Source organism: Meriones unguiculatus, chromosome 18 (genome assembly GCF_030254825.1).
Source record: "Meriones unguiculatus strain TT.TT164.6M chromosome 18, Bangor_MerUng_6.1, whole genome shotgun sequence".
Classification (NCBI taxonomy): domain Eukaryota; kingdom Metazoa; phylum Chordata; class Mammalia; order Rodentia; family Muridae; genus Meriones; species Meriones unguiculatus.
This window is the reverse complement of record NC_083365.1, coordinates 8,837,617-8,898,564: the sequence shown is the minus strand read 5'-3', so window position 1 is coordinate 8,898,564 and position 60,948 is coordinate 8,837,617. Positions and strand designations below refer to the sequence as shown.

General features: G+C 41.7%; 1 long non-coding RNA gene across 2 annotated transcripts; it reads right to left on the bottom strand.

Moving 5' to 3' along the window:
• Window positions 1–21,386: 21,386 nt before the first annotated feature.
• On the bottom strand, window positions 21,387–36,864 carry LOC132648982 (uncharacterized). 2 transcript variants are annotated; one of them, XR_009587372.1, is made up of 3 exons: window positions 36,704–36,864; window positions 26,733–26,815; window positions 21,387–21,482 (listed from the first exon to the last, which is right to left on the bottom strand). It is a non-coding gene; the product is annotated as an uncharacterized LOC132648982 (long non-coding RNA). The 2 variants fall into 2 exon arrangements; XR_009587371.1 differs by lacking the exon at window positions 36,704–36,864 and adding an exon at window positions 35,048–35,136.
• Window positions 36,865–60,948: the final 24,084 nt, after the last annotated feature.

Below are 60,948 nucleotides of genomic sequence, written 5' to 3'. Positions count from 1 at the left end.
AATTTTTATTTATTTCCCAGTGAGAAGAAACACTGAACCTGGGAAGATTCTATTGCCCTATGTACTACATACTTACACAATAACAATATCATCTGATTTTATAATTAACATTAAACTTCTGGAGCAGAAAGCACCCTGTTAGAGGAGCTGCTGACATTTCGATGCATCGAAAGCTCTCTTCATAGGAAGCTACATGCTTCTTCATTGTTATCCTAAGTGGGTTCTGTTGCAAAGCACTATGGGACCTGGAACTGAAAGACACACACAAAGCTGGTGTGCTCAGCACCCCTGGCAGAATTAAAGGAGCAATGGGAACATTAAAGCGTAGATTTTCTGGTTCTGGTGGGTTTCACTTCCCACCCCAGCATTCCAGTGATCACCCTTTCTCACACTCACTTTTTATTATTATTATTACTTAACATACTCATCACCTCTCCAACCTAGGTAACAACTGCTTAAACGGCCATTCTCAGTATTCAATCACAATGAGATTTGTTCTGAGTTTAAATGCATCAGTGGCAGCCCAATGGGGTGTAAGCATTGTGTAAATGTTGTAAACCCTACAGAGAGAAATCATTAGTTTCAGGTAATCTGGGGCCCTCTTCTGGCTTCCCTGGGTACCAGGCACTCACAGGATACATACATGTATATATATATATATATATATATATATATATATATATGCATATATGTTTACAGACAGAACACTTACACATATAAATAAATACCTTTTCATTTAAATAAAAAAGCACTTGTGAACTGAACAAGTTTTCTAAAGACATAACTGGTTTATGATAGGCTTATACCTGCTCAAATTTTTTGCAAAAAAAAGTCACAGAAACCCTCTTCCATAACTGCTAAAGACTGGCCTCTGTATGAATAACATACAGTCTTATGAAGGATAAAACTAAAGAACAGCTAAGCCATATTAAAAAATGAAATCAAGGGAGACTCTATGCAGACAACTGGGCAGCTGGGCTATCTGGGCCTAGGACCAGCAGAGGAAGGGATGAAGGGGAAGTCTGGTGTGTTTCTTCTTGTCTCCTGGGGGCTTACTTATTTCGGCCTTAATATCACGCGTCATTAATATTAACTTATGTTAATTGATCACATGCTGGAGGGGATTAAGAGAAATAGAAACCTCTCATCAGTCAGAAGGCAGATTTATAGCCAGTGCCTGAGTTGAAGTCTGCACAACTCTGCCTGGACTGACCTGGTTTTCGCTCCTCTGACCCACAGAACCAGGGCATTCTGACTATGTGGTCACCTGAGTTCAGGAGATGCAAAGAAACAAGTGTTTCTCAAGTTTCAGATGATCCCAGGTCACAGTGTTCCTGGTCTTCAGACTAGACACCGGGTGGCCAGAGTCTAGCAGGGCAACTGTTGGGACCTGAAAAGAGAAATCATCCTAGTCATTATACATACCTTTTTTTTTTTCCTACTGGGGAAAGGTTTTCATTCTCATTTCTTTACCCCCAAACCAAAGGAAGTAGGGTAGTCATCATTTTCTTCAAATAAAAGATGTTTAATCCTGTTGGTTTGGATATGCAAAACAGCATTAACATGAAAACATTTCTCTTGCATGGCTTGGTGTGGGTGGGTAGATTTTCAAGTGGAAGGAAAAACAGTGTAGCAGCTGTTCCTGCTACTATGGAGAATGAGATTGGAGGGCAGGTAGTGGGGCGTGTTCTCTCCCTGTTGGCTGTTATCTCTGACTGATGATGCCTTCTTGCTTACTTTAGAAGACAGCCACCCCCCCAGCAGAAATGTTTTAACTCTATTTAGTAAAGTACTCAATTTTAGTTTTCTAAGTTAAGTAAATTCTTTGCATCTAAGTTAAACGAAGCAATGGAAAAGATCCCGCCTCTGGACAAGAATTCAGCTCACTGAGAAAATATTCTAACTAATAAAATAACCACAGAAGGGTGTGAATTATTTAGTAAGTTGTGTGGTTTCTCTTAAGCACATCAAGCCATTTGGAGTAGCAGATGGAGTTTCTAAACAATGAAAGTTCTCTGTCAAAATATTATGACCTGTAATGTCCAGCGCTGCTGTTTGTTTTCCTGCAGAATGGGAACTGGGTAGTTCATTTGACTGCATCTGGGGCGTCCTTAGCCACCATTTCATAGAAACAGATGACTAATATGTTTTCAATAACATCCTCCTACTAGACCTCATAAAAACACATCTCTAGCTCTTGATAAAGACCATTATTTCTAAAATATTTGCCTTCTTTTTTTAAAATTCTCGATGAAAGTTTCCGTCCTTGAAGACGGAAAATGACAGTGAAAATTTCAAATGCATTTAAATGAACTGGCACAAACCCACTTGCCCGTGCTGTTGCCCTAGAAGCAGCTGTGTTAGGATTTCTGGCTGCCAGCTTCTCTTACCCAAAGTGAGGCTGGGTTGAGAGTCAAGTGCAGGGGAGGGTAAGGCACAGGGCAAGGCTGCTGACCAGGGTCCTGAGGGGGAACCTTGTAAAGGTGCCACTGTCTGGCTCCTCCAAGAAAGGAGAGATTTGGTCTCACTCTGCACAAAGCCTGATGGTATTCCCTAGGGCTGAGTCCAGTGGGTGACATAACCGGGGCAGCGGTATTTGTACGTGAAAGAGCATTAGGAGAGCTGCATTATGACACCTCACACGACTTCTCAGTAGAAAGTACTTACTATACATATTTGGAAACGCCTTACTTTTATTTTATATATGGCTGTTTATGCCTACATGGATGCCTGTTTGTGGACCACATGCGTGCCTTTGCCATGGAGGCCAGAAGAGAGCATCATCAGGTTCCCTAGAAAAGAAGTGGCAGACAGCTGCTAGCCACCATGTGGGTGCTGGGAACAGAACCCAGATCCTCTGCATGAGTAACACATACTCTTAACAGCCGAGCCATCTCTCCGGGCTTTATTAGTATTTTATACTTGCCCAATTTGATTTAAATTTGCCAGTGTCTTTAGTGCAAGCAGACGGAAGTTCAGAGAATTTTTTTCTTTGGTTCAGTTTTTTGGCTGCATACAAGTGAGTCTCACTATAACTTAGAACAGGTTCAGGCTGAGCCATTTGGGGCTTTTAAAACTAGAGTCTTAAGACACAGTAACAGATTTTTTTTCTTAATGTTTTTTTGAGGTTTGGAAGAATATAGTACAAGAATGTGATAAAAGATCACTAGCAATATCAAGGCTTGATCTTGTTTGATCTTTCTACTTTAACATAATTAGCACATATATTTCTCAAGGCTACCTCAGAATTGAAGAAATGGCTGCACCAGCCACAGCAATAGGCACTACTAGGTAGACAAAATGAGGAAGGGGACCTTCCATTTTATCAGGCTCCCACTGGAGGCTACAAGCTCCACTTGCTAGTTTCTGTTCTTATGACCCACCCTGATATTCCAGGAAAACTGAGAAACGTCATTTATACTTTCCCAACAATGTATGAATGTGGTTGGTAAGACAAAATGTGTTAGAAATATTGCATAGGAAACTGGTAGACCCTTACGAAAATGTTGAAAATTTTAGTGACACATGTCAAGATGTAGTGTTTACTATTAGAAAAGAGTATTCAATATGCTGCTGGCTATGGATTGGATAAATTGTCCTTCAGGGAAGCAGAGTCCCTGGACACATTCCTTGTAGGGATGTGTAATGTGAGAGAAGGAGAGAAAACAAAAAAAAAAAAACATACCTACTCTTATAATATAGAGCAGAGAGTGAATCCGTCCATGTGGTGGTTACATTCTAGAAACTGGAGTTGTTTGTCCTGTTAGTGCTCCCTTGTCGCTAGAAACAACAGACAGCCCAGCACTTCAAACAATGGCTGTGTGGTATATAGTCAGGGGCAGCCACAGCTCAGCCATCACGGGGAAATAGCGGAAAGGAATCCAGATTGACAAGCGGGGCCTTCAAGATAACAGGACAAAAATAAAAGTGCTAGACATGTCTTTACCCTTATAAGTGAAAAAAAAAAAGAATATGTTTACTTACATTTAAATACTTTGTTTGTATTTTTTTTCTTAAATTTATACATGGGCCAGGTATGGTGATGCACGCCTGTAATCTCAGCACTCAGGAGGCACGTGAATCTCTGTGAGTTTGAGGCCAGCCTGGTCTACAGAGTGAGTCCAGAATAGCCAGGGCTCTGTTATGTAGAGAAAACCTGTCTTGAAACACCAAAAGAGAGAAAGAGAGAGTTATACATGAAATTACTATTATTGTAGTAGTAGTATTTTTTCATTTCTTGATTTCTCTCTAAACTAACAAAGTACTTCTTCGTGTAAGCTAATTTAAGCTAGATGCCAAAGAGTTTTTTTTTTAATTTTATCTTGTTTTGATTTTCTCTAGATGTTCACAAAAGATCCAGTAGCTCTGTCACCTAGAAGTTGATAACCACAGGCCCAGAAATCTTCGCAGAGGGAGGGCTGTGAGACACACTGCTGTCGACTGCTGACCTGGCTTCTCCTGAGATCCTCAGTAGTTTCACAGAAGTGTCATTTTAACATGGTGTCACTACTGATGAACACATTCAATTTTCTCTATCAGGAGAGTATAGAAACGTTATTTCCCAGCGTCCCAGGCCAGAGTGGAAGCAGCAACCCCGGCTCATGCAGAGCTCCAGTGAAGTCCACACTATCGCCACTGCTCACAGACTCAGATCATGACCCTCTGCAAGATGGCATGCTGCTCCATGGAGGGTTTGGAGGGAGCTCAGGGTAACCTGCTGTCACTGCTCTTTCCTGTGCCTCTGTCCTCCTCTGTGGTGTGAAGACTACTTACTCCACAGCCTTCTAGAGAAAAATGGGCCATCCCTGACTGTCATCGCTGACATTGCCTGCAGCAAGAAGCATGTTTCTTCCACTAGAAATAAATTCTTGTCCATCTAAGCAACACCCTAACACACCAGTGAAGAAGAGAACAAGAACTATTTTCAGCAAAGAATCCTGCAGATTGCAGAAACCTCCCTGAGCTCAAGTTAATAAACTTGAGTAGGAGGATGCCCAATGTGTACTCAAATCAAAAGCATGAAGCTCATAAAATCTGCCCTTCTGAAGCTTTAAAAATGGGTGCAAGGGATTTATAAATACACAAGATCAGAACGACCAATGTTCCCGGGAAGATGCACTTTTATAATGAGAAAAGTGAGAGGGATAGATAGAGTTGAGCGAGGGAGGTAAATGGCCCAGGCTATATTATTAAAGGAAAAAAAAAATAAAAGAAAAGAAAGAGAAGAAGCACCATGTCCATAAAACGCAGGCTTCTACCTACCCAGAAATTCTGACTTAGGGTAAGAGCTTTGAAACTTCTTGATGGTTTGACAAACTGGAAAGATGGCTCCGCAGGAAAGAGCACCTGCTACAATCAGCGGCCCCAAGTTCGGTTCCCAGAACCCACATCCAGCAGTTCACAAGTGTCTGTGATTCCAGACAGTGGCTGCATTGTCCCTTTCTGGCCTCCCTGGGTACCTCAAAAGCATGGCACACACAAGTGTCCATACATGCACACAATAAAAATAAAAATAACTAGTTTGGTGGTTTTCAGCCTTCCTCGCACTGCGACATTTAGTGCACTTTTTCGTGTTGTGGTAACCCCCGACAATAAAATCATTGTGTATTACTCCGTGACTGCAATTTTGCTACTTTTATGAGCTGTAATATAGATATCTAGTACACAGGATATCTTACATGCAACCCGAAGGGGTCAAGACCCACAGAGTGAGAACCATTGCAGTGAAAATCAACCTACACAGGCAATGATGTTACTTGCTCTTTATCAATACAATCCGATGAAAAGTGGAAAAACCCAGTGAAGCTGGGCCTAAGGTTGAGTCTAACCTGACATTTTCCTCTCAGTTGAATTCTAGCAGAATCTCTTGACATTTTTGTCTGTTCGGTCACTTTTCCACAGACTGTTTTCTCACCTTATTCATGCCCGATGAATCTAGTCTTGCCAGAAAGGTGAAGAATTAGTGAGTGGGGAAAAAGGACACTTAATGCCACTTCTGCTCAGTGATAAGTTCGTTGCTCTAAGTTTGACCTGATGATTGAAGTGGCATGACCCGCAAGCTGGTTTAAGCAGCTAGATATTTACATTATGATTCACAACAGTAGCAACATTACAGTTATAAAATAGCAACAAATAATCTTATGATTGTGGGTCATCACAACATGAAGAACAATATTAAAGGCTTGAAGCATCAGGCAGGTTGAGAACCACTGGTCTAAAGAATTCGCCATATGACTTACCTGCTGACTTTGGGAAAAGTAGAAAACTTCCAGGAAACAACTATGTTGTATAAATGCTTGATTTATCTATCCATCCATCCATCCATGAACATATTATCTATCTATCTATCTATCTGTCTGTCTGTCTGTCTGTCTGTCTGTCTGTCTATCTATCTATCTATCTATCATCTATCTATAAAACATATCTATCATTTATCTATCATGAATCCATCTATTTGGTGTTTTATGTCAACAACCACTGGACTCAACCTGCTTTGCTTTTTGGTCAAATAATAAACATTTACTCCACAAATTACCAGTAAGCTAATCTTCTACATTGGCAGGGGCACAGTTAACATTTCCAGTATTCAAACTCAGCTACTCTCTTCTATATATTTTTATTTCTTTTTTTAAAATTTATTTTTCTGTATATGAGTAGTCTGTTTTTATACACATCTAAAAGAGAGAATCAGATCCCATTACAGATGGTTGTGAGCCACCATGTGGTTCCTGAACATTGAACTCAAGACCTCTCGAAGAAGAGCCAATACTCAACTGCTGAGCCGTCTCTCCAGCCCCTCCAAACTCAGCTATTCTTAACTGCACAGCTTTGTGCACATGGATCTCAAACTGCCTTGGTAGCAGGATGGAAGCAACAAGAAAATTCACTAGGAAAATGCCCCTGTTTCTCAGAACCCGGAGTATTGTTGGAGACCCTCTGTTGAGCTCTTCAGGGTAGTTTCCCTACCTGACTGCAACAGTATCTGAGATTTTGACTTTTAGAGTTATTCTACCTGTCCCCCATCATGTATGAAGTTTTGTTCATGTCTATATTTCTGGAAGAAGTCTTCATCTACTCGATCTGGTTAACACAACTCTTTTTTCAAAAGGCAGGTCCGGTGAATACTAAGAATCTTGAAGGTTTTACAAATTTTTCTTACTTGGCAAAACTATTCTGTATCATCCCTAGAGAAGCAAGGGAGTGGGTGCAGTGGCCATAGTTTAAAGACCAGGATTTGCCTCAGCCAATCCACCAGCTCTGCAGTGCAGTGTCCTTCCTTGGCACTGAGCTTCTATGCTTGAAAATTCTGCCTGACGCCCACGTTGCCAGGCTCACAAGTGCTTCTGGCGTGGTGCAGATGCCCTAAGCATTGGCATCAACATCTGCATCGCAAGAGGCCAATTTCAGGGTTCTTTCTGGAAGGAAGGAGAAAAAGAGGCAAGGAAGAAAGCTGACTTAGACTAAGGGTGGGATGCTGGAGTTGCTATACCATCAGGATATCTTCCAGAGATAGGAGTGCAGCCTTTCACCTAAAAAGAAATATTTGCTTAAAAGGTAACTGAGTCATGGGCAAACATTTGGGGGGAGGGTTGGATGGGTAGATTTTAAAATGACTTGATGTTTAATTTAATGAAACTTTAAAGCAAAGAACCCAGCTTAGCTACAATTACAAGCAGTGGCAGTAGCATCTTTATTTATGTCACATTGTTATTATTTCTAAACAGAGCTCTTGGCATTCTATTTTCCTCTAATAATAACTATTTTCATAAGTATAAGCAATTTCATCAACATTGTTCTTGAAATGTATTTTTGGTCTTGATAGGTAGACCTTAAAATATTTTGGCCTTAAACTATTTTTTGACCTTTAAGATAGATTCGTAAAGCAGACATTACATACAGTTTTTTTTCTTTAACAATAAATCTTTTTATTATATTCCTATCCACATATAAATAACCAGAGAATCTAGGTTAGTAAAGGTTCCTTCCTAAAGCTACATCTCTCGTCTCGGACTCTTCAAACTCCAACATGGCCCTTTTCAATAGAACTGGAGGGGACTGTTGTAGAATGCAGTTGATGGATTTCATTTTTTAAGCCTGGTTTTTCAGGTAAGAATTATAGTGCCTAGAACAGTCTCATTATTTTGTTTTCATCTACCTAATAGTGACAATTTTCTATAATTGAATCTTTTAATCGAGAGCTACCAAGGAACTTTATAAGCATTAATTAATGCGCCCAGCTTCTCCACGCGGTAGGTAAGTTAGTCTGGTTTTATGAATGAAGAACTCAAACAACAGACTTAACTGACTTGCCCATGGCCACCCAGTGAGCTAGGTGAGCCAGGCATGGAAGACCAAGGAGAAACTCCATATTCTTGGCTCTGGGCCCATGCTCACCCCCTTGATTTTGGAGGTGGAGGAAGCACTGTTCTGATTCAGACACACTAAGAGAAGCCCTTACATTTATTTTTCCTCCTTTGCTTTTTAGGTGAGGAAACTGAGCTACAGAACAGTGATGTAATTCCATTACTCATCCAACCAACAATATTCACTGAGCAGCTGGCCTGTTGGAATTCTGGAAACACCTCGAGCTGAACAAAGTTCTGCAGTTGAGGCTTTAGAAAACAGCAGGAGGAAGCTAGCCAACCAGTGAAAACGGTACTGATCGTTTCATGGTGATTTACTTTTAAGTCAAAACCAAAGGAAGTGGAAGAGTGAGTCTCTGGGAAGGAGAGTGGTTTCTGCCTCAGGACCAATGGGCATGGCATGAATGAAGGTTGGTTTGAAGTGAGGGGAAGGATGTGGGAAGCTGGAGAACAGCAGTCTAGGCAGAGGTCCCAGCCTCTTCAAAGGTCCTGGGGTAGGAGAGAAGTTTGCCCAAGGAAAGTCAGCAAAAGAAAGAGTGTCGGTTGTCAATCATAGATTAGAGTGCAGAAGGAGGCAGGTGTCTGAGGGCCTCGCCAGCCATTGTGAAGTGGAATCCCCCAAGGGGTACTGAGGGCTTATGACTTACCTGCTGACTGTGAAACTGACATGAAACCTTGAGAGATTTGACAGCGGAGTGACAGAAACTATCTTTTGGTTTGGAAGAATCATTTGGCTCTTTGATTTTATCAAGCCAGGACTCACGGGGCATGCAAGTAAACAGGGAAACTAGTTCACGGAGAAGGAACAACCCTGGAACTGAATATGGACCAAGGTCAGTGAAGAGAATGGAGGGCTGCTGAGAGCTGAGTAGCTGCAGTGTTAAGCAGAGGCCCTCTGTCTCATTCCAGACAGTGGGGTTTAGATTTAGAGATATTTCTCTGAGGTGAATGATGGCAACTGAAGTTGGCTTTTAGCCCTGTGTTGTTGTTTGTATATTTTGTTCTGTTGATCTCCTCGTCATAACATGGCTGCTGAAGCAGCCCTAGTCATCACGTGGAGTTACACTCAGAAAGGCAGTGATAGCAAGAAAACTCTCCTCAGTGGGTTTGCTCTGGCCCTTTTTAAAAGTGCAGCCCCCATCAGACAACTGTCTTACCCCCAACTAGTCAGCACAGTATCACAAAACATTTTAGTTCTATTAAAAATTATTATTGTGGCTGGAAAGACAGTTCAGTGGTCAAGAGCACTGATTGCTCTTGCAGAGGACTATGGTTTGGTTCCCAGTACTCACATGCGGTGACTCACAACTGCCTGCAATTCTAACTCCAGGGGATCCAGCGTCCTTTTCTGGTGTGATCAGGCACCTGCGTGCTTGTGGCCCACGTAAACTCATGTGGACACACACATCAATAGAAATAAGTAAATAGCTCTTTGAAAGAAATTGGTTTAAGACATGTATGGTATGTACTCACTTTTAGTATGAGTGGATATTAGCCATAAACTACAGAATAACCATGCTGCAATCCACAGACCCAGTGAAGCCAAGGAGGGCTCAAGGGAGGATGCACAACTCACTCAGAACAGGAAATACAATGGACACCTGAATTAGATGGAGGGAAGGAACTGGGTGGGAGCGGGAGTGGGTAGGGTAATGTGGATGGGTTTCAGGCGTGGAAATGTCTGGGTAGAGGTGGGGGAGTCTCTGCACAGAGAAGGCTCCAGGGAGTCTGTGGGGGTGACCCTAGCTGAGGCTCCTAGCAGCAGGGGTTAAGGAGCCTGAAGTTTCCACCTCCTGTGGTCAGGTGGGACTTCCAGTGGAGGGAGGAGGACACCAACCCACCATAAGACCTTCAACTCAAAATTGGTCCTGCCTACAAGAAGTGTAGGATTAAGATGGAGCAGAGATTGAGGGAATGGCAAATTATTGACTGGCTCAACCTGAGACCCCCCCCCCCCCCCAAAGAGAGCACCAAACCCTGACTCTATTGATACTCTGCTGTGCTTGCAGACAGGAGCCTAGCATAACTGTCTTCTGAAAGGCTTCATCCAGAAACTGATGGAAACAGATGAAAAGACCCAGAAACCAAACAATAGACTCAGCTCAGGGAATCTTGTGGAAGAGTGGGAGGTAGAATTGGAGGAACCAGAAATGTCAAGGACACCACAAGAAGACCTACAGACTAATAAACTAAGCCGGGCCAATGAAAAGCTACAGACACCAAACCACCAATTAAAGAACCTACAAGGATGCAAGAGCTGTAGCAGGTGTGCAGCTCGGTCATCATGAGGGTCCCCTAACAGTGGGAGCAGGGCTATCTCTAACTATGTTGCCTGCCTTTGGATCTCTTTCTCCTCGCTAGGGTGTCTTGTCTAGCCTCGCTGGGGGAGGGTGAGCTTATTCCACCTTGAGGTGTGAGGGTGGGTTGGTACCCCTTGGGGGCTTCCACTTCTCTGAAAAGAAGGAGAGGGAAGAATGGGGGGAGGGGATGAAAAGGTGGGACTGGAAAGAGAAAAGAAAAGCGGCTGGGGTCAGGCTGTAAAGTAATTAAATAAATGAAAAAACTTATCTCTCATAATTTCATATATAAACACACACACACGAAAACACACACACACAGTACTTTGGTCATATTCTCCCTCTTTATCCTCCTTTATGGCTCTTCCATCCCGCTGAACCACTTTTTCCCACCAATTCCCCTTCTACTTTTATGTGTTTATTTGTGTGTGTGTGTGACCCAGTATATTTAATTAGGTTGTCTGCCTAAGTGTGGGTGGGAGGTTATTTATTCCACCAAAGGAACCTTCCAATGTCTTTACCATAAGGAATGAGTCACCCTCCTCCAGCAACTATTAACTATCTATATTTCCTCAATGGGGGGTGGGGCTTCACGAGTCCCTCCCTTATCTATGATGGATTAGTGAAAGGCTCAGTATTATGTAGGTACCAAAGCTGTATCTTGCCTGGCAAGATAGCTGGTGTTTGTTCTTAAGTGCAACAGCAATGCCGTATGCAAAAGACAATGTTTCACAGCTTTGCTTCTCATTCTCTGGCTCTTATATTCTCTCTGATGCTTTTTCTATGATGTTCCATGAGCTTAGAAAAAAAATGGTATAACAAGGGTCTTTCCAGAGTCTCATACTCCAACCAAGTACCATGCATGGAGATAACCTAGAACCCCTGCACAGATGTAGCCCATGGCAGCTCAGTGTCCACGTGGCTTCCATAGTAATGGGAAGAGGGACTGCCTCTGACATGAACTGATTGGCCTGCTCCTTGATCACCTCCCCCTGAGCGGGGAGCAGCCCTACCAGGCCACAGAAGATGACAATGCAACCACTCCTGATGTGATCTGATAGACTAAGATCAGAAGGAAGGAGAGGAGGACCTCTCCTATCAGTGGACTTGGGGAGGGGCATGTGTGAAGAAATGGGAGGGAGGGTGGGATCGGGAGGGGAGGTGGGAGGGGTTTATGGGGGATACAAAGTGAATAAAATGTAATTAATAAAAGTTAAAAAAATAAAAAATATATAGAAAAAGAAAGGAATGGTATAAATATTCTGTTAAAGATACACTGTCTAATTCAGTTTTCTTAGCACTTTGGCCTCTTATGAATTCTGCATTCGCCTTTACTCACTACAAAATAAGAGCTTTTCTGAGCAAGGCTGAGTAGCACTAATCTTTGGATATAAATATAAATAGAATCTAATTTGATGCCACATCCAAAATGTGTGTAGTAGATCCCCTGTAGAGCTAAGGCTTCTGCAGCTGTGTACTTTTCACCTGATCTCCGGTGCTGAGTATGGTTTCTCTTAAGTGGATAGAGCCTTAGATCTAGTCAGAAAAGTTGGTTGCCCCAACACCAGTCATGCCATTTGGCACCAGTGGACACATCTTGCCCGTCCGGTTAGCATTGTGCCGAGCAGGAACCGCGGCTGGGTAAGCCCATTGCTTCTCCTTCAGCAGCCAGCCTTGAAGGCTTGGTTGTGACTTCTCCAAGCAGCATTTTCCATTCAGGCAAGGTACAACCATTAAGAATGATTTTTGGGTTTTCTTGAGGCTGGATTTCTCTCTGTAACCTGGCTGTCCTTGATCTCACTGTACAGACCAGGATCGCCTCCATATCATAGAGATTCACCTGCTTCTGCCTCCTAAATTCTGGGATTAAAGGCATGCACCACCGGCTTGGCCAGTAAAACTTTTTCTCAAGTTTTTTACTTAACATAGAAATTAATAGTTTTTCCCCTTTTCATAATGCTTGGTTTTAGTTTACCGTCTGCATTGTTACCATTTATACTGCTATGGTAAAACACGAACACCAAAACAACTTGGAGAAGAAAGTTTGTCACCTTAGACTCTCACTGATGGAAGTCAGGACAGGAACCTGAAGCCAGGAACTCAAGCAGAGGCCATGGAGAAATTTGCTGGCTTGCTGCCTCAGGACTTGCTCACCTTGCGTTCTTATACAATTAAGGGCCACCTGCCCAGAGGAGGCACCACCGCCTGTGGGACAGGCCGATCCTGTCAATCGTTAGTCAGGAACAAGACTTGCTTACAGGTCAGTCTTATGGAGGCATTTTCTCAGCTAATGGTCCCTCCTCCCAGAAATGTCTTGCTTTGTGTTAAGTTGACAAACCACAATTATCACCGCCTCCTACCGTCTTGTCTACCATTCCCCTTGACCTCATCTCTATTTAAATATCTTTACCCTCGGTAGTCCCGCTCTCAATTTTCTTATCACATGTGTTCAACTATCCCCCCTACTTATAAAACTCCTCCACCTCTGGCCCATTTCTAGGTTACTTGCCTTTGTAGAAATTCACACCAACTTAAACCTACAGATCTCCAAACCTGAAGCTAGGATCTGCATATGAGGGGGAATAATGTGGTCTTGTCCTTTTGAGCTCAAGTTAGCACACTCAGCATGTTTTCCGGTTTCATTCGTCTTCCTGATTCATTTTCTTTAGAGCTAGATAAAATTGTGTGTGACTACCACAATTTCATTTCTATTCATTATTTGATGGGCCTCTCAGCTAGTTTCATTCCGTGCCTATTATAGAGGAGCACTGAGCATGCATAGGTACTCATCTCTACAAAACACTGTTAGCCACTCGCTTTACTGTTGACTGACAAAGGATCATCCTGCCTGACAAAGAGCAATCATGATTCATCTCCTATGGGTGGGAGGAGACAGCATTCACTAAGATCAAGGTGTCTGCCTACTCTTGAACCCAACCCAGGATTCTCTTAGCAATAAAATGACAAATGCATGGGCACAGAGAGCAGAGTTAACAGTTGAGTGGGGAGTGTCTCATAATTCTTTAGATGTGGTATTCTGGATGGCTTTTTTGGACTTTATATTTAAGCTATGATTGGACTTTCCCAAAGTTAAGGAAACTCAACCTGTTCTGTTGGGGGAATGTGAGTGTTAATGGCAGCTGTGAGTGAATGTAGCAGAGGCTGGCAAGAGTGGAATGAAGATTCATTGTTTTGTTTAAATAGAACAGGAAGCCACAAGAGGACTTGAATACGAGAATAATGAGATCTGACTTGTGTTTTCAGAAATAGACTTTAGGCTGCTGTGGGGCACCGCAGAGGCAGAGAGATGGGTTGGGAAGCTGTTGCTGGCCTGTGGGTAGTAGGGAATGGAAGCTTGATGAGTATGGGCTGGCAGCCAGGCCCACAGCTACCTCCGAGCTATTGCTCCCAGTGAAAGTACAAGATTAGTAGTCTATGACTCTTGAGGTGAGGCTCTCAAAAGCTTCCATCCCACCCTCTAAATCAGCTGCCACCCTTGCTCTGGGGAAGCAAGCCATCATATTCTCAGATAACCCTTGGCCCCCTGCCCCAGGGAAGACTCATATATAGGCAAGGGAGTGAGTGAGACCTCTAGATATCAACTCGTGTCCAACCCGGAGGCCTACTCACATGGCAGGGTAGACCTCAAAAGGAGAGCCTTTCCCAGATGACAGGACTGTGTCAAAAACTTCTCTCTACTCAGAACCTTGCATTAAGGTCCCTCACAGAATTCATGTGCCTCAACAGTGAGAGACAAGAAACACTGCTTTGGAATTCCTTGTTCTTTTCTAAAATGAAAAGAACTACAAGTGGTTTCAGAAGAGATGGAGGGAATGGAGACTTGGGGGAATTTGATGTATGTGAATAGGAGAATTCCTGAGGGATTATTCAGAAGTAGGGGAAAAGAGAATCTGATCAAAGTTCGTGCCAGGGTTTGCTCTGGAGCAACTAGAGATGTGTCACTTGTTAAGATGAAGGCATTCAGGGAAGTACCTGGTCTAGGGAAGGACTGGAAGCAAACAGCAGTTTCATTTTAAGCCACATTAGGTTTGGGATTCTGTTCATCTCAGCTGGGTAATGCAGTATGGGGTTATGAAAAGAAACCAGACAGATTTAAGAAGTCTAACTAGCCAGGCACCGGGGCTCATGTCTGTAATCCTCGCACTCTGGGAGGCAGAGGCAGACAGATCTCTGTGAGCAAAATGAGTCCAGGCAGTCAAGGCTACACAGAGACACCCTGTCTGAGAATCCCCTCCCGCCAAAAAAAGTTCTAAACTGTAAGTGGCACTTTAAGTCACTGGATGGCATTGTCCTGCAGGAGGAGATACTGAAGTGGCATGGCCCAAGGCATGACCTTGGCCACGCTGCATTGTTGTTTTTTTTATTGTGAACATGGATCAGGCAATGATAGAAAAACATCCATATTAAATAACAGCTCCCCTTATAAATTAAAATCAAAATAAGAACACATGTTAAGTGTTAAGAGGCCCATCCTGGCCCATCAATTTGGACATTTATATTGAGAAAACCTTTTAAATCTCTTTACGATGTGGCGTTTGTATGTGTGGGTATGTGTTAAAAGTGCTATAGGGGGCCTTACCTCTTGAACTTCCTGACATATTTTCATCTGAAACCTTCCTGTTGCATAACCATAAATTTAAAAGTTAAACATCTGCACAGTGGCTTCTGATGTGCCTGAATTTCCTGGGAATTGTTCCTTGGTATTGGTTGTTTATGAGTACAGAGATTTCTAAGGAAATGTGTTTCTGCTTCATATTTCTCAGCTAATTACAGCTCAGGATAGGCCTTTAAAATTAGGTTTGCTTTACTTCAAGAGGTTTGCTGGACTCTGGTTTTTCAAGATCCATCAGCCCGGATACTCGGGTCTGCTCTTTCACAGTGCAGTAGAAAGCTGTTCATTCGAGGCTCTTGAAAGAGGCCAAAGAGGTTGTCCTTTGCTCTGGGCCTTTGCTAGAGAAAACGACAAACAATTTTCCATTAGCGGTCAAGTTGTATTATATTGTCTTCAAGACAATGCGCTAACAGAGCACATCGCTGCTGGTGAGGATGCTCCGCATAAACCTCAGGGAAGACTGAGGAAGGGAATGGCGTCTCCTGAAGCTTAGCGTTGGCCGAGTCACGGTATGGCTGGCCTATCCCACAGGTCCTTGAAACGAATCAGCTCTTGTTGGCTCTCTGAGTTGTCTTTGCCAGGAAGATGGAGTCCCTGGAGAATGAAGATTCCTGATGCGGTCTTGAGCTTGCAATTAATTTGTCCTTCCCATAAACAAATCCCACCACCAAGCCCTGAGCCAATCATGATATGTTACCAGCAGGTGGCAACAGCGAGTGCAGCAGGATGGGAAAGCCAGCTCGCAGTAGTCCAGATAGCCCTCAGGGCAGCAGGCCCTGCTGGGCTGTGCGGGACACTAGGCAGCCCTGCTATTTATTTGAGGCTTGCCTTCCAGGCTAGCCCTCCTTTTTGGAAGGTCCTATTGCTCCTTCCACATCGACTGATCTGGCCCGCAGGGGAAAACCCTGTTAAGCAAATAAAATTGTTTTCAACAACCAATTGCTGTTTTCCTCTGATTTGGGGGAAGGTATTTGCCTTCTGTGGTAAAGGGTCTTATTTTCTTTGTGTCTGTCCTTTCAGGCCTGTTAAAACATCTCTAAAAAAGACGCAAAGAAAAGTTTATTGCTTAGAAGAATTCCCAAGAGCCAACTATTTTGAACCTGTTGAGTGAGATCAGAAAGCCAGGGAGGATATTTGTGAATGTGCAAGAACCAAAGATACCACTGGATTTTAAGGCTGTCAGAAGCTCTGGTCCACTTCTTACCTCTTTGACAATGAGTCCCATTTCTATCTCAGACAGGGAATCACCTGCTTGCAATGGCTTTTGTGCTTTCAGGGCTAACGACATGACAGATGCAATAGGCCAGTGACATGACTGGGCTTACCCCATGTACAGTGAGAGTACATTCTCAGGTCCAAGGAGCAAGGTGTTTTCAGTGGCAGATATGATGGTGCATGTTCTTGAGGGGCCTGCTATTTAGGGAAGCAGATCCTTGGAAATAGATTCTATAAATCCTGTGGATAGGAACATTGTAAATAAGTGAGAATGGGCCTGCTTTACTTACTGAGCTCCTTTGCGTTCACATTTGGTGAAACCGAACGCTCAGTCACTTTCCAGACTAGAGGAGCCATTTAGGCCGGAGGCATCACAATTCTTCAAGGAAAACAAATGCATAACACCAGCCAAGACTACGCGGGCAGGCACAGCCTCCTTGAGACAGCTCTGGAAACGATCCCTCCAGGATGCCCCTAAACAAGTGCTTTGTTACACTTTACAGAACCGATGGCCTTGCATTCCACCCTAGTCTGAACTGTTGCTGGCCTCCTAAGATTCCATTGCAGTCATGCCTGGGGCTGGACCCGCCTCATTCTTGCTCCTTGAGGAGCTTGTCCTATTAGAAGGTGGCCACCTGGGCCATCTAAAAGCCACATATGATGAAGTTGGGTTCTGACTTTGTGTTTCGCTTATAAATGCATTCTAAGTTCGGGCAAGTCACAGAATTTTGACATTTGTGTTTAATCACCCAGCAAATTAAATAGGGAAATGAGCCTGCCTGGGAGACCCTTCAAAATATGTAATCATAATAATTAATTGTGATTATTGCTCATTCGCATGTTAATTGCTTTGGCTCTTCACCCAGGCGTCTCAGATAATCAAATCTCTTTTCACCATCACTGGAATGAAGCTCAGTGAGATCCAGCTCTTGAGCCTGTGACCTATGAGCCCCTTCCCAATCACTTGGATCACTTGCACACATCTCCACCCTGATGCTCGCTGTGTCTCATGTTTACCAAGGGCCTTGCCTTGCTGTGCCCTCTGCCTGGACCACTCTTCCCTGATGGGCACTTAATGAAGTTTCTCCAGTCTGTGTTCAAATGCTGCCTCTCGATTACCTTTTCCTGGACACCCCAACCACCATGCTAGAGCTCTAATATTACTGACAATCTATTTCTGGCTCTGTTTCCCAAAATACTTATTTACTAATCAGGGTTATTGTTTATAGTCAAACTCCTCCAACAAAACTTTAGTTCTTTAGAGAAAGGTATTTTTTGTGTGTGAGTTTTCTTTTTTGTTTTGTTCTGTTGTGATTCATTGGAAAAGCCTAAAGCTGTGAAACAGGATTATATAGAAAAGCATTCATTAACACTGGTCAGACAAATGAGTAGACCACAGTGTTCATTAACACACACACACACACACACACACACACACACCTGTGTTTACATAATTATATTTTCCTACACACTTACATGAAACATTTGGGTTGACTTTAACTCTCAGATAAGGCTGCTTAGTAGCTACATATTCTGTTTGTAACAAGGTGGGCTCAAGTTAGACATACTTGAATATACAATTGTGTAATTTTGTCTCCCCCACCCCCCAAACCATTTTTAGGAGAAGAGTATCTTTCCTAAAGAGAGGCATAGCCCTATGATGTAAACATTTGTCAGAAGACAACCTTTGTACTGTGAAATAACTGCCATGTATTTTGTGTGAATGAAAAATCCAAACCCTGGGATGTTTTAAAAAGAAATGCAATTTTAATACTTTCAGGTTGTGAAGTAACGGTCAGCAGGTAACTAAGAGCAAACTGATAACAGCTGGCGGACACAGCTGAACAGATAAGAATCACTGATAATTAACACTGTTTATATGCAGTTGGGTAGTTGTAAATGTGTTTGAAAACAATTTGCTCTCTTGAGTAAATTTAAACACCCACCCCTACCCTTGTTTGCCTTATTGATTTGCTTAATCAATTGATTTTCTGTGGACAACAGGAAAGCAAACTGTCGAGCCCTGTAGACACATAGTAAATACCAGGTTACAGTTGACCTGCTCATATTCACACTACTACAGTATCCAGAAAAAAGTCTGAGCCACAGAAACATGAGCTTCATTCTGTTGGCAAAGCAAAATAGGTTGTAGAGGTGAGGAGCGACCCAGGGGCTTTGTGTCCTCAATTTGGGCTGTCAGTGCAGCAAGGAAACCTACCTACATGTATTGCAGTGAGAGGGCTGGCTTCCTCGTTTCTCATTCTGTGACCTCCTATTGGCCGCGTGGTTTTGGGCAAAATTTCCTTCAGAGTACAGAGTACACGACTGTTTCAATGCAGATGCTGTGTGCTTCTAGGGTTTCAGACATTACAAAGCTTTTCTGCACATACAATTAAGACGTGAGCCTGCTGAGGTGCTGCAGGCCTATAATTTCAGCACTTGGGGAGGCAGAGGCAGGTGGGTCTCTGTGTGTTCGAGGCCAGCCTGGCATACAAAGTGAGTCCAAGACAGCCAAGGGTACATAGAGGAACCCTATCTCAAAATATCAACGAACAAAACAAAACAAAAACAAAACTCCAAAACTTGTCTCTTTCCAGGTAGCCTCCATCTGCGCTAGATTTCCTTAGAGATGGAAGAGTCCTTTGACCTCTTTCTTTCTCCCTCACCGGTCAAGAGCCTTTTAACAAGGGCCTGAGTGACTTTGCTGTTTAGCTTTCTCCAGACAAGTAGCACTATTTACTATGTTTTAGAGAAAACTAATTGATGTTTGTCACTTTCTTAGATATTATCTCATTACTTTTGGGTCCCAGAAGAAATCTTTAATTTGCAAAGAAATTGAAAGGTAAAGAACATTGTTCTTTCGTTTTGTTTTGTTTTTTTTTCTTCTTCTTCTTCTTCTTCAGAGGTTCTTTGGTTGGCCAGTTTCTCAGGGGTGTGAGCCACTTGTGACTAAGCACACAGTCACAGTCTAGTGAAATCTATGTGGCCACATTTACAATTTCTGCTTATAGTTAGGTTAATTTTTAAGCAGTAGAGCTTTATCATTATGCTATTATTCTAAAAACAAAATAACAATGCACAGATAACCTGAGATCCTGTCCAAGCACTGGAAAATTATAGCCCAGAGTCAAGGCCATCTCTTTGGGACTACAAACACAGTGTGTGAGGGGGAACGTCACAAGAGAGACTGGAGTCCCCATCAGTGCTGATGACATCAAGACTCACCTCCAGGCTCTTCAGCTTTTCCTCTCCAACCAGAAACAAGAGCATGTGAAGGGAGTTTTCCAACCTTGCTAATGTCTTAGACCCTAACTTCATCTCCAAGTACTGCTGTTCGGGGAGGCAATGGGACACTCGGATACTGAGTCAAGGATCAGCTGAAGTGTCTGGTCATCATGAGCATCATGGTAAACATGTAGTTTTTCAATCCCAGATAGTAGACTCGGAGGATATTAGAAAGAGGAACAGAACAGGACCAAAAGGGAAAAAATCAGGAAGAAAAATGACCTCGGAATTGCAACTAAACCCAGAGGTGCCTGCTGTGAAAAGAGCCTGCTAGTGGGTGGGATCTTCAGCAGTTTCTACCCTACCTTTACAGCACATTTTGTCTACCAGCAAAGGAGGAGATGGACCCTCCCGGGACTGTCCACAGAGATCCTCAGGACCTGGAGGATGCGAGGTTGTAAATTCATGACTATGCACAGCTGACACTGAATTCCTAGGTTGAACAGGTTGACTACCTTGCTGAGCTGACTCCTGATTCTTTCCACCTACCAACACTTCCAAAGTTTCAAGAATAAAAGAGGTTAGTGTTAGAGCTTTTGTAGCATGTTTGTGGACTGTGGGGAGAAAACTAATGTGGTAGAACATGGTTACAAAATGATAACTGATCCAGTTATCATTTTGTGACTAATAAGCACAAGTGAATGTTGCGTCTTAGAATTTTGACTAGTGATAACTTGTTGAGCAGTACTGAGTTTATAGTTGTGTTTTTATTAAGTGCATAATTGCCTATGTATTATGAAAATGAGAGTGTTTTATACATTTTCACGTTTTTTTTATTTGCCTGGTTGAAGAAAAATCAAATTATTTTAAAAGTATAAAACGTTGTATTATTACAAAGTGTAGCTGTGTGTGTGTTTTAATAAAAGGCTTTTAAAAATATTTCACATGTTTTCTTCTTACCCTCAAGTGATATGTGTGCTATTGTGGAAAATATTAATTTTTTAAATACAAATGAAAAATAAGTGGTGAGAATGATGGCTCAGTGGGTAAGAGCACTATTGCTCTTGCGGAAATCCCGCGTTTGGTTTCCAGCGTCTGTGTTCGCAACTCCCTGTAACTCCAGTTCTCAAGGATCTATGTCCTCTTTTTGTCTCCAAGGGCAACTGCATGTGTGGGTGGGTGGTGCCACACAGGTAAGCAGGTACCCATACATGCACATTAAACAAACAAACAAACAAACAAACAAACAAACAATAGGCTTATTGATTGAAATTTTCAAAAAGAGAAACACCAACTTTAAGTAGCAACATTTTGCAGTCCCTTCCTGTCTCATATGTACATTTGCGTGTCACATGACTAGTTTCATGTTGGCTTTGACTTTTACTTCCTATTGTGTCTTGAAAATGTTGAGCATAATATTATTTTCATATTGTTAGCATTATCTAAAGATAGTTTATAAAATCCTGCCAAGGTGGATGAGCGGTGTACTGACAAGCAAACTTTTCTATATTTCAACAACTGTTAAGGGGAAAAAAACTTACTTTAGATGATAAAAATACATAAAACTTAAAAAAAGTGAACTCTGAAAGTAATAGTTCATTCACTACTGATGACCACGCTGAAAACATTAGGCCTTTATTGAGTAGTTCATCTGCTTGCTGTGTCAGCACTGTTGTGACAAGAGTTTCAACCCACCATTTACACGTAGGAAATGAGTTTCAGATAACTGGATTTCATTCTGGAGGCTTGCTGGAAGATGGAAAGACAAGAAAAATACTTTTGAAATTCACAATCTGCTGGAGAAAGGTGTTATATTTTAAATGTTAGTCTTTAACGAAAGCTGAGAATTGGTACCTTTTAAGTTTTTAAATACTTTGGTGGTGAATAAGATAGAAACTGTTGCTAATATCATAACATACTCTCTACAGCTTCAGTTTAGAAAGGCAAGGTGCTATTTAAGTAAATAGAATGCTGTGATCCTGATGACTATGTGATAAAGCGCGGGTTTATAAGATGGTGGGTCTTTGGATTGAGCTTGCAGGTAGGGTCAAGGGAAGAAGGGAGTTGGTAAAAATCAGAGTACTTTCCCCATGTGTTGAGACTTTCCTGGGCTGAAAAGCTTTGTCTAAGACAAGGACTTTTCCCTTCTGGGACTCACGTCACTTCTGTTTACTTAACAGGAAAACAAAAGCAATCGAAACCACAAGTAACCTTCCTCACCCAGGATTCAGTACTCTTAGCCCAAGCTTGTGGTAGGGAGGCTGATTGGGGACAGACATTATTTCAGCTGTAGAGGTGAGGTTCCATTTGCATCCATGGTTTTGGAACCTGAGAAGTTTCAAACATTACTCCGGCCACCTGCATCCTGTGCTAATATCCTAACACTTAGAGCACAACTGCTAAGGTACACAAGACATCTTAGGAGAGCTAAGAACTGAGAGCCGCATGGATTCTTCCTTAGATCAGGAGTAATAAAGAGAGGTCGTAGTCATGAACTTGTGTTTGAAGCTTTCAGAATTCTTATATAAAATATGTTTTTGGATTATGAATGGGTAACTGTGACAACGCTGGATTGTTTTGACCCAGAAATGCAGGGGCCAGTCCTCCTCAGGCTTCGTCTCACACGGGATTCACCTGGGATTGCTGGGTGGCCAGGACTGGAAGATGACTCTCCAACAACCCGCCAATGCATGCTGATGGTGCTTCTCCCTCCCAGGCTCTCTCTTTGCCAATTCCGACCTGGTTAGTGTTAGATAACTTTTCCAGCTTTCCTGTATTATAGTAGGACAGGGAGGTGTGAGGACATCCCTCCCACAGCTAAATGTTGACTTTGCAGTCATAATACACAATTTATTTCATATGCACCAGAGGAGTGGAAGAGAAATTAATCTGAAACAGAAGTTATAGCAGAGATATAGGGTGATGAAGGATTATGCTGATCATTTTTAAAGTTAGATTTATAGTACCAATCTTTAAGAATCACATTGGTGGCTGCTCAGTCACAAGAGACAAGGTTTCCCCTTTGTAGTTGAGACCCTTGCTACTTCAAGGGTGAGCATAGCGGGGCTGGAGAGATGGCTCAGAGGTTAAGAGCACTGTCTGCTCTTCTTAAAGGACCTGAGTTCAAGTCCCAGCAACTACATGGTGGCTTCCAACCTATATACTGGAATCTGATGTCCTCTTCTGGCATGCAGGCAGAACACTCAATACATACATAAATAAAATCTTAAAAAAAAAAAAAAGGTGAGCATAGCTTGAAGGCCTCCTCTGGAGACCGTCGAAATGCAGAGCTGAGAGACATAACATAGACTCACACCAGCTCTTCCTGCACAGACTCCAGTTAATTTGTCACGGTGAAGAAGAAAGGAACAGGGGAGCTGAATTGGATGAACTCTCTCTCAAGGCTACCCTGATATGGAGGAGCATTCCAGACACAGTATTAATTGACTAAAAAGACTTTCTTACTGAAAGACAGGTCCAGAGACTGCTTTCAAAGTCTCATAGAAGGAAGATAAAATTGATCTGAATTAGTTCTGTGATTTAAACTTTGTAATAAAAAAAATCTGTTTTTATTACTTTATTACAAAATAAAAAATGTAAAAAATGTATATTTTGTAATAAAGTAGGTGAAGAAAGCAAGATTCCCTTTCTCTCACTCTCTTACAAATGTAGAAGGACTTGAGGCTGGAGGAGAAACTGGTACTCTGTGAGGAGGCTCGTCAAAGTTACGAGTCTTAGAATTTGGAGGATATTGCTATTAGTTAGGAAAAGCTTGTTTCTAGGATTCCTGTATCGGGGTTAGAGGCTTTAGCTGGTGAAAGTAAAACTGTGTATAGACAGTGAGCACTGAAGTCAGATTCACCAACAGTACCAAAGCACAGTCCATGACCGGCATGTCTGGGAAGATTTCTTCAGATCCTAAGGTGATGTCACTGCAATGTAGAGGCTTTGAATTTTCATCCTGTTCATCAGCAAAACTGGAAGACCTTTCTCTTGGCAAAGGTGTATTAAAAATAGAGCTTCGTGAAGTAAAACAGTATCACCCTTGTGCCGGTAGCCAAGTTGAGCTGTCCTCTCAAAATGCCAGGGTTGCTGAGAAGGACACGGGCTCTCCCGGGGTCGGCATCTAAGACAGTCAGCTGCAGAACCCCGCTTTTCCTCACTGCTTTTCTTTTGTGCACCTGCAGGTTGGAGTCAACAAAAATTGCCAGCCCAGGATGATAAGCTCCATGTAAATAATTAATGACATGGAACTAATTATTTCTGTATTAGGCCACCTGCACCCTCAAAGCTCAGAAGCCCCAGGTGTGAAAATTGCAGGGGCAACCGACTGTGAGCTGTGTTTCATCACCAAACTCTCCAGGAGCTGCCTGGCTGCTTCCTGCCTGTGTTTTTTTCCGCAAGGGCTAAGCAGCGGAGCATGGTGGGACCGGCGTATTTGCAGTGATCTCAGAAGGCAACCAGACGCTGCTGTAATGCTTGAAAACCGAACCCTTGGGGGCATCCAGGTGATAATAGGGATTAGGTCTAATTAGAGGACGGAACACTTCAGGGTACGGTTAGAAATAGTCTCCAGTGCAGAGAGAAACTGTTGCAAAAATCCTACACCAGAATCCAGTATTTCTGGGCAAGGAACTTTCGGGTCAATATGCAAATATAGGTTCTGCCCAGTCATGCCGGGTTTCCAGTCTCGGGGTGTGCAAATTGCACCATTTGTCTAGATCTGTGGTTACAAGTGCGCCTCTCTGGGAGGAGTTTTATTTTGGCGCATTGGTTGTGGTGGTGTGTCTGTGTATGAGGACCTTTAAACATCTCATCTGAAGGAAACACGTTACAAACTACCATGTCCTTTCTATTAACTTCACGCTCCCCTAGGCGCCCACAGGACACGTTACAGAGAGTGCTCTCGGTTTAGAATGAGGAAGAAAAGAACTTTGAATTGACATTTGATTTTGTCTGGGCAAAGCTCAATCCAGCGATCTACTTTTTGTAGATGTAGTTTACAGGGGAACCCAGGAAAACATTTGCTCACTCACTGGAGCGAATGAAGTGACAAAAGAGCAGATTCCAAAAGTGCTTGAACAAAACTCCAGGCGAGTTTGCCTAACTGCATATTATATACACAAAATTAACACGAATTAGTTTACAGAAGCTCGTACCTATTGTTTTTATCTTCCCAGTTTAAAGACTGAAAGAAAATTCCACGTTTCATTTTTGATTTCTGGCTTTACTCCCTCATCTGCTGCTCTTTGGCTTCTTTTACTCTGCAGTTGGGCTTAGCTTCCAACTTATTTCATTTTATTTTATTTTATTGCTTATTATTATATTGAGATCGACACCAAAACAAATATGCAGTGGTGTCCATTAGTTGTTAAGTCAGTAGACATTTTTAGGGCAGAAAGGAATGAACCAAATTTCCCATTTCAGCCTCTGGGCTGCTGTGTGCGTGTTGACCCATCGCCATTACCTGGAGTTCATGGTTTCAGTTAGACCTCACTGTGTGTGGAGCGCATATGCTGATGCTGAGAACTCCTGTCCACGCCTGCGCTACTATATCCAATAGTGTCACCCCTCCTGCCTGCCCAGAAGCGCTCTCGCCATGAGGCTCTGTCTCAGACTCACAGAGACCAGCCTGCCTCTGCCTCCCGGGCGGTAAGAGCAAAGGCGTACATTATGTTCACACACAAACAGGCACACAAATTACGTAGGCACACATACAGGGTCTTTCTACATAGCCTGCTGACCTTGAGCCTGCTTTAGCGTCTAGGAGGGAATCAAACATATATTTTTCCTGTTCCAACCCTCAAGGACTGGCATCCTGTGTGTGCCGCCATGATCAGCCACACCATGCTTTTAATGACTGTGAATTTCATTGTGCTGTCGCGCCACAGTTCAACATGCCCCTAGTGGAGCAGACTTCCTGTTATTTTACTGCCCACGTTTGTCTTTTACAGTAAAATTATTAAGTCCCAGAAGGAGAGCCTCGCGATCACGGGATATACATGCTATTAAATTTTAATAAACATTGCTACATGGCTTTTAAAGGCAGTTTTATCAAGAGACATTCCCAGCACCCATGAGGGCACCTCAGTCCTCATCAGGAACAGGTACGATAGCAATCCTTTGTAGTAATTTTCATTTCAAAGGATGTGTAGCACACAAATGGCTTATGTTAGCTCTGGGTTCTGATTTTTTATTAGAGATTGAACATCACCATTTCCTTCCTTCCTTCCTTCCTTCCTTCCTTCCTTCCTTCCTTCCTTCCTTCCTTCCTTCTTCGAAAGCCTTTGGTTTTCACTTACTGCTTCTGTGATCTTTGGAACACTTTTTTTTCCTGTTTTCCAAAAAAAAGTTTTTTATTCAGAAATATTGGGAAATTCGTTTCCTAGTGCCTTGGATTTCTTATCAGTAATATAGACATGGCACTAACTGCTCCATCACAGGGTTGACTGGGAGAGAAGGCCGCGCACAGCCGGCCTTTTGCAGGTGATGATTCCTTTTTATTACTAGAAGGTTCTGGGCCAATCATTAGACCCTTTGAGGAGTGTTTAGGAGTATCACTTCATTATGACATTCTTGGATAAACTGTGGAATTCCACCAAGTTCGGTGGTCATTAGATGAAATCAAAGCAGGCACAAACATTTCCTTATTGTCACATTGTGAAAAATAGTGTCTAAAACAGAAGATAACCTGTGATCATCCTTTCTCTATGAATATGGAAAGAACTAAGGAAAATCCAAGTCCTTTCAGAATTTACTTTGTGTCAGCACAAACTTGTTGTCAGGGCTAAAGGTACTCTCTTGGTATATTAAATTTATTCAGGTGTTATTTGTTTTCTGCCCACATTTAAAATTAAAGGTGACGCTGTCATGGGATCTTTATAGCACATTTCTCTTTTGATTTTGTTCTGAACCCTTTGTTTAGAATTCTCTCTAGCCTTATCTAGTGCATGTCCTCTGAGAACCTTTAGGTACGACTTTCTTCAGCTCTCTACTTACCTCCTTATCCCATGTCATTTCTGCTCCTCACTGTTAACCACCAAGACAGGGCCAAAAGTTATTCCTCACCAGGGACTGGAAATCTTTGTGAAAGAGAGAAAGAGAGAGAAGAAAGGGAGCAATAAGGAAGGGGAGATATGCATCTACTGGATATTGTCAGTGTCATCCCAGGCCACAGGTGAAAGGCTTCAGATAAGTGACAACATGGCTCCTGGTCCCACGCTGCACCATCTCTGTGTATGGCTGACAGCTGGCTATACTGAACAAAGACTCTGAAGAATCACAAAGGCTTTTGCCGTTCTCTCCAAGGACTTTGTGATACAGTGAACCAGGAAGTATGTGGGATGTAAGCACTGCAGCCTTCTAGACATGCTTTGCTACATCCATCCTTGTTTCTCAAAGTACAACATGTTTCCTGACAACAGAATTTTCAGTAGTTGGTGTAAATAATGTGAAATATTCACATCTTTAAGACCTTTTTACTATCTTATGGGATTTGTGTAAACGTCTATTCAAGTTTGGCACTGATATAAAAATTGAAACTACAACGTAATACAAAAATTGAAATTAAAAACACCAACTGCTCTTCCAAAGGACCTGGGTTCAATTCTTAGCAGCCACAGAGTGCTCACAGCCATCTGTAACTACAGCCCTAGAAGATCCAAAACCCTCCTCTGTGGGCACTGTGCATATGGGGTGCATGGTCATACAGGCGGGCAAAATAGCCATCTACGTAAAAATAACTAAATATCACTTACAGAAGAAATTAGCTATGTTTCCAAAAGAGGGATGTGACTCAGTTAATGTGACTCTATAGGTAAACACCAGTTTGTTGCTTACCTGTTTTGCGTTACTTAGTTTGCAAAGCCCACACTGAATGAGAAATACCTGCAGTGATTTTGATAAAGCTCCAGGCTAGTGAGCTTCTGCAACTGTGAGAGAGAGGAAGAACAGCCAGTGCCTAGAAGGCCAGCAACAGTGGTGGAAGGAAGGAGCACCCAAGTTGGGTTTAGGAGTAGGCATTCCAACATCGTCCTTCTGTGAGGAGAAAGAAGGAATGGTATGTGGGCTGAGTGGGAGGAGGAGTCTAGAAAACATGAATAGGTTTCTTTGTATTTCGGAAAGTGTGAGGCTAGCCTTAATCTCAAGTATTCCTTTACATTATCTGTTTTTCCAAATGCATGTGTGAATCAATAATGATTAAAAACTTTTGTCACTCTATGCCACCTCCTCTGGCCCCACACAGTCTCTTCTGTCCCTTGGGAAAAAAAAAACCATGGTGAGTCTGTAATGCCAAGAATCTCAAATAATACTACCTTTTTGTTTTTTTTACTTCCATTATGGATTTCTCAAGGATTTTCTGAACAAGAATGGTGGTAAAACTCTGCATTTGAGTGCAGAGTTCCCGAGAACCTGGAAGGAAAAGCAATCCGTGGAAGCAACAATAGAGAGGGAGGTGCTAGAGAAAGCTGCAGCTAGTTATAGGTTGGTTGGATAGGGACCTCATGACTAAACACTGAGGCTGAGGGGCGAATAAATACATCTAGAATACTATTTTGCTCATTTCCAAGCCAACTTTGGGGAGTTTCCCCAAGAATGAAATGGAGATGCTAATGTTATATAACTGACTAAACAAGCCTGGGACATAAGTTTTATGTATTTAGTGTGTGTTGTTAGGACAGTACTTGAATCAAGAAAAGCTAGATATCCTCACTGAACAGTCCAAGTTTCTCCTGTTTGTGGGAGGCAATACATCAGATGGAGGCAGAAATTAAAATTAGCATGAAGCAGTTGGTAGAATTTTGCCCTCTTTTCCCATCTGTGCTTTTTCTGTAAAATGTCACAGACAATTTATGGAAGTGCCAGTAGCGAAGAATGGAGGAGAGAGAGAGAGAGAGAGAGAGAGAAAGAGAGAGAGAGAGAGACAGAGACAGACAGACAGACAGACAGACAGACAGAGAACAGGTGGCATATCCTGAGTAGCACAGAATTATTACAACGAAAAGCGTATGTGACAGGGACGGGTGGGAAGCTCGCAGGAAGAGGTCTAGGCCATGTGTGTATTCACTATGCCATTTATTGTGGAAAACGTGGAAAATTGCATGCAGAGTTCAAAAAATGACTGTCCTATGATTCACTAGGGAAGTCGCTCTCAGCTGCATGGACCCTGGCAGTTTTTCAGAGGTCATGTTTACACATAATTTATAAAGTTCTAACATGCGGCTGAACGTTTCCCTGGCATATTTAGAAATGTCTGGGAGGGAGTTCTCACTGCTTTCAGTCTGCCTTCCTTTCTGCTTGAGCTTTAATTCGCTTAGTACTTATGGTGGTCAGGGACATAAGGGTCAGGCTAAGAAGGGTTCCTGTTGTGTGTGCTAAGAACTGTGGAGCAGGGGTCCTCTGCAGAGCTCAGTTCCTGCAGCACCCGCCGCTCACCTGGGCACTTTTAACTAAGGGTAAAATGTCAGTGTGATGCCCTTTGTGATATCTGAGCTTCTTTTTCTTGTACCCTACTCTCACCCAATATTGGTCCTCTTCGTTTTCTGGGTTGTAATTAAGGAAAGATACTACAAATGCTTTGAGGGAAGTTAACAGTTGAGGCACCAACTGGCTTGTTGTTTGGGCATTGTGATTTCACACCATGAAAACAGAGGACACCTCCAAAAGGTGGCCTCATTTCTAGACATTTATCCTAACAACACCTCTTCCTCAAATTGTGCATTTATCCAACATTTCACTGTTCCTCCTAGAGAAAAATTAGAAACATTCCACTCCACATTGATGTTAAGAGGAATTGATTTGGAGGAAGTCATGTTTTCATGTTTCTTTTTATTCTTTCTTTTAAAAGCTAGGTGTCCCCAATCCTTTCAGTAATTTCTCATGTGACATATTCTCGCAGTTCCATATTTAAATATTTAAATATTTAAAGATGCTTCAGTAGTAATTAGTAGTGTAGCGTCATGTTTATGGGGTTATTTTGAAAAGTATAAATTCTCGTTTTAAAATTAGTTTCCTTTCATAATCGGCCTGTGGCTGGGCACTGTGGCACGCAGCTAAGTTGTCATTATATGTGGGATGTTAAGGCAGGGGCTCTAGAATTCGAGGTCAACCTGGGCTGCACAAACTAAGACCTTGACTCAAAAGTTAAAAGAAAGTAAAAAACAATGATGATTAGCCTGCAGATTACCAGTGGAGCTGAGGACTCAGTCTGTGGCCACCTTCCTAAAGATAGTTCCTTGTTCTTTAGGGGTTTCTTGAAGTCAGCAGAGATCTGAATATGCTTCCAGTTTTAAAAAAGACAGTTCTTCCTTTTGGAACAGATTATTTCATATACTTGATTTGTTTCCAGAGGATCAAAGTGTGTCTCCCGCCCCCTCATTCACTCACTTGCTCGTTTAATATGTACTGAGTGCTGGCATGGCTTAAGCTCTATGTTGGGAGAGGTGAATCCTGTTTTTGCCCATTGCTCCCTGCTCTCTGGGCCTCAGGTGGTCCTGCCCTTCCATTGATGATGTTACTCTGTTTTTCGGAGTGCCTACAAATGTCCGGTGCTTCTGAGCCATTTGATGGTGGCATCTGGAGGATGAAAGGAGCCTGGGTCATGTAGTCTCTCACCGTTAGCTAAAACTGAAAGAGCTAAAATCCAGAGTGGTAAGGCATCTGACCTCTGCCCTTACCCATTCACTAAATTCTGCAAACAAAAAGATAAAAGGTCATTAAAGCCACTTTAGGACTGACCAATATGGTCCTTAGTTTGACCCAAAACATGATGAAGTGAGAAGAAAATTACAAATGAGTAATTTTTTTAATTTTTAAAGCAAATCATATTCATAAACCTTGGAGACCTTTGCTGCTGTTTGCTGGGAAGAAGAACTCTGGGCCAATGCTTTGCTAAAGATCCTAGCACCTTTGAGGTAGGACAACATATTTATGTTACTTAGCAACATACTTACCTGTAGGAATTTTCTTGCTGCCTCAACTTTGGGAACAAAGCACAACCCAGGGAGACAGAAAATCTCACTGGGCAGTTGGCTGGGAGGTGCAAGTCCAATAATTGGATTTAACAAAAGAAGTCTATAAGTTTAATCCCCCCCCCCCGAAATGCTGCTGACACATTAGCTACAAGGTGCTAGGAACAATCTCATCATTTTAGAAGGGTGATCAGTGGATACACATTTCTATGGTACTTTAAGGTAAAATATTCATTTATGTAGAAGCATGGCTAGTATGAGATTATGTCAGGTACACAAGGCATTAATATATCCAGGGGGTTAGCAAGTTAGATTTGAAATTTAAAATGGCTTAAAATAATGGATACTTGTCCAGGAGGAGGATGAGTCTGTTGTTTGTTATTGTGGATGACATTGTTAAGTAAAAGGACCTTTAAACTTTATGCCTCTGGGCTGCCCTTCAGCCCTTTGTAGCTGTGATTTAGGCTGTGGCTATGTTGCATATCAGTTATTCCCCTTTCACGCCACCCTTGAAGCCTACCATCACTTAGCAGTACAGGTAAACGATTTTCAAACAAATGTCACTAAAATGCAAAAAGATAAAAGAAAGAGCGAGAGAGATTCCTGCACACCACCAACTTTTCATATCACAGCATACAACAAAAGTTTTAGAATTATAAAAATAACTTGGTTAAAGTGGAGAGGAATGTGCCCAAATTGTCTGAGCCCTAACACTCTTCCCCTGGGCAGAGCCTGACCAAAGTGTTTATGTGTGTGTGTGTGTGTGTGTGTGTGTGTGTGTGTGTGTGTGTACATGTGTAGGAGGTGGGGGTGGGTCTCCAGCTAGTAAGATATGTCTTGCTAGGAGACAGGAGTTAAATCATGCAATCTGGAAATTGTTTACACATATCTAGAGATCTGTTTTCAAAATTTTCAAATTTTGCATCTATCAAAGTTGTCACCAATCTGCAGAGCTGCGTAGAAATCATCACCAATACTACAGCGCCTGAGTACAAAAATAGGAGCACTCAGCAGAACTGACAACAGGACTGAAGGTGCAAAGAAATCACAAGGCAAACCGTTAGTGGGGAAGTTAGAAGTTGAGGGTTTGAGCCAATGATTTGGGAGTGAAAGAGTGAGAGGGCTAAAGAATATGCAGAGAGAAACATATTTAGAATTGGGCATGAGGAAGTGGCTGGTCCTTTAGTTGTGGATATGTTCATGGATGTAGATTTGCAGAAGACAGCAGGTGTAAGCAGGCACAATGTTGTAGCGGAGACAGGCTGCTGTTTGCTCGGATATCGTCAGATGGAAGGACTGGTGATTTGAGAGGGAAGTGATCTGGGCCACAAAGCTTCAGAGGAAGGAAAGGATATTCTGTTAAATACCCACTGTAGGAGGGATAGGATGAGGATGTTGAGTAGGTGTTCTGAGGCTCTGTGGAGAGTGAGCCTGAGGAAGGCTGCTGGGCAGAAAGGACTGCTGAGGTGTGATACAACAGGGAAAGGCCACACATTTGACCTCCAGTTTTCTCCATCTATAAAACATTTAGGATCTTTTCCAGGCTTCTCACCATCATCCACAGCAGAGGCTCCAATGCAGCATCTGAAATGATGAGGTCTGGTTGTCTGCTTTTAACACCTTGTTTGAAAATCAGCAGCTTGAATCAGCAAGCCTCACCCTCCCCACTCACTGGCCCCCAGCTGTGAATTCCCCAGTTAATTATATGTTGGGTAATGAGGACTTGCTTTTATCTGTACTAAATTTTAGTTTTAAGCTTTATTAATGGGGCATCATTTCGGCAATTGTGGGAAAGGGGGAGCGAAAAAGCCCATTAAATTTCCCCCTGGGTTTTTAATGTATCTTTCTTCCTTCCTTCCAAATGAATAGTAAGAGTTTGCTTTCTTTCTTATTCTGGAAGAGTCTGTCTTTTCTTCTTTTTGTCTTTACCTTTTTCTGAAGGCTAGGTGTCCCACTTCCTGGTTTCTGAGCAGCTCTGTGCCTCAGGATCTTTGCTTGTGAGGTGTCAATAATGCCCTTTACAACCCTTTTTGAAGGGTTGCCATAGGTGCGAGCGAAGTGACAATTTCAAAGCAACAAAAGTAGTGGCAGATAAAAGGAAGCCCTGTAGGTGTATTTATTAAGTAGAGATGTAAATGCCCAGCGAGGAGAATAAAAATTTGCTGGGAACCCAGCTCCAGAAAGCTGTAGCATAAAACTACCAACCCATTTCTTCTTTTAAAGATGGATTTTTTTCCCCACTGTGACTCAGTAGACATGCATTTTAGAGGAATCTTGAGAACAGATCCACCTCAGAATCGACTCCACAGCTTCCTACGCCCGTCACTACCAGCCACTGATCTCTATGCTGTCTCTCACTTGCAGCAGCCAATGATTAGAAATTGTCAGTCAATGTCTTCGCAGAGGATTAGAAGCTACCTTTGAATATGGAGTACTCTACATACTCTCTCAAAGCTAGGGCCTTGCCTGTTAAGGAGCCTTGACTGAACTTAATTGTCAACTCACTTCCTAATCAAAACTTTAACTCAATTAGCACTTATTAGACCGTCTAACTCTTTGGCTTGAAGTACCCTGCCATTTTGGGTGGGAGTTTTTGGTATGAAAGACACCCTTTTCCTGGGAACTCAGCCCAGACAAACCAATTTCTTTCACACTTCTTTCCAGCCGCCTACAATGGGAAGCAAATCCTCATCATGGGTCACCTCTCGGGATGGCAGCCAGCAAGCTGATAGGTCCCATCAGCTCAGCTCTGCAAAGACCTGGTCTTTTCATGCCTGTGATAGTTTCTGAGCTCCATTTTTGCTTCAAATAACCATTAAGAGACCTTTCTTGCTGTCTGGCTGTTCTTTTGGGAATGGGAGTGTGGGAAAGTAACATTTTTGAAGATGACGTTTTTGTCTCTTTTAACACCGTTTTATAACTTGAGCGTTAAACATTGTTAAGCAAACAAGCACAGCCTTTGGTTCTGTGCTAACATTTTATGACTGGTGAATTCAGTGACCTTCTATTTAAGCTTTGATCTTAATTATTTTAAATATCATAGGGTCTGATTCACAAGGCAGTAACTGTGGGTCATTATTCTCAGCATGATTAGTCTAGGTTAGAAATGAGCTCTGAGGCCCCCGGCACTATGGTCTAATACGTTCTGAAACAGAACACCTGCACAATCATTTGGTTCAATCCATCTCTAATTTAATGAGCTCTGACTTCACATTTTTGTCCCAATCTTGAAGAGGTAAATGTGTACACAGGATTTCCATGTTGCCATATTGTACAGTTTTAAATGTGCTCAGCTAGTGTAACTTATTTTTCTTAATTTGTGTGAAAAATGTTGATACAAACATAGTTAAATTGGAAAACAGTGTGTATATTGAAAGGAGTAGAACAGAGTAATGGCAGTCCAGCTATGTATCAACTAACTTGTTAAGCTGCAAACAGCAACAACAGAATGACTTACCTAAGAGACTTTGCATACAGTCCCAGTGAATATGAGATCTTTAATATTTGCTTGAGGGGTTCAAGTCTACATGGCCATTTGCTATTTATTTTATGTTTCATTTTTATCTCTAGATCGTCAGCATCACCTGTGAGCAGAGAGGTGAAGATTCTCACAATCCTGAATCTGGTCTACTCACTGAGACTCCATGTTGGCAACTAGATCTTCAGCTAGTGTGTGGAAAGGTATATCTGTCAACATTCATTCACTTGCCTGAACATCACATGTAATTCTGCTCACATTATTGATATCTCGGGGCAGAATTCTTAGGCCAAAGTTAAGCAATGCTACAGTGGATGCAACAAAGAGACTCCCCACATGGGTCTCAAGATCCTTTCTCTGGTGCCTACATCAGTGCAAAAATACTGCTATGTAGCTTTCCTGCTCCTCCACCCTGCACAGCTTCATCCCACTCTGCTTCCTACTCATCAACGGGCCTCCTTCCAGATCTTTCCACCCAGTGCTACAGGCCACGGGTTTTTGGTTTTGATGGTGGTGGTGGTGGTGGTGGTGGACTGCACGAACCTCAAGCTTTAACTTTATAGTCAGCTTTGGATACATCTACATGTTTGGGACCCTCTCCACTTAAAACTTTTCATTGAATCCTCATGTCGTTTATAGAACCAGCAGAAGTAGATGGTCACAAATGGATATAGCCTACTCAAATATTTAGGTATTCCCAAGCTCCCAGGTAACACTGCAGGTTCAGAGATAGAAATGAAAATGAAAAGCAATTGGCCATATAGAATAGGCCCTAGAAGAGCCCTTAGCATCTTTTAACTGTGAGCGCAGAGGTCCCTGCAGTTAGACACTGGGTGTTGATCATGTGTTTGCTTTCTTAACTGTACCTCAGTACGAAGCTTCTTCTTTTCCCCAGTCTTTAAAAGCATGGCGTCTCACAGCTTTCCTCACTGGCCAAAAGGGTGCTAGTGCAGGCTGCCCCCTTCTTTCACAGAGTTCTAGGAAGTTGGGCCTGGAGGAGGGAGGGTGGTATGTTAAGAAAGCTGGAGGTGTGCTCTCTGGAATCTAGCTGTCCCTGGAAGAACTCAGAAGAACTTGGCATTCCCTATAGTAAATTATGCTTCTTGTGCTGTCCTCTAGCGACTTTTACCTCCCTCTTCTAATTTCTCTTCATATTTTCTGTTTGCTTTTTCTTTCTTTCAGCCTTCCTCAAGTGCCTGTGATAACAACAGCAGGTGATATTCCTTTTTCTGAATTTAAAGATAGTTTGGATTGCTGTTATTCATGTTTCAAAAATATTATCTTGCTCTAAAAAATTAAGTATTCTGCTCTAGCAATAGAATGGATCTCAAGAGAGAAAACCCCCTTCTCTGCCCTGAATGTTCAATGAATTTATGCAAATGCTCCTATCCTCCTATTTGTGGCTAATATTCTTCTAGGAACTAAAGAATTTGCTTTGGCTTGAAAATTTGCTCTCACAAAAATGGCCTGAATTTTGTGTCATTTATATTGCAATCCCATGCCCTATGTTCTGGAATCTTGACACTCCACCATTGCCATTGAGAAGTGAAGGCCATGTCCTCTCTCTGAAACTAGATGATGCATGGAAATTGCCTTGATGAAGACAGACAAAGGCCGATGCTAGGTGGCATGTAAAGACACCATGCATTTCAGAACATCTGGGCTGTCCTTGCTAGGAGAGACCCCATGCAGCCCACAGCGAAGCTGCCTGACAGGAAACATGCTTCTTACCATTAGTCTGACAAACTTTCAGCTAGCACCAAGCATTGGGCCAGATAGGCAAGCGGGCAGTGGTGTCCCACCCAGTCTCTCCGGCCTCCACTGGAGCCACATGAGGCAGAGATGAGTAATCCTCCATGTGATCCTCAAAAAGGGCATAGATTAGCAGCAAAACAAACAGTTGTAGTTTGAGTCCTTACATGTTAAGGTACCTCGTCTTGTAAAGGTAGATGACTAATATGAACTCAAGTTAAAAACTCAGGTCATAATGCAAACAAATTATTTTCAAACAATTGATATCCACTGTACATAGCCACTGTCTCATCTTTGTGAAATATTTGCTTTGCTCCAGTGCAACTGGTTATTTGAATACAAACTCTCTGGAGCTTGTAAAGGATTGATTGTGTTGTCTAATCTGAATCATGAAAAAAAAAAAAAAAAAAAAAGAGCTGTTCTCTGACCTAGTTCAGAGCTGTAGTAGCCCCAGTGGGTAGATGTTATCTTGAACAAGTTCACCTCAGGCACGAGAACAGCAAAAGTAAATGTCATATCTATTGTTAAGGCAGTGTTATCTTTTTAAGGGGCAGACAGTGCCTTCAGCGAGACACAAGACAAAAGATGGTGAGTGTCCAGTGAAAGGTAAAATGAAGGCTGGAAGGCTGGAAGGCTAGAAGGCTGGAAGGCTGGAAGGCTGGAAGGCTGGAAGGCTGGAAGGCTGGAGCTGTTTTCAGGTTGGATCTCTAACTCACTAAGATATAGCAAAGCTGAGACATGAAGTTTATGCGGGAACCATTCTGCCTTACCTCAGTAGCTTATAGATCCTTTGTGCTGGTCAGCCTGGGGTGAGGAATCATTGTGCAGTGTCAGTGCTCAAAGACAGGCGAGTGTCCACAGACATTCATAGCCTGACCCAGAATCTACTAGCCAGGTCTCTGAGACAGAGGCCTGACAAAGTCAGACATTCTGCTTCAGGAGCAGTTTAGAACAGTTGCCCTGCCCAAACGAGGGAACTGGGTCACCAGCCAGGGAGGAAATGGTGCTGAGTTCCTCTAGGGAATGAGTGTTTGCGTGTGGTGGGGTAAGGGGCTTCTAAAAGTCCTGGTTGATTTATTGAGTGACAGGGTTCTCCAGTTTTAAAGAACTGAATATAAAAATACATATGTATGTAACACTATTTTCTGCCTTGACTGTAATTTTTTTTGTATTAATGATCTACTGGTTCCAAGTCAAGTTCTCAGTCACCAGCTTACTTTTTCCCTTTGTAAATGGCAAAGATTTGTCAGAGTTATAGATCCTCATAAACAGCAGGAAGACATCACAGTGGGCCTACTGCCAGTCTGCAGATTCGGTGGAGTAATGGGAATATGCAGGAGGCAGATTGTCTGAAGAAGACCAGTTGTCCAACTCCTGACAAGAAGAGGCTGAGACAAAAGATTTGCAAACATTAACAAAGGACTGAGAAATCCCTGACAGGAGCTTGGTACAGTTTATTTCTCAAGTGAAAGAAAAGAAAACCAAAATTAAAAAAAAATAAAAAAGATTCCCGTTGGATGCACAGAAACTAGGGCAATCCATAGCAAAAAATAAATTCTAGAAATGATTTGTGGAAGAAATGACCCAGCTCAAGCTCCCTCAATATAGCTTCTGGGCGAGTTGAGATTAAGATGGTCAGTTTTGTCAGCGTTTTCTTAACTCCTCTAGCCTGTTTCTGTGAAAGTGTTGCTGGTGATAGAAGCCATCGTTAATGCTAGAAAATGAATACATTATTTCGACCACCTCGGATTAGATATGTGGGCCTTCCAAATGCAGCAGAACAGAGACTACAGTAAAGAGAGAACCAGGACTTCCCACCTCCCTGGCTCTTCCTAACTTCCTTTTACTTCCTGCTTAGGGTAACTCAAGTTCTAGACCACTAACTGTTAGTCCAAGTTCCTTATCATTTCAACAAGGGACTTTTCCCCCTTTTATCAAATATGCAAAAGTGTGAAGACTTCTCACTTCGTCATAAAAAAAAAAGCAGAAGTTAACTCAACGGTGAATTCCATGGTCTATGTCAACTTCAGCTCCTCCAGAAAAGGTAATCCGATTCTCTCTGTAATAAGCAAATGCTTGACCTCCTGACACCCACTTACCACTTTTACTTTCTCATTTGAAGCGCTGGGAGATGAGCTTCCTCTCTTCTCCAGCATGAAATTCTCAGCATACCCAGTTTCCCAGGCCAGCTAGCAAGGTGCCTGGATGGAGTCAAGCCTTACATAATTCAGGTGGCTTCACACGCTGGGCCTGTCTGTAAATATTTAGAAATCACTCTTGACTGCAACAGTCCTCCCCTCAGGGCACCGCATTACAGGACGAGGAGCGTTTGTTAAACTCATTTCTTTCCAAGACCGTGATCACTCAGGTGCTTGGTTTTAGACATTACCATACTGGATTTAGCTGGAATGTGGCTTCTTAGAGGGTCCTCGCAAGATGTCCCCTGCCCTAGGTAGACAGAACAGCATAGCTTTCAGCTGGTCTTCCCAATACCTATTTTATTCTACTAGTGTTATTCTTATTTCCTAGGTCTCCTCTCAAATGAGGTACTTTATCTCAGCCTTTCCTTTTTGGAAGAGACTATGTTAAAAATAAAATCTATCATATGCAAGGATCCTGCAGCACTGCAGTTTTCATACAAACTCCAGAATCACAGCAGGTACCCTAGTTTCCAAGAAAACCCCTGACTCTTGATCAGTTTCTGTGGTGTAAGTACTCCCTCCTCCAGCTAATTTCAGTGACCAACCAGGTATCACTGAACTCAGTGTGGCAATCTGTGTGTGGCGTCTGCTTCCCTAATATGTGCTAATGCTGCACAGCATCCCAGAGGCCCATCAGTAAGCATCTCATACCCAACTGTTAAGTAAGGTATCAATTGAGAACGTAGGTCTTATTTTTGTCTGCTTTCTCACCCATTTTACTGCATACTCCTTTATTTCTTTTTAACATTTAAGGAATACACATTTTATGAAGTTAGGTGTTTTCAGACGGTGAGACTGCCTTTGTTTAACCTGTATGAAAAGCAGTTATTATATTCTCAAAGATGGCAGGTGAAATGTTCATGCTGGGACAGTTTAAAGAGAATGTAATGAAAGAGCCATTTATAGACAAACGAACAGTATAATTTGTGATGTGCCAGGGGTGTCTGTTACTAATCCCAAGTCTGATGGGTCAAAAGAAAGGAAAAGTTGTTCAGCCATGCATCAGGGATGGCAATGACAACCTGACAGGAGTTAAAAGTTTATGACAGACCTACCCTACAGTTTGCAAACAATAAAAGTCTCAAGGGACATACCGCACGAGGTCCACAGTGACTCTGCAAGGGCTTTCAGGGGAGCATTGTCCCAGAAGTTCTCTTTCCATCCCGCTTTACTTAGGCACTGCTGTGGCCAACTTTTCTCTCTCTTCAAGAAGCACCTGTCCGGCCCTGTAGGACCTGAACACTCATGAACACCACAGCAGAGATACCTTGTTGCCACACAGGCCTGCTCGCACCAAGTAGATTAACGGAGGCCATAGAGAATTAGGTCCCACTCAGATTAGCGTACAGCACGAAGAGCAGCAGCACTTGCATCAAGAGGAGGAAGTGGAATAAACAGGACGGGAGGAAGTGGAATAAACAGGACGGGAGGAAGTGGAATAAACAGGACGGGAGGAAGTGGAATAAACAGGACGGGAGGAAGTGGAATAAACAGGACGGGAGGAAGTGGAATAAACAGGACGGGAGGAAGTGGAATAAACAGGACGGGAGGAAGTGGAATAAACAGGACGGGAGGAAGTGGAATAAACAGGACGGGAGGAAGTGGAATAAACAGGACGGGAGGAAGTGGAATAAACAGGACGGACGCTGGCCTGTTTGTCGGGAAAGCTGTGCTTCAGCTAATGAAACGACCACGACGGAAGTTGGAAGAACTCGTTCATCTTGGGAAAAGTGGAAAGTTACAAGGCAAGTGTGCCAGGGACACACTGAAGGAAATCCAAGGGAAGAGGTGTCTAGACGGTACTGAGGTGTGGCTGCACAACACCATCACTGGAGGGCTGGTGACACACATAGCTATCTGTAAACGTCACTGCTCAAAAGAGTTGCCAGAGATTCTCCTGGGTTGGAACAATAGTTTCTAGCAATCATTTCTTTGCAACTTCAAAGTGTTTAGGGGAAATGTTTGTGATTTTGTTTCTAATTCTCCACCACTGACCTACCCGTGTTGAAAGCCCAAGGTTAGCACATGAGTCTGAGACCCTGTTCTAGCTTCTGACCCCCCTCCTTTTTTCATTCTTTGGTCAACGGGATTTGGAGAAACTACAACATCTAAGACTAAGATTATGACTGTTGGTGTTGATTCTACTAGTAGAATTAGAGGTGGGGTCAAATGTCAAATAGTTTTTTGCTTACTTTCTGTGGAAATCTTCTGTTTAGTTCTAAACATGTACTTTTGAGGTTCATAATCAACGGTTAATTTGCTATTGTAATCCATGTGAATTTTGTCTTTTTCCTCTGCCTTTTCCCTATGACTTCTCTGAGTTCTTGTATAACTTCCCATTGTTGTAATATATTCTAGAATGTTTAAAATCTTTCATTATTTCACAGTCATATACATTTATTTGACCAAGTAAATGAATGATTAGAAACACAGAATTCTTGGAAATATTTTAAAACTTCTGTTCAATTTTAAGTGGAAACCACAAGCTTAATATTAGATAATATATTGAAGCTTAACTTTAAAAAAATGAAGTAAATAAATGTCAAGGAATGCATTTGATTCTCACTAAATGCCATTACCTATCAATTTTGAGCATTGGTATTATGAATCTGCAGGCTGGATTTACCAAGCCACCCTTGTGCTTGGGCGCTCATCTGTTATCATCTTCACATGGAAATTATTCCTATAGCGTTTTAAGGACCCGTGCTTGCAGGATGTGTGAAGAGTGATTACATGTCTATAGCAATTACACAACAAGTGCCGGTGTTTCTTGGAATTTAATCACTACAGGAATGAAAGTTGTGTCCTCTTGACAATGGGAAGTAAAACCATACATCATCAAATGTGAGAATTTCTTTGCAAAGAGTACATTTTAGAGGGTACTCCTTCCAAGAGCCAGTGTTTAACTCTCTCTCTCTGTCTTTCTCTTTCTCTGGTGTGTGTGTGTGTGTGTGTGTGTGTTTTACATAGGTATTCATGCTCCTGTTTGTGTGTGCGTGTAGCCAAGTTGATCTTACATATGTGGGTGAGAGCTTGACATCTGGTGTCCTTTTTCCACAGCTTCTCACATTATCTCTTGAGACAGGAGACAGGATCTCTTTTTGAACCTTGAGCTCACTGATTTGGCTAGACTGGCTGGTCGGTGAGTTCCAGGGACCTTCCTGATTCTGATCCCTAGTGGTGGGGCTACAGCTACACATAAGCTGGCTAGCTCTTCACATGAGGACTAGGAATCCAAAGTCATGTCCTCAAGCTTGTAAGGGACACACTTCACCAACTGAGCCATCTCCTAAGCTACTCAAAGTATAGTTTGATGATAAAACTTAGTGGGCTTTTTGAAATTTGTGGCCTTTTTGATACTGGGGAGGGTCAAAAGCAAGAGAAACAAAAGCAAGTGTGGTGCTGAGACTCTCTAGTTCTAGAAAACACAAGACTTCTCTGAAAGCAGTGTCATAAGCATCCAAAATTTATTTACCAAAGAAAAAAATAGAATAACACAAAATACACTTCTGGTTTAGGGCCACCAACCTCATTTAAATTTTTTCCCTGAAAAAAAAATTTAAAAACCTCTCCAGTGACTCCAACACGAATATGAAAAATCTGATGAACAAAACAAGAAAAGGTTGGATACAACTTTTAAAAATTAATAATCTAAATAAATAAATAAATAGTGTGTCATATTATTTGTTATGAGATAGATAATTTCATATGCTTGAAATGAAAATTACTACACAAGTAACTTAAACACATCTATGAAAAGAGTGTGTTTAGAGTTGTTTACCTTTATCCTTTAGCATCAGACCTTTTTATCTTACTCTACTGCTTCATGGCCAAATGAGCTATTACTGCTAGGCCTGCAAGTCAGTAGACAGCCCTCCTGTCGGGCTTCTGCATCAGTCCCTGCCTCTGGGTTCCCCCCTTAAGAGTCTGTCCTCACACCCTCCATGATGAACTACAAGCTCTAAGATGAAACAAACCCTGTCTTCCCCAAATTGATTCAGTCACGATGTTTCATCACAGCAACAGAACTAAGGCAATGTCCACATCACCAGCTAACCAGTTTTAGACTGGGGTAGGGAGCTTGTAGCATCACCGGTTGAAAGCCACGTAAAACCAATAGTGTTATTCCTAAGCACAGAGCCTTAAAAACCAGAGCTTATATTAACACTTTGCAATGCGGTCTTGAGCTAGTGACCTTTGTACTATGTTTCAAGAAAAATCTCTGTTGAAGTTTGGACCTCAGTGATTATTCTGTCATGGTGATTAAATGTTTACACTATTGCTAAGAATTTCTCTGATGAGAACTGACTGTACATATGTAGGTTAAAGACTTTCAGTGTGAGTTCTGTCTTACAAAATGGATCTTCAGAACAATTTTATACTTTATATAGCATTGACAATCTTCAAGTGAGCCTTTAGTGACCATTTAAAATCTCTACTGATGATAGTAAAAACTTCACTTTATTGAATTAAGTTTCTGGGATTATTCTTTGAAAAGATGGACTCATTTTTTATTTTTCAAATAATATCTTATTCTGTGTTATTCTTACGTACTTAGTGCCAAGTATATTGTGTAACCTTATATAAATGAAATTAATAATTCCCTAAAAATGTACACCGACTTGCTCTACACATTTTCCAATGCTTGTTTTCCTCACTGCAGCAGGTGAGAGGTGATGGCTCACCAGAGTTGTTCCTTTATCTCACATATTTACTCACTCAGGTGCCTTATCCCAAAACTCAGGGCTTTTGGCTTCTAAAATATGTATTCTGCATGTATTGCATGTATTCTATTCAGCGTATGCATTTCATTATAAGACCAAAGATAGTTTGCAGATAAATTAAAGGGAATGAATTAAAATGGAGACTTTTTCTTAAGTTATCTGGGTGAACTTAGTCTAAACACATGAGATCTTAAAAGCAGACTTTTACTTTGTCAGAAGCAAAAAAGTTGCAGCAGGAGAAAGCAGAAGAGAGATTTTTATTGACAAAAAATAGAGGAGACAACACGACAAATAATCTCGGAGTTTTGCAGTCCTGTTGTGTGACACTGTGCCTGGCAAGGCATTGTTCATCCCAGTTGGGGAAGCACAGCCACACCACAGAAACGATCTGTTGTTGCACTTTTTAAATGATTTTATTTTGGTTTCTTATGCCTCTTTCCCCCTTCTCCACCCCATCACTTCCAACACCCCAATACCGGGTAGGAGAGAAAGGAGATTCATGGGTAGAGGGTCATAGTTCTCTTAGGGTACTTCCTGCTGGTTAGGGTGTCAGGTTCCTCCGGGAAAGTCCAATCATTGTTTCAGGATATCTCCAACAACTTCTTGTCAAACTGTATCAACAAAGAGCAGGAGCAGTGGGGGAGGAGGGCAACAACAGTCTTGTTCTTCCTCAGGACTCCCTCAACTCTCCCTGGGCTCTTCCCTTTCCAGAGTCCTCAGATTTGCTGTCAGCTGCTGGCAAAGAGCCCCTAGCAGAGCCTGCATGAGGCTGCTGTGGACAATCTAAATCAGTCTTATACCCTACACCTAGGATCAAAACAAAACACATCCATGAAACAAATCCACATCCATGAAAATCCAACCTGTTGAACCAATAAACTTTATTGGGGTTGTCAGGGTATAGGTGACGGGGTTTCTCAAAGGAACAGAAATGATTCAAAGACAGCTCTATCACCAAATGCCCACCTGAGCATGGGTAATAGTTCATGAAGGCTGGACTCTTGGAGCATATTGTGTAACCTTCAAGCAGCTCAACAGGTTGTAGAGCTTTCTTTTCAAGTAGCTCAGTTGGTCTGAAGTTCTTCCAGGCAGGTTGGCTGGTCTCTGCTTCTTCCAGCCAGCTGAGCTGCTAAGAGTCTTCTAGGCAGCTTATCTTGTCTTATGTTTCTCAGCAGACTTTACTGCATTATGTGCGTGCACACACTCATACACATATGGGGAGGGAAAAGCCTAATGAATCCATCAGTTTTAGGGACTTCCTGAGCCTTTGATTATTCTGCTTCTTGAAGTTAATGAGCTTCCCTATGGATGGAACATTTCAGCTAGAATATGGTGTGCTTTAATGAGCCTCCCTATCTTGGAGGAAAATGTTACACAACATTTGTGACTGACACTAGCAAGGAAATAAGGATTTCAGCCTTGTAGCCTTCAGGAACTGAGTCCTGGGGACAACTTGAATATCCGTGGAAATAGATTCTTCCCAGGGTCCTCCAGCCAAAAACCTACAGTGGCTGACAGCTTTACTTTGGTTTTTAGAGACAAAGAAGGAAAGGATCATTCTGACTTACCTGGCCTTTCAACCCACAGAACTGCAAAATAACAACCCTATGTTGCTTTAATTTACTAATTGCATCTGGTGTGTGTGTGTGTGTGTGTGTGTGTGTGTGTCACTGTGACTAAAATGACAAAAACAGCTTTAGGGGAAGAAACTTTTATTTTGGGTTATGGTTTTAGAAGGTTCATACCAAAGCTGCTTAGTCCCATGTGATCGGGCAGAACATCAGGGTGATGGGGGCTATGGTTAACCGTTATGGTGGAGTTATGGTGGAGAGGGAACAGAAAGAACAGAAAGAGCTGAGCAGAATGAAGCAGGCAGGGAAAATATAGTCCTGGCCTTCTCCAGCTAGGTACCACCTCCTCAAATGTTCAGAGCCTATCCATACCTGCTGAAGAGGAGGCATTCCAAACATAAAACTCAGCTGCAAACCATAACACTAACTGTGGCCATTAGTGCCACCAGTAATGTAAAACCCATCAAAGTCCTTTGTCAGATAAATATGCTGTGGACATTTTCTTCCTTTCTTTTTTTGATTTCTTTCTAACCAAAAGCAAGCTACATTGAATGCATATTTCCCTCAGCTCTTAGTTTTTGAGCCTTGACATGTGACTTCTAAGTAGTCACTTCTAAGGTAGTCACTCTCCTTAGAATACAATAGAGCTTTAATTAAACTTTTAAAAAGATTTATTTAATTTTACGTGTGTGAGTATTTTGACTACATCTATGTATATGCACCACATGTGTGCCTGGCACCTTAAAGAGGGCATCAGATCTCCGGGAGCTAGAGTGACAAGCCACTGTCAGCTGCCATGAGGGTGCATGAACTGTAAAAAGAGCAAGTGCTATTTTTAAAGTCTTTAATCTTTATGACAGCCCCAAAGATAAACATTATCAGCACAACATTTTAAACAAAAATGTAACCATCCTGCAAATCTTCTGTTTGGGGTTTTGCCTTTTTCCAGTACTACTTCCATGTTGAGATGTTAATCTGTATTTGTGGATTATCCACAGAAGAGAGTTTTAACTATATTCTCATTCATAATAATATGATTTCAACAATTTATTGCTCTAAGATCTTTTCCTATAAATATTTAAGTACAAAAAGTTTAAATTTAAGTTTAATCCAAGAACTCGGGAGGCAGAGGCAAACAGATCCCTGAGTTCGAGGCCAGCCTCCTCTACAGAGTACGTTCCAGGACAGCCAAAGCTACACAGAGAAACCCTGTCTCAAAAATCAACAAAGTGTGTACGTATTAGTTATGAGGAAAATAGTAAGTAGTCTGAAGGGAAGACAATGAGTATCATAACTCAGCACTCAAAAAAAAAAAAAGGTCATAAATGTAGGGCAGGCAAACACAGTGATGGCCCTGAGAAAAATACAAGTATATTCAATATTCCGACTAAGAATGCCAACTCTAAATTTAAACATGAGGGAATAACAGAGAAGTGGAGAGAGAGAGAAAGACAGAGGCAGAGGTGAGAGAGAGAAAGAGACACAGAGAGAGAGAGTGAGACAGAGAGAGAGAGAATATAGTCTAAAAATAGAAAAAAGAAAAAAAAAAGTATCTTAAAAGAAAGGCTGGGACCTGACTGGAAGCAGGGCAAGCTGAAGCTCGGGACATCTTGTGCTGGCTTGCGAAAGTTTCACACACCTCTTTCTAATGGCGTATTCATCAATATCGACATGAACCCGCTAGAGTCCCACCTGATAACTACTGGCCAGTGCACAGCTGGAGACCTGCCAGCTGGCCACAGGGAGTGGTCGCAGGCCAGTCGAATACCATGCTCCACTGAGTCCTGACTAACCTGGGATACAGATCGCAGAAGCAGAAGGGTCATTGCATCCATGTTCAGTTCTTGAACTTGTAAATTGATTCTGAAAACAAATATTTTTGTTTTAAATAAATATACACCAAAATGTTTAGGGATAAAGGCCTTAATAACCAAACACTTGCGTTTTAGGGTGAAATGCATATGTACATCAAAGAGCCAATGACTGACTGTTCACAGTGTGGAACTGGGGAAGATTATATGAGTATTCTATTTCTCTCTCTCTCTCTCCTCCTTTTACAACTTTTTCATGAACTTAAAAGTTTCAAAATATCCTAAAAGTGAAAAGACAGACTCTCTATAGGCAATCTGTTTTAAAATCAGAAAATCCACATATGCATTTTATTTCACGATGTATCTTTTCCAAGACAGAAAACATACTTTTCCTGAGCCACATGTGGAAGACAAAGGAATTTCGCCATCTGGAATGTTTATCTTCCTTTGGGAATTACATATTTTGGAGGGTTTGGAATTCATGTGCTCTGAGCCCTGATGGTTATGTTTTTTTATCTGTCTATGCCACCTGGATCAAAGAGCACTGGGAATCCACCTGCATTGGGTAAGCACTGGCACATGAAACCTAATCCACTGTAATTCACTCTTGAAACTCGTGGATAATTACTGTTTATCCTCAAGGACCAAATTTACCACTTCCATTGGGTTTGAAGGCGATGTTAATGAGGTCCTTTTGTGGTCCTGCCACTCACCAGAAGGCAGCTCTTTCAAGCCCAGGACTGGTTTCATCCTTCCTCGCTGAGCTGCCTTTTAGTAAGGGCACAAGGAATTTGCCTTTTGGAATTTTATTCGGGCAAAAGTATTATGTAAAAATTTTTGAAAAAAATCTAACTACATAGAAAGGTACAATCTGATAAACAGCAATTATGTTGATGCCTTGCACCCTAACTCACAGTTTCTATGAAGCTTTTATTTACTTCTTGGAGAGAACATACTTGTATGCCCGTACACTTTCCCTTTAGCATACAGACAATCCCTTCCTTCACACATGAGCCTAAATTTTGTTGCCAGAATAACAGACGTTCTCTTTCTATCCACTTTCATAATATATACAGGACATCTCTCTATTAGCATGTCTTAGTAGTTTTATACTTCACCTCAGGATATGGATAAACTTCGTTCTTTGGACCAATGTGGTGGTAAGGCGTTTTTACAGGGATGTTCAGGACTCTACCTCATCTGTTCATTTTGTTCTGTCATACCTGGAGACTCAACGCACACTCAGTTCTGTGCTCTTCTATGCAATGATGAAGCCAGTGCATTTATGCGTAAATCTTGGGACACTTGTTGAGTTTATGTACACCATAGATTCTTAGAAAAACTTGTTAGGTTGAAGATAGTAGACATTTTTAAATCTGTCTTTTTGTTGTTTACTCCCCCAAAATGTTGTGCCTTTTCCAAGGACCTCAACGATGCAGACTGACCCTGTCTCCAACACTGTTGGAACTTGAAAATTTTAATTTATCCCAGTCTTTTAGGTAAAGACTTTATTTTTATTATTTGATGAACATTTAAAAAATGGTGGTATTGAGCATTTGTAAGTTTTTTTAGCCTTCTATTTATTTTTCTGATAATTTGTCTTTTATATCTTTTAAAATTTATTAATTTATTCTAATTTGATTTTAGGTCCATGGCTCGTTGTTGTGTAGTTTTTAAAGCATTCAGTAAGAATGGGAGCACAAGTATAATGCCCATGATAAAAGCAGTGTGTAGACTACATCACAGCCTATACATAAGGAATTCTTTTCTGTTATGGCGTTTCAATTTTATTATTTTCCCTTTTTGTTAGAATTAACAATTATCACTTTATGGCTCCTATGTTCTTTTCATAATGGAGAATGCTCTTTCACTCTGCATCTACTCATGATTCATTGCCATCATCTTTTCATAACTCTGGGTATTCTTTGTTGACTTTGAAAGGAGCACACACATCCCCACTTCTCTGAAAAAGGCCTGGCTACCATTATTGTACCCCAGTCCCAGATGAGACATCCTGAATTTGATTTCAAAAATAGCATTGTTCTAAAACCTCTAGTCACTGCAGCACAGTGTTATCTGGTCTTACCTTAATTAAGGCTCCCTCAAAATCAGTTATGTCTATTCATCCGACGCCTTCCTGGTTTGTTCACACAAAGCCACTAATAGAGTCAGTTTTCTGGAGACTGGCACTCCAGGAGAGGAAAGCATCTCGAATCCCCCATCAATGAGCAATTTGTATTTTAGAGCAAGACAGTGTTTTCTGAAAGCTGGGTTTCCCTCGCCACCCTGCAGACTCACAGACTGGAGAAATGGCTCTTCCTGGAAGCTGACATAAAAGTGACAGGTTAGAGCAGGGGGTAGATGCCTTTCTTAACTTAGGCTTCCATCTGAAGGGCGGCCCAGGCACTTGTCCCACATCAGCCAAACAAAGAACCTCCAAGTAACAAGATCTTAGGAGCAAAGAAATCAGTTAAGGCAACAGTATAGAAGGCTTGGGTTGTCGTTTTTGTGAGTGTTCTGTTTGTTTGCTGACTTTTTTTTTTTTCCAGAAGTTCACTGGCTCTAAGCAGGCAAGCTTTCATTTAAGGAAAGGTTTGTGGGCGTCTGTGGCCTCTGCTCCACAGGCCTCTGCACTATGTCTATGACTTGCAAAAACAACCTTGTGGGATACTTATTCAGTCTTTGGTTTCTTTTTCATATCAAATACTGCCAACTTGGCCTTAAATGTGTGCCAGATGCACGATGGTTTTATGAAGTGATACCGTTAGGAAGTCTGGGTTGAGGATGGCTGGATGTGAGCTGGCTTCTGCTATTGGAGCAGTTCCTGTTGCTGATGGCTACAGAGCTAGCTGGGGAGTGCAGCAGCTGGCAAGTTTGCTGGGCACCTTGGCAGGGGGCAGCCATCAAACCTCCAGCGAGTTCTGCAGGCCCTCTGGTTTGTTCTTTCCCCTCGAATGCCCACATTTTTAATAGTTATGAGTACACGATTACTTGTTTGCCTGGAGAAGCAATGTTCATGCTTTGCCATCCTGTGGTCCACACCGCCTCAGATGGCTGTGGTGACATCTTGATATGCAAGGATGGGGATTTTGTCTTTCTAATTAGTCATGCCGTCACTTGTGGACTCAGAAACCTACTTTGTCTGGAATTGGTATTGAGGACTAAGGACAGATATCTCTTCCATCAAGGATAAGAATAATGAAAGGAAAGCAAGAGGAGGAGGACAAAGAAGAGAAAGAGAAGGAAGAGGAGGAAGAAGAGAAAGCTTCTAAACAGTATTCAAGTTGAAATGCATTGTTTTGAAGAGTGAAATATGTAGGCAGTTCTTCAGTTCTATAAACTTTTTATTAGATACATGGTTTAAGCTCTCTAAGTATACTGTGTTTACATATATAGCACATATAAAATATATTTATATGAAATAAAGATATAAAAATATTTATATAATATAAAGATATAAAATATATTTATATAATATAAATGTTGTATAATATAGCACACATATAATATATTATAACATATTTGTACAAATATGTAAATATAAATATTTATACAAATATATATATTTCCCTTTCTTTATATTGCTGGCAATTAGTTGTAACAAATTTCATTTTTCTTTCTGACTGTGACCAAATCTAGTTTCTCTCATGGCTAATTACAATGGAAGATTTACTAGCAAGAAATACTTAAGAAGTACACTTAGACACGGAATCAACGTTCTGAATCAGTGAAATTCTGAATCTCAAAGATGCTAGACCAGCCTGTCTGCAGGCCTGCACTGGGAAGATCTGAACATTTCGGTCTGAAAACTTGCTCATTTTACAAATTCTCCGAGAGAAAAAGGTTGTCTGGCATATTTACTGACGCTGAAAATAGTAATGACAAACGATGAAAATCCTAGAGGTGGTTGACAAAGTGTCTTAGACCGTGTTTCTATAATAAAATATTTACGAAATGCAGAGCTATGAATGGGAGTTTTACATTGAGCCAAACTGATGGAACAAAGACTAAACCCAAATTATTTTCAGGCTGTGGCAGACAGCCACATTTTCTGTAATGGAATCAAAGCCTCATGCTAACAGCCTACCTGTTCCGACTCACTGAGGCTCCCAACAGATTTCCAATCAGAACTGTAGTTGGCAAGCGGTGTGAAAAGAGCCTTCCAAGAAGAGCTATAAGAAGCCACCTGTCCCCTTCCTTTCTCTCTCCATTTCTGTGATGAACACCCAGGACGGAGCCATCTAGTACAACCTTTTTCAGGATGGAAACAGTGAATGTCTGGTAATATGATAGCTACTTGAACTGTGGTTAATGAGATTGAAAAACTGTGTTTTACATTTCTTTTTATTTTAACCAACTTAAATTTAAATAAGAACATGCTGCTGTTGGCTGCTGTCTTGGATGGCTGCTCTAGATCAGAGCTTAAGCAGTTTTCCCAGTGAGGACTGACTTAGGGATAAATGTCATCAACCGGAACTTCCTAAGTAATAGCTCAGGAATTATAATTAAGCAGATGCTTAATTTTTTTCTTAGCTTTAAGGTAGGCAGGATTCCTGAGGTCCCAAATCTACTTAATAATTCAGGGAAAATCGCTGGTTATACAGATTTCTATAATTACTTTCTAAAATGTTCAAAATATGTACAATTTGATAAGTAGATCTTTGGTTAGACTTTTGGATTTTTCTTTCCAGAAATATATTGATGATTAGGCTGTGACTGTTGCTATAGGTCACATGTAAGTATTAAAGCATATTCATTCTAAGTGGTTATATACATCTTAGGCAGCAAGAGTCCCGTGTGAATATTATTTTATGGTAGTGGCTGTGGTAGTACACGATTTCTTCTTTCTTTTTTTCTATTGTGTCAAGTTACAACACAGGACGATGTACAGACTAGATAAGCATTCTATCACCGAACCAGCATTTCCAGCCCTTAATTTTTTGTTTGTTTTGTTCTGTTCTGTTTTGGGGACAAGGTTTTCTCTGTGTAGCTGAGGTTACCCTGGAACTTACTCTGTAGGCCAGGCTGGCCTTGAACTCAGAGCTCTAAATGCCTCTGTTTCCCAAGTGCTAGAGTTAAAGGTGTGCCCCACCACATCTAGCCAGTCCTTAGGTTTTTGACACAGGGTCTTGATATAGAACCCAGGCTTCCTGAACTTACGGTCCTTCTACCTTAGCCTTCTGAGAGCCAGGATCCCAGGCACACATCTCACGTGGTGGCAGTTTTATTTCTATGCTTTAGTGTTTTGCTCCTTTCAAATTATAAATAAGTAGTGGAAATATATGAGTTACTATCAGAAAAGCATTTTGCAATTGGCTTTGCTTCATTGCTCTAGTGATAGCAAAGCTTTTGTTTGCATGTAATTCAAGGTGACTGATGTCATTCCATTGTCAAAGCAAGCTTTTTTATTTCCAAATGAGGAGTTTTTAATATTTTATACATGCATACCTATCTATCTGTTTATCTATCTATCTATCTATCTATCTATCCATCATCTGTCTGTCTGTCTGTCTATCTATCCATCTATCTATCTATCTGTGCACACACATGCACAGCACCACAATGCTCAAGTGGAGGTCTGAGGACCACTTTCAGGAGTCAACTCTCTCCTTTCCCCATTGTGGGTTCTGGGGTTTGAACTCAGAGCACCAGGCTTGGGGGCATGTGTCCTTACCTGTGGAGACATCTCACCAGCTTCAACTGAGTGCTGCTAAAGATGTAAAGTAGCACCCTCAGAGGGCTTCTAAGCAGAGGACTTCTACATCTGATTTGCAATTTAGATAAGTCACATGAGGAACTTGCTGGACAGCAAACTTGTGCAGATCAGTCGGTGCTTGCTCAGAGCAGCCGAGAGCTATTGGATCCAGGTAACAAAGTATGAAGCTGGGGCTGCAATGGCAGAGTGTTGGGAAGGGGCCGGGAGCTGTTGGTGAATGGAAAGCAGCAGGACTTAGGGTTATCAGGTGTAATGAGAGAGCTAGGATTAGAATCTGGATGCTCCCACAGGGGCTGGTTTTGAACGCTTTGTTTCCAGGTGGTAGTGCTATTTTGGGAGGTTTTGGAAACTAAGAAGTACAGCTTAGATGGTAGAAATAGGTCCCTGGGGCCAGACCATAGAAGGTCGCGCCACTCCCTGCTGTCTGCCTGTTCCCTGGTCTGCTGTGACATGCACTGCCTTAGCCCTCAGTTCCCACTGCTGGGAACTAAGCTGTTCTACTAGGATTGACTGAACCCCTTTATGACCGTGAGCTCAGTTCTTTCTTCCCTTACGTTGTTTCTGTCAGGTAGGTGATCACCACAATGAAAAAAAAAAAAGACAGAGAGAAGTGGGAGACACAAAATAGGAATTAGAGATTTTCAGGTGGGTGACTGGGCAAATCTTGGTTCCAGGATGTTCAAGCATGCACTGAAGGGAAGTAGATAAGTCAGGCGGGGGGAATGATGATTAGTTTTAAGAGTCCTTGGGAATCTGTCCGGAGGCATTGAGACATAAATCAGGAATAGAAATGATGTCTGGACATGAGACATTTGAGAGAAACCATGTAGCAAATCATGCATGGATGCCACTGAGGAACTAAGATCATCAGTTTGCAAATAAAGTGAATAAAATGGATACAGAAAAGGAAGGAGAAGAAGGGAAGAGGGTGAATAGGAGTCAGGAAACATGAAAAGGAAAGGTCATCAGCCATAAATACAGTGGGGACTAAAATTGTCTTGCATTGTATTTCATCTGACAAAGCCCTTGCCTTCTATAAACTGTTTTCTCCATTTTCTTTCTTTTTTAAATATTTTTTTTATTTTTAAATAATTTTATACATTCACTTGTATCCCAGCTGTAGCCCTCTACATTTTTCCCTCCCAATCCTCCCCTCCCTCTCTCATCTCCTTCCTGCTCCCTTCCAAGTCCACTGAGAGGGGGTGTCCTCCTCTACTTTCATCTGGCCCTAGCTTATCAGGTATTTTCAGGATGGTTGCAATGTCCTTATCTCTGGCCTAGCAAGGCTGCTCCTCCCTCAAGGGGGAGGGGAAGCTCATGAGTTCATGTCAGAAACAATTCCTGTCCCCCTTATAGGGACCCCACTTGGATACTGAGCTACCATGGGCTATGTCTGAGCAGGGGTTGTAGGTTATATCCATGCATGGTCTTTGGTTGGATAAACAGTCTCATAGAAGACCCCTGTGCTTAGATATATTTGGACCTTGTGGGGTTCCCTGTCCCCTCCAGGATATACTAATTCCTCCTTTCTTCATATGATTCCCTACACTCTGCCGAAGGTTTGGTTAAGGGTCTCAGCATCTGCTTTGATACACTGCTAGGTAGAGTCTTTCAGGTGCCTTTTGTGGTAGGCCACTGTCCTGATACTTGTTTTCTCCTATTTCCAATGTCCATCCCCTTTGTCTTTCTAGATGAGGAATGATATCTTACCCCAGGTCCTCTTTCTTGTGTATCTTCTTTAGGTGTACATATTTTAGTCTGTTTATCCTATTTTATAGGTCTATATAAGTGAGGATAAACCATGTGTGTCTTTCTGCTTTTGGGATACCTCACTCAAGATGATTTTTTCTAGATCCCACCATTTGCCTGCAAAATTCATGATTTTCTTGTTTTTAATTGCTGAGTAGTATTCCATTGTGTAAAAGTACCACAACTTCTGTATCCACTCCTCCGTTGATGGACATCTGGGTTGTTTCCAGGTTGTTTTCTCCATTTTCAATTCCCACCCATGCCATTCCCCTGTCTATTCTCCTACACAACCTTGAAGGAGCAACTTAAAAAGCATCACGTCCTGCAAGAAGGTTCCTGCCTCAGTGCCCCACCCAGCCAAGCCTCCTGACAGCTGCTTCTTTCTCCGTGTGATGCTGTTGCTGTTATTTCAGCCTGTTATTATCCAGGTGGCACTTACACACCTGTTTTCCTTGCATTGCTCCAAGTTCTTCAGAGGTGTTCTGATTGGCTGATTGGCATGAAGGATCCCACTTTTTCATGTTTGTGTATCTATGCTCATCTCCTCTGGTATCGCCCTCCTGCACTTGGCCTCGACCATGAGGCTTATTCTAACCTACGCGACAGTAGCAATCTTGATTTTAGCAGGGGCTTACACAAGCTTTGGTAGTTTGCCTTTCTTAGTCTCCTGCTCATGCTCACGGGAACGTGTTTGGGCATACCTGCTGGAGGCAGAGAGGTGCCTTGGCTTGGAGCCATTTGTCACCATCAAAGTCATCCTGGACTAGGCACATTCATGAATGTTTGGTTCAGGGTGTTTTATTTTAGAACAACAGCCGATAGATACTGTATCTTCTACAGTTCTTAGCTCCAGAACATTAACTCCTTCCTTGTCTAGTGACTACTCCGCAAATGTTTCTTGAACAGAAAAGCACAGGAGAGATGGAATGAAAATCACATCAGGAGACATAGATCCAGAAATCTAGAAGACAGTGTAAGCGTCTTGGCTCCTCTGTCTTTGCACAAATATCACACCTATCCCTAAATTTCCCATTAACATTTTCCTCTGAGATCCCCGAGGCGAGGACTCCAAGGGTGGCTGTAAGAATTCCAACATGCGCAGTGTGGTTTGAAATCCACAGGCAAAGCGGCATGGCTTTCTCCTTGGCTGGCTGCCCCACCGGCGGTAAGCAGAGTAGCCCCACCAAAGTGGCAGTGGCGGTGTGGGAGCCCAGCTCTGCTGCCATAAATTACGCAGGGGCAGGAAGGAGCAGCGAGAGTCAGCGGTTTCAGCTACCTAGTAGTTCATTTTTGTTCTTGTTTTTCAGTTAGCAATCTGTAAAATTTATTGCAAAATTAAGCTCTCTGCTCCAGAGTCAATAATATTCCCGGTGCCAGGTGGTGCAATAATTCACAGAATGAGCAGGAGGTGGAGGGAATGAGACTGCTTTAGGAAGCCGACCTCCCAGCCCTACTGCTTGCTGCCTATTCCCTGATGCTGAAGGTCAGGTAAGTAGAGGGCTAAGGTCACAGCTCCCTAACATCCCCAGAGAGCTAGGATTTCTATTGGGTTTGAAATCTAAAACAAATACTGTTTCTTTTACAGGATACACCTCTTTTATCCTACACACCTCTATTTCCATTTCACATAAAAATAGAAACATTCAAATATATATATATATATATATATATATATATATGTTCCTGGCAGGACAAAAAAGGAGTCCTGTAGAAAGCTGGCTGAATGCAAGCTTTCTATAATGCTTTCTAAGATGCTGTCTACCTGAGCTAGGAGGGCATTTGGGGTCCTTGTCATACAAGGTCTTCATTTACATGTGCAAACATCAAGCTTTGGTGCCTTTCAGGAGTGTCTCTGTCCTGCTAGACAGAAGAGTAAAAGCTTGACCTGACTCCCAAGCTATCCACCAAAGTCTACACCCCACATTCAACAATTCAGAGGACTTTAGTCTCTCACTTTGATCTTTCCAAGTTACGTAGAGTCTCTCCAGGCTGTCTGTCTCCTGTTACTCTGTGGAGTCTTAATTATGTTCTGATTATGAAAAAGGACTGTCAAGCCCTATTTGTGTTCCATCTGCAAGAGACAGGGCATTCCCATCCATTTACTTTTATTTAATTTCTTTATATATTCACTCTCTCAAGCCTGGTGGAAGAAATGCTGCTTTTGTTTTTGTTTTTTGTTTTTATTTTTCCCATGGTCTCTTTCTTTACCTACAAAATTACCTTTGTGAATAGGCTGCATAGTTGATATTTCTGGGGTGGGGGAATATTCCATTCTTGGGACTTATTTGTAAATAAGCTGCATAGTCGGTATTTCCGGGGGTCTATTCCATGCTTGGGATTTATGCTCTGCAGGTTAAATGCATAGACTTGGCTTATTTGACATCACCACTCAGCCTTTTAGAAAATGCAGGTGGACTTTCTTTTATTTAACTAAAATAATTCTCAATTCATTTTTTGGTGCTGAAGTTTTAGCCACTAGCTTAGGTCTGGCTTTTCATCTCAGAATAGAAGAGACTGCTTTGAAGTTTTCTGAGTCCAGGAAGAATTTTACACCTTTCTGGGTAGCCCTTGACTGCAGGTAAAGAATGTCTCCCCATGCAGAAGGGGCCAATCACAGCTGATTGTTCCGTATCTGATTGTTTCCCCTAGAACTTAATTGAGTTTGGCATTGTCTTCGCCAAATGAAGACTTAACATGGCTTCAGACTGTGGTTTAGAATTGCGGGCTGCATTCTACATCTGACCACAAGGACCCAGTCAACAAGCACAATCTGACGGGGATTCTGCAAACATCTTTGCCACAGAATTCCTCACCTATTGCCCTTGTAAATCATGGCTGTTCAAGGGAGGTGATTCTCTGACATTTGAGAGGGAATGTCAGTCCCACCTTCCCAAAGCTGATTTTTTTTTTTTTCAAAACTGATGGGAGGGGAATCAGCAGAAGGGTCTGAAACCAGACTTTTATAAAGTTTAGTAATCTGACCTGAGGCAGGGGAGAGGGGCTTGGCTTCAGGCTTCACCAAGACCTTGAATCTCAGCCCAAACTGATTAAAACTTAAGAAGTTGTGAGTCTTTTCAAGTGTACTAATTGTGTTAAGTTGTAGATGGAAACCATGAATGTGTATTATGAAAGTCTCCAGCTGGAATGAACTTTAAATCGAAACTAATTAAACATTGGTTCTATTCTGAGATGTAGGTCAAAACTCTAGTGAATGAAGAACTGAAAAAACAAGCAAAATTAAGTCATCAATAAACAGATGCACATTCCTTGATGATGCTTGCTTAGAAAAGTTAAATGCCCAACCTGTGCATCATCTATATTTAACATATTACATTTCTTGATCAGGTGTATTATTTTAAAAATATTTTTATTTATTCTTTAAAAATTTCCTGCGATATATTTTGCTCACATTCTTTCCCCTCCTATCACCCCACTCAGATCCCCCTCTAACTTCCTACCACCCAACTTTGTGTTCTTTCTCTCTTAAAAATAAACCAAACAGCAATAGCAAAACAACAACAGCACAACAACAAAAAAGTCTGATTTGTGCTTAAGAAAAAAAGATAAGGATACGTGTCTATGAGCAATTGAGTTGATGAAATAATGCAATAGTAGATAATAGATGTACTAGATACTATAATAATAGTGATCATCTATTTACTAAAGCATGCATTCAGAGGTATTGGAAGAACATTTCACAAACTAATCAATTATTTATTGCCAAGTTAATGATGTAAGGTGAGTGTACACACAAATGAAGTTCTGGAGCATGCCAAACACACTGGCTTGGTTATATTCTAGTTCCCTTACCCTTTTTCAAGAGGTGATACATTTTGTAGTCAAGTGGCCCAAGGAAAGTGCTTATTAATAAAGCCAGGAAAGACAAATTCTAATAAAGGATGACATAACTCGCTTCATTGTGATTAAATTAATGGAGTTATCTGGCCATTGGCTGATTCAGCATTGCCTCGTAAAGTCATGTCTGTATTAATAATGGAATAAGTGGTTAAATGTAAATACCTTATGACCTTTCAGACTTCCAGATGGCAAAAATGACACCGTGTTAATGAGGCCGATATGCATATTGATGTTGGGCTTAAAATCCAACATCAAGTTGCTGAGGTCAAGCGGACCTGGTCTCCAGTTTATTCCAGCATCCCTCCCTGTTACAGGGTATGGCCGGCATACCCTGTCCTCTGTTCTTCCCTATGTAACCCAAACGTTTTGGTCACTCTCACTCTTTCTCTCTGCATTCCTTTCTTCCTGCATGCTCTTTCTGTCTCTTTGTCTCTGTCTTTGTCTCTGTCTCTCCTCCCTCTCTTCCCATCTGTCCCTGTCTGCCTGGAGATTTCCCTGCCCCCATTCTTTGGGACCAGATATCTGTCCCCAATAAACCTGCCTTTATACTTCTAATTTGGCTGAAATTAGCTTATTTCACCTTCAGAGAAGTCCATTAATTGTTTACATAAAGAACTTTTGGAGTTAAATTTTTAATTTTATATGAAGATGCCCTCCTTCACTGGAGTGACAGACCAAAGTTTTCACAGACTTTTACTTTCCTACCTTTTCTTGAAGTCGTTTCAAAGTTAGGATTGTGGAGGTTTTTATCTAGGAGAGCATACTATCCAGCAATAAAAGGAACAGACCAATGCTACATGAAACCATCTGTATACCTGTCAACAGCATCCTCATGCTGAATGAAGGAACCAGATGAAATGATGCACATTTCCATGGGTCCCTTTATGTAATATCATGTAACATCTTTATTGTAGCAGCTATCTGAGTGTCAAGGTGCAGAGAAAGCTGTGTTTGAACTGGTTTCATAAAAATTTGGAAACTGATGGAAATGTTTTGTGCTTCCATTTACTGCAGCAGTATCACAGATATTTATACACAGTCACATTTCTGAAATTGTCTCCTGTATATTTGCTGTTACTTCTGTGCCAATAATGATTTGACAAAATTATAAAGGATATTTCCATATTGTTTGTGGAATGCAGGAGAAAATTTATGAACTTGATGAATATATAATCTCCGCATTATCTAATCTGTTATTTCTATAGTCAAAATTTGTCAGACAACAGGATGGGGAGAGTATGACCTAATTGAATGTGGTCTTGTGATCTTGGAAGGTGCTTGGGCATATAGAAAGTGAAATGTTAAGTGAGGGTGAAATCCATGTCTGCAGCTATGAGAAAGTCGCCATTAGTGTTGAGGAGAGAGCTTTGGGTCCTGTGGTTGCTCTGGAAGCATTCATACTCCTATAAGTAACCCTCTATCCATACTTTAAAAAAATTGTATTATTATTTATTACAATTTGTTCAATTTGTATTTCACTGTGGCCCCTCCCTCATCTCCTCCCAACCCCACCCTCTTCCCCCTATATCCTTCCCCTAGTCCAATGATAGAGGAGGTCCTTCTCCCTTTTTATTTGTCCCTAGCAGCCCCTGTAACAAATTCAGTGCTTCTTCATGTTGGATTTTGGTGGAATTATACTTTGCTTTGTTATTCATAACCTATCTTGGTTAGGGGGCATTTCTCTATGTATCCCCAGAGAAAGATTTCACACAACACCGTCATAGGGTAAACCAGTAAACCGGTACAGGTAGATTAAAATGAAACAAGAGTAATAGAATACAAGGCAGAAGTGCAGAGGCAAAGTTACGCAGGCTTAGTGGTAGGAATTCCAATGACAAACATAATGTCCAAAGCATGCATTTTTAATGGGACACACTACTTAGAGTGAGCAAAGGGAGACAAGGACAGTAATGAGAGATATGATATTTGGGATCAAACATGAAAAGTACAAATAAATTGCTAAAACACATCAGTCCAGAAAGAGGGATGACACTGGAAAAGTTAAATATTTCCCGTAACGACTAGAGTGGTTTTATTTTCCTGACTGGTGCTGACTGAGTCATTGTAAGACTGCAATTCCACAGGCAATCTAGCATCTTCCGAAGGAATTTCCTTAAGCTGGAGTCTGTTATATCCAGTACAACAAACTTAGTTCACAGAGTTTACAACAGACATTGCAGAACAGAAATATCAAAATAGCCTTGATTCAAAAGTGTCCAGAGAACGCAAAAAATAGAAAAAAAAAATAGGTTGGATAACATCAGAGCCAAGTATTTCAAGTAAATTTCTGTGAAAATTAGAAACTTTCCTTTTCCTACCCATTCTTCCTCCTGTGTACCCTGCATGCAGTCCTCCTCAACGCTGAGGTTTCTACAAGCATTGCTCTCAAAGTATTGCTTTCATTTTGTGTTCATGCTGCTGAAGTTGGCTGTGGAAGCTGGAATTCTTGCTGCGTCTGGAGATAACCTATAAATGTGGACTCTGTCTTCTGACAAGCACATGGGCATAGAGTCCAGATTGAATCATGGGAAGCTAAGGATAAGGCAGGCAGACTTCATGTCATGAATACGTGGTCTTTTAGGAGTCCGTAATAATATCTTGTGGGACCTTGAAGGCCTCATTTTCTTAGTAGTTTTAAAACTCAGATATATATTCGTTAGATATCTGTATATCTTTATAGATGTAATCTATATTAGATAGATATATAGATATATTAGATATATAACAGATGTCTATTAGGGCCTGCTGCTTATTAAATTCAAATGATTTTTTAAATTAATATGTGATTATATTATTTCCCTCTGTTTCCTTTCCTTCTCTAACTTCTTCCATGACCTCCCCACTTTGTTCCCTCTCAATTTTCTAATCTCCTCTTCTTTAATTGTTAGGGCTACACACACACGCACGTACGTATGAATACATAGATTCATCCTGCGGAGGCTGCTCGCGGGTGTATGTACATGGTTTTAGAATTGACTGTTTTGTGTTGGATAACCAGTTAGTCTACTCCTCCATGCAGGAAGACTGCCTCTCTGGCTCTCAACATCCATTGGTTGTCTATAGTTCTTTGACTATGGATGGGACCTTATGAGATTTCCCTTTTCCATGTTAACATGTCTTGGTGTTGTATTTGTTTAGGTCTATTACGCAGCCATAGTTTTTCTGTTTCATGGGTGAAGCTTACTTATTATTTCTAGGAGACACAATCTCATAGCAGACTTCCCAGTCTTCTGTTTTTTATACTCTTTCTGCCCACCCCCTTTCATCTTGTCCCTTGAGCCTTAAGTGATGAAGTTGTTTTGTGGCTATATCTGTTCGGTCTGGGCACCCTGGGTTCAGTTATTCTGTGCATTTTGAGATTAAGCCAACTAACATCCCAGCATGA